General features: G+C 45.4%; 2 protein-coding genes across 3 annotated transcripts in view; one reads left to right on the top strand and one right to left on the bottom strand.

Moving 5' to 3' along the window:
* The first annotated feature begins 12563 nt into the window (after positions 1-12563).
* SCNN1B (sodium channel epithelial 1 subunit beta) lies at positions 12564-32392 on the top strand. Its single transcript, XM_075285966.1, has 12 exons — positions 12564-12880; positions 12993-13296; positions 15287-15477; positions 15587-15693; positions 25863-26026; positions 27235-27342; positions 29278-29395; positions 29765-29840; positions 30158-30215; positions 30532-30593; positions 31180-31255; positions 32042-32392. Exons 1-12 carry the CDS (start codon positions 12567-12569, stop codon positions 32390-32392), a joined length of 1929 nt encoding a protein of 642 aa, XP_075142067.1. The 5' UTR covers positions 12564-12566.
* A 6103-nt stretch (positions 32393-38495) lies between these two features.
* COG7 (component of oligomeric golgi complex 7) overlaps positions 38496-60948 on the bottom strand; it is a 32675-nt gene continuing 10222 nt past the window's right edge. For both annotated transcript variants that reach the window (XM_075283779.1, XM_075283780.1), the window contains exons 8-18: positions 57185-57383; positions 55105-55232; positions 54376-54530; positions 51139-51255; positions 48472-48537; positions 44356-44539; positions 41357-41497; positions 40952-41035; positions 40011-40125; positions 39588-39731; positions 38496-39158 (exon numbers count right to left, since the gene is read on the bottom strand). In XM_075283779.1, coding sequence (XP_075139880.1) covers positions 38992-39158; positions 39588-39731; positions 40011-40125; positions 40952-41035; positions 41357-41497; positions 44356-44539; positions 48472-48537; positions 51139-51255; positions 54376-54530; positions 55105-55232; positions 57185-57383 — 1500 coding nt within the window. In that variant the 3' untranslated portion in view covers positions 38496-38991. The remainder of the gene's footprint in view (positions 39159-39587; positions 39732-40010; positions 40126-40951; positions 41036-41356; positions 41498-44355; positions 44540-48471; positions 48538-51138; positions 51256-54375; positions 54531-55104; positions 55233-57184; positions 57384-60948) is intronic.

The following is a 60948-nucleotide window of genomic DNA, read 5'->3' as shown; positions in this document are numbered from 1 at the left end:
AGGTAGCAGTGGCAGCAGTAGATAGCAGGCAGGTAGCAGTGGCAGCAGTAGATAGCAGGCAGGTAGCAGTGGCAGTAGTAGATAGCAGGCAGGTAGCAGTGGCAGTAGTATATAGCAGGCAGGTAGCAGTGACAGTAGTAGATAGCAGGCAGGTAGCAGTGGCAGTAGTAGATAGCAGGCAGGTAGCAGTGGCAGTAGTAGATAGCAGGCAGGTAGCAGTGGCAGTAGTAGATAGCAGGCAGGTAGCAGTGGCAGTAGTAGATAGCAGGCAGGTAGCAGTGGCAGCAGTAGATAGCAGACAGGTAGCAGTGGCAGCAGTAGATAGCAGGCAGGTAGCAGTGGCAGTAGTAGATAGCAGGCAGGTAGCAGTGGCAGCAGTAGATAGCAGGCAGGTAGCAGTGGCAGCAGTAGATAGCAGGCAGGTAGCAGTGGCAGCAGTAGATAGCAGGCAGGTAGCAGTGGCAGTAGTAGATAGCAGGCAGGTAGCAGTGGCAGCAGTAGATAGCAGGCAGGTAGCAGTGGCAGTAGTAGATAGCAGGCAGGTAGCAGTGGCAGTAGTAGATAGCAGGCAGGTAGCAGTGGCAGCAGTAGATAGCAGGCAGGTAGCAGTGGCAGTAGTATATAGCAGGCAGGTAGCAGTGGCAGTAGTAGATAGCAGGCAGGTAGCAGTGGCAGTAGTAGATAGCAGGCAGGTAGCAGTGGCAGTAGTAGATAGCAGGCAGGTAGCAGTGGCAGTAGTAGATAGCAGGCAGGTAGCAGTGGCAGCAGTAGATAGCAGGCAGGTAGCAGTGGCAGCAGTAGATAGCAGGCAGGTAGCAGTGGCAGCAGTAGATAGCAGGCAGGTAGCAGTGGCAGCAGTAGATAGCAGGCAGGTAGCAGTGGCAGTAGTATATAGCAGGCAGGTAGCAGTGGCAGCAGTAGATAGCAGGCAGGTAGCAGTGGCAGCAGTAGATAGCAGGCAGGTAGCAGTGGCAGCAGTAGATAGCAGGCAGGTAGCAGTGGCAGCAGTAGATAGCAGGCAGGTAGCAGTGGCAGTAGTAGATAGCAGGCAGGTAGCAGTGGCAGCAGTAGATAGCAGGCAGGTAGCAGTGGCAGTAGTAGATAGCAGGCAGGTAGCAGTGGCAGTAGTATATAACAGGCAGGTAGCAGTGGCAGTAGTATATAGCAGGCAGGTAGCAGTGGCAGTAGTAGATAGCAGGCAGGTAGCAGTGGCAGTAGTATATAACAGGCAGGTAGCAGTGGCAGTAGTATATAACAGGCAGGTAGCAGTGACAGTAGTAGATAGCAGGCAGGTAGCAGTGGCAGTAGTAGATAGCAGGCAGGTAGCAGTGACAGTAGTAGATAGCAGGCAGGTAGCAGTGGCAGTAGTATATAGCAGGCAGGTAGCAGTGGCAGTAGTATATAGCAGGCAGGTAGCAGTGGCAGTAGTATATAACAGGCAGGTAGCAGTGGCAGCAGTAGATAGCAGGCAGGTAGCAGTGGCAGTAGTAGATAGCAGGCAGGTAGCAGTGGCAGCAGTAGATAGCAGGCAGGTAGCAGTGACAGTAGTAGATAGCAGGCAGGTAGCAGTGGCAGCAGTTGGCAGTAGTAGATAGCAGGCAGGTAGCAGTGGCAGTAGTAGATAGCAGGCAGGTAGCAGTGGCAGTAGTAGATAGCAGGCAGGTAGCAGTGGCAGTAGTAGATAGCAGGCAGGTAGCAGTGGCAGTAGTAGATAGCAGGCAGGTAGCAGTGGCAGCAGTAGATAGCAGGCAGGTAGCAGTGGCAGTAGTATATAACAGGCAGGTAGCAGTGGCAGCAGTAGATAGCAGGCAGGTAGCAGTGACAGTAGTAGATAGCAGGCAGGTAGCAGTGGCAGCAGTAGATAGCAGGCAGGTAGCAGTGGCAGTAGTAGATAGCAGGCAGGTAGCAGTGGCAGCAGTAGATAGCAGGCAGGTAGCAGTGACAGTAGTAGATAGCAGGCAGGTAGCAGTGACAGTAGTAGATAGCAGGCAGGTAGCAGTGACAGTAGTAGATAGCAGGCAGGTAGCAGTGGCAGTAGTAGATAGCAGGCAGGTAGCAGTGGCAGCAGTAGATAGCAGGCAGGTAGCAGTGGCAGCAGTAGATAGCAGGCAGGTAGCAGTGGCAGCAGTAGATAGCAGGCAGGTAGCAGTGGCAGCAGTAGATAGCAGGCAGGTAGCAGTGGCAGCAGTAGATAGCAGGCAGGTAGCAGTGGCAGTAGTAGATAGCAGGCAGGTAGCAGTGACAGTAGTAGATAGCAGGCAGGTAGCAGTGGCAGTAGTAGATAGCAGGCAGGTAGCAGTGGCAGTAGTAGATAGCAGGCAGGTAGCAGTGGCAGCAGTAGATAGCAGGCAGGTAGCAGTGGCAGCAGTAGATAGCAGGCAGGTAGCAGTGGCAGCAGTAGATAGCAGGCAGGTAGCAGTGGCAGTAGTAGATAGCAGGCAGGTAGCAGTGGCAGTAGTAGATAGCAGGCAGGTAGCAGTGGCAGTAGTAGATAGCAGGCAGGTAGCAGTGGCAGTAGTAGATAGCAGGCAGGTAGCAGTGGCAGTAGTAGATAGCAGGCAGGTAGCAGTGGCAGTAGTAGATAGCAGGCAGGTAGCAGTGGCAGTAGTAGATAGCAGGCAGGTAGCAGTGGCAGTAGTAGATAGCAGGCAGGTAGCAGTGGCAGTAGTAGATAGCAGGCAGGTAGCAGTGGCAGTAGTAGATAGCAGGCAGGTAGCAGTGACAGTAGTAGGCGGCTCCCTCCATCCTGCCGGTGTCCCGACTATTACTACAGCCAGGAAGCTCCCGACTCTCATCCCGACCTGTGCCGGTGTATCCCGCCCGCTGGCCGCCTTGTCTGTCCCCCTGCTGGTGCTGAGCTGCCAGTCTGTGCCCCCTACAGCTGTGCCCACTACCTGTGCCAACCTGAGCTGGCGCTGTGCTGCACTAACCAAAGCAGTGTATCCACCTGGCGCTACCCGGGCACACCTGAGCCTTGACTATCCCCCGGTGACTGATGGTGGTGGTGGTGGACTTCACTCAGGTAATATAAGCTATAGGTGATGGAGGAGAATCTCTAACATCACCGGACTGTGCACTGTGTGTAGGATAGAGTGATGTGAGTGTGGATGTGTATAGTGTGCTGTATGGATTGTGTATAGTGTATTCTGGATGTATATAGTGTGCTGTATGGATGTGTATTGTGGATGTGCAGTATATAATGTACTCTAGGTATTGTGTATAGTGTGTGTATTATGGATGTATATAGTGTGTGTGTGTGTGTGTATATATATATATATATATATATATATATATATATAGTTTATGTACATGACCTGTGTACTGGTGTCTGTGTACCTGCAACATGTTCTTACTTATGTATGTTTGTGTATGTATTTCATATATGTATTATGGATATGGTTATGTGTTTGTATATATATATATATATATACACACACACACACACTCTTCATATAGATCATGAGTATGTTTATATATACTGTATATAGAGGGAGCGTTGCCTATAATTAATGGTGCTATATACATAAACAATAATAATAATATATATTGTGTACCTGTATTGTATATGTTGCAGTTATACAGTAGGTATGTGTTATAGATCTATATACAGTTACATATACAATGTTTTCATGCACGTGTTGTATATATTATATATAGTAGGTAAATTCCATTACATCTGTATAACACATAACCAGACACTGATTGTTGTATACGGTGTATGTAGTACAATGTGCGTTATATATAAGTTATAGATCAGATCTTATTGGTCATACACAGCTGGCCATAACCTAGATAACAATCTATATGGCCGGAGTCTGGATCACCAGTCACTATATGTAATTATATCTATACCCAGAGCCCCTGCGGGCACACAAAGTAGTTTTTGGGGGAGGGGGATCCCAGATACTCCGATATTCACAACTATTGTGTATATACTCTATGCTATATTTCAATTCATTCCTTTAGCCTTTTTTTCTTGCAGATTTTGCTGCAGTTTTTTGAGCCATAGCCAGGAGTAGACGGAGCAGAAGCTAGAAGTGGAAGAAGCTTCCAAGATATCTCACATGACTTCTGTCGCCATCTTTGGCTTTGGCTCAAAACAACGCAGCAAAATCTGCAACAAAAAAAAAGCTGCATTTCTGCAATGTGGGGTCTTAGTCTAAAGGGGAACACTGAGCGCCCCGGACTGTGCCATGGTGGGTTTGGGCAACCCCTAGGACAGGTGACCCCGCTGAATCCTTATTCTCTTTTGGACATATTAAGCATCATCATCATTTCTACTATCAATTTGGGGCACCAGTTACTGCTATGGCAGCGACGCTTGTACAGGAGGGGTCAATAGACAGGACATCAGTGGACTTGTGTATGTACACACCTGTATTTGTACCGGATTAGGAATGTTTAGCAAAATTTGTCAAAATTGTAAATGTTCCACAATACATTTAGTAACGCAACGCATCATGGAACTGTCCCTGGCACGGCTTTAAGCCAACATGGCCTCCCAACTTAATAGGACTGGTCTTAGTCACGCCCCCTAGTTGTCATTCATGGGAATATACGAAGCCCTAATAAAAGTCAATACACGTATTGCTAAATGGACATAAGTAAGTCAATATACACAGTATACACAGTATACACAGTATACACAGCCTCCATGTTCTACCCAGGGCCTCAGGATCCAAGTCTAGGCTTCTTCTGGTACCACAAAGAGGGTATATAAACCTTAAGGTGATCCCATTACTATATATACCGCATGTTAATGCCATCACACCCCAATATCCAGAGAGAAGTGTCCTCCTGGTGCACATGGAAGTTTCCACCACCATGTATAACCAGTCGTTGAAGACTGTCTAGGACTTAAGAACTCCCCACCCCCACTCCTTACAAACAACTCCAGAACTACTACACCCACTCTCCTTCAGCTTCAGATTGTCTTGGAGCTGCTGTTTTATGGTCACGTGTCTTGAGGACTGTCCAGGACACATTGAGGATGGAGGTAGGTGAGAGGTCTTTGTATGGTTGGGGGGCTGCAGATGCAAAACCAGTCCTTACTTCTTTGCCTTACTTGTGACTTAAAGGAATTTTTTTATGGTCCCTGAATGGTGGCCACTTGGCCGGGACCACCTCGACCATCCAGACGCTTTGATACTGATCTCCCATCGAGGCTTGAACTGGCATTTTGCCGAATTCCAAAGCTGGGATGTAGGAAAACCAGTGAGGCTTGTTCACACCTCGAAGACTTTGCAAAAGTTGTGAGCATGCCTCATGGGGATAAAATGATTGAAAGCTCACAATTTTTCATACTCAATGGGGTTTTCCAGTTTGGGGGGCATTTGTAACCTTATGACCTATAGTAGCCTCCGAATAGATCATCAGTATCAAATCAGTGGTGGTCAAGCCAAGGTATAGGTAAGGCAAGGCGCGTCTTATATAGGACAGGTCCCAATGATGCCCATAAGGCAGCAATGGTCGCCCAGCAGTCCTGTATTACCCTATCCAGCAGTGACTCTCAGTTTAGGATCTCTGTCCCCCTACATAATATAAGATACCCATTGGCCATTGATATGAGTGCCCAGCGTAAGACAATGTATCTGAGGTTTTTGTGTTTCTCCCATATACCGCAGTGACTGTCCCGTCCTCTCTGGATTGTGGATTTTGTTTTCGTTGCGTTACTCGTTCACATTCTTTAGTACTGAAGGTGAAAAACAAGCTAGAATTCAGTTCCTGATACGTACAAATTCTCGGAGGTGATGATCTATTTGTCTCTGCAGCGATGGATGACAGGTCATTGCTAAAGGGGGATTTTCTTTGTCAGGGGCCCAACTTCAGTACATAGCTCCAGTCGCGGTAAATATTAACTGTTGTCTTCATAATAATTGGCTACTACAGGACAAAGTGCCAATGCCCAGCCATGGCCGGCACACAGCCTCTTGTCCAATACAGTCCCATTGGCTCTGATCTGGAATGTACTAAGGAACCAGTGACTCTAGACAACCTGTAGTCAGGAGGTCCATGTCCGTAGAGGCTCTAAGTAGAGGGCCAGGGGAGGTGCGGAAACATAATACATACTGATACCTGGCCACTACTTGCCTGGGCTCCTTTGGGGTTGAAGCATCATGACATTGAAGCACCCCATGTGACTGCTGAGGCCCAATCAAAGGCTTCAAAGGTCTCCTGGGGTCCGTGGTGTTCTCCAGGTATCTACCAAACATCCACAGACAACCCCACTGGATCCTGCGAGGATGCCCAGGAGAGGTGATGGAAGGAGGAGAAGTGTTTGTTAAGTTTCCGCACCTCCCCTGAGCCCCCACTTATTATAGTTGGATGTCTTTTTAAGCCCCAGAGTATAATACTGATTGCTGGGTGACAAAGTTTGGGGTTTGGGTCAAAATCTGGTTTGCTCATCTCTGATAGATACAAACTATAGACTCGTGTGGCGCTATTTCTGCAAAGAAGGGGGCCACGATTTTATACCACCTACAGTAGCCCATAGAGTGCTCTCTTTGGCCATATTCCTGCTAGCTCAGACTAACAAGGACTGGACTTTGTAGTGTCCTGAAATGGTGTTCACCATTGTTCTGTGTTTGACTTCACATGGGGGCGGTATAGCAGGTTTTGGCACCGAGAGTGACGTGGAGAGCCGCGTCCCTCTCGGGTCAAAAGCCGCCTGCCACAACTGTCGCGGTCACGGCTTCCCCCCCCCCTTCCACGGAATGGGTGGCCGACTCCAGAGGTTGCTGCCTCCAGGCGGACGCTGTGGCTCACCGAGCCGTGGAGTCCGCCTGACGTAAGGGCAGTCCGCTTCTAAATAGACCACCATTGTGAGGGGGTGGATTATAATGTGCATTACGCCCATAATCCGCCCCCCTCTGTGCCCGTGTGAACGGGCCCTACTTGTGTTACTTGCTTTCAAACCTCCTCCGCCTGACCTGACCTCTGCCTGGTTACCTTTCCACATGATCTCTGCCTGCCCTGACCTTGGTCTGTCTCTTAACCAAATCTCTGACTGTCCTTTTGTGCTACTCGTTGGCATCTTTCAACCCTCTTGGGTCGCTGTCACTAAAGCAATCTGGTGGCTTCTCTGCAGCAAAGTCTAGATCCCTGTACAGGAGTTAAAGGGTGAATTCCAGGGGATCACTTAAAAAATATCCTTAGGTTTTGTCCTATCTGTTCAGCGAAAGAGTAGACCCCACCTAATACATTATACAGAGAGAGGTAATGCCCCATCTGCAGGAATCCAGTACCTATAACATCTTCGGTGATCCGGGTGACTGGAATAGGCGTCCTTCTAGTCATTTCTTATCGGAGCAATGTTATTGCCTTTAAACCTTCTCCACATTGTGTAAATGTTATGACAACATAAGATTCGCTACTGCCGTTTGTGGGAAAGCTTCAGTAAATGGTCGTATTCTCTTATCTGCAAGTTTTGTCAACAAATTGCAAGACTTGTGTTTTTTTTACTATTTACGGCTGTGGAGGTGTCAGGTTTTCTTTGCAGCCTGACAACTTTCAGTCCCGTAAATCCCTCTAGATATCCAAGAATAATAGGTTGGTAGGGGACACAGTTCATGTTTCAGTCTAAGTGCAATAATATAAAGTTTATGAGAAACTATAGAATTCTGAGAATTCACCATGACCGCGCCGACGTTGTGAAATAACTAAAGCCGACAAACAGACATTGTAACGCCAAGACTGACAACTCACTCAATGTCAGATGAGACTTGTCGGGAAAGGCCGTGAGGGTCAAATCTGTCTCTATTGGGTAAGAAACTGAAGCCCGCTAGGGTGCAAATCCATTGGATGCTCATGGACATCAGTGGATTCCCCTTTACTGCCATGGGACTATATCATATGCCAAAGAGTTGACCCTCCTGCTGAGGCTTAAAATAACAAACACTATATATACTCACCTCTCTGTTTGGCCCGGGGATCCAGCAGAGTCTCCATTGGGTTCCCCAGTGCTCCTGACCCTACGTGAGCCATGCAACCATTCAATGGCTAAGTAGTGATGTCCTGTGACGCCATCATGTGCGGGCAGAATGTCAACAAAGATGGCGGACCCAAACAGAGACCCTGCACTGGAACCCTGGTGGGGCAGAGAGGTGAGTATAGGGAGTTTGTGTTTCTAAGTCTCTATCACCTGGAACATCCTTGTAAAGTGGTACATAGGCTGGCACATTGGATACTAAACTATAATCCGGGTTAGGAATAGATGACCTATGACCTGTGGATGTCATTGATGGCTTCTTGGCCTTTAACCTATAGGGGGTTTGCCACCAAAGTCTTGGGCTTCATGCAATCCAAATGTTTTCTGCTTTTGTAATAGAAGGCACTTGGATGATACTTGGATGAAACTTGAGTGTCATCCATTTTCTTTATTAGTTTCAATGGGCGGTTCGGATCCGTTAACGCAGAACCCAATAAGATATACAGACACGCAGATGGTGGGCATGACGCCTAAGAGTCCCCAACAGAGAATCTGCCTTATGATGCAGCGATCCTGGAGGGGGGTAGACTTTGATCCACTGGGCACTCTTGCTCCTTAGTCTTGTGCTGGAAGCCATATTTGCTTTCCATCATGTGTTTCATTGACTCGTATTCCATTTATTTGTGTTGTTATACAACCACATACCTCCCCTGGCCGATGGAAAAAATGAAGGATGGAAATATTTGACCAACAGCACTTGACTGACTCTTATGTGAGCACTCACAAGGTAGGGTACACATCTCAAGGACTGTGTCAGCGAGCCATTAGGACCATGCGCCTCGCCATCTACTTAGATATACTTGAGATAGAACAATTGCAATGACTTTGTAACAATAATGTATCTGAGAAAGAAAAACCATTAACAGCCACAAGGTCACAATGAGAAATTAAATCCCATCAATATTTGGTATGACCTTTGCCCTTTGGATTGGGAGTCCTGGACGTGATGATCTAGCCCTGATCTCATTATCATCCAGTCTGTCTGGGATAATGTGAAGAGACAGACGGATTGGAGCAACAACATCCACAGAAGATCTGGGCTTTGTTTTCCAAGATGGCGGTGAGAACAACCTCCCTGCCAAAAACTGTCTGCATTTACTGAGAAGAAGGCAAAGGGCAAAGGTCACACCGAATATTGACATGATTTACATTTCTATTAACCCTTCTATTTCTGAAAGCGTCCATACTGTGCAGGATTTTTGTACTTCTTTAGTGATAAGAGCGAAACTAACCCATAATTCCCGACAATAGTAAACGTTCTACCTGCTCGACAACCTGGTAGGGCCCCTTCAACCTTTGTTCTTCCAGAAACTCAAAGGAACAGTGTTTCTCCAAAATGCTTTGTTCTCAAGGTCTTTTGTTTCATAGACAATCCTATCGCACATTATTAGGACACACCAGGGAGTTGTTTCTGCACCTTGAGCAACTCTTCGAAAGCCCAACAGATCTTTAACAAAACTTGAAAGTCCGGTGGCCACTTGAATTTTGCTGTTGGCAACTAACTTTTTGGATTGGTTTCTTTTGATGTCTAGGGGAGGATTTCCTGTTCCTACTAAAACCTTGTAGATAACTTTCTCATTCCAGTTGAGACCATCGAGAACAGGATCTTCTTGTCACTACAAAGACATCTATGGCCAGTTGTGGTCCTTGTAGACTAGCCAAGACCTATTGGGAGTTACATTAAGATTTTTGCTGTCAGTGATACATATCAGTTCTTCTCCTTGCATGAGATCATTTGTCCTTACAAATTACAAAGTATCATCATAAAATATGCTAAAAACCTAAAATCGTTGCATCGCAACGTTGCATGCGGACTATGAAAGGAACTCCGTATAGAAGCTGCAGCTTGTTCTATCTTTGCATACTTACAAATATTTACATTGGTAACCCCCCACCCCCACCCCGGGGTCACCCCTAAACCCCACTTTGGGCATGGTTGTGTAAAACTTATCCCATTCCAGATGAAACATGGTCCTGATGATTGTTTCCTAAAATTCACGACTGTCCCAGTAAATGGTGGCAAGTTGTCAACCACGTCTTTGGCCCAGCAACTATGGTGTTGAAGATTGACCAAAAGTGGATGGTCGGGCAAACGCTGGCAACACTCAAAAATGTCCATGACAGCCACATAACTTTGGCAGATTTTCAAGGCCAATAGTTGACCAAAAGTCTAATAAGATGTTTTTCTTTCCATAGACTTCTATGGGTGCATGTAATTTGACACTTCAGTGCGTTGACAGTTTGTCTTGGGAGACCAAGGCGGAATTTGGCAGAGTGAATGTCAGTTTAAAGAGGGGAGTGAAGGAACAGAGCCTGATAAGAGGGGAAAAGAGCATTGTCCCACCCTAAATATCTAATATACATTGTCACATAAGCATGAGCCTCATGGGGGGGGGGGTTGCCTTCCTCTGAAACAATACTGTAGGGTTATAGGTCCGACTGGTGTCTTCATCCATTGTCATCTATTATGTAACTATATTATATACATAATATCCAAATGTTCATCAATCCGATCACAATGTCGTTGTAGAACCCCAGGCAAATCTATAGAACACAAGGACTCAGTGTCTTCCATTCTCAGCTATTCTAAGAAGCACAAGAGACATCTTTGACTGTTTGCCCATCCATTGAACTAGTCCGGTTACTTTTTCAGCCATATTGCCTCGCCAACTTTAAGACGAACACCACCCACTTGTTCTTTCAATGTTCCAGTGTTATAAATAGCTTTCTTGGCTTTGTCTGTCTTCCCTGGAACATGGATAGAAAATCTTCGCTAGATATAATTTTTTACATTCACATAGTAAAAGCAGCCTCATGATAAAAGGGGATTCCAACTTCTACTAAGGTCACATGTATTATGTCATTGGCCAACATAGGACACAGTATATATAGTAAACACTATATACACCATGCACTATATAGTAGGGGGTTAGAGGCAGTAAATGGATAGAGGAGGGGACACTAGAAGGTCTTAGATATTGTATTTTAGGGGGGGGGGGGGGTATACCATGACATGTAGGTGCTCCACTGATTTTTTTTCCGTAGCCCCCGCCATTCCTGAGCAATAGTTTCTGTTCGTTATACCCCCTCCCCAGACAGTAGGGAGCCTAAATAGCATATTGGGTACTGAATCTAACAGAAACTGGGGGGGGGGGGGGGCAACAGAAAAACATTGTTGAAATTGGGTTTATTCCCATGTCGGCAGCGATTTGCCAACATAGGATAGGACTTGCTGATCGTTGGGAGTCTGACCGCTGGGACCCCAACTGATCGCAAAAATGGAGCGGCAAGATGGATGTCTTTTCATTTCAATGGGACTTCAGTGGGAAACCCAACACTCGGCTCTCTCCATCAGTCCCATTGAAAAGAATAGAGCCAACACAATGTCCATTAAAAACTGATCTGCAAAACCCCCCAGTTCTCCTGATCAGTGGGGGTCACAGTGGTCAGACCCCCACCGATCAGCAGGTTAACCCCTTCCTTCTACCACTTAAAGGTCCCCGGATGTTTATTTGCACACTATGTTGGTATGTGCTGAGGATGAAACCATTTAATGAAGACATAGTTAGTGAAATTCTGAAACGATGAAGCAATTGCAAATATCGGGTTTCCTGTCTGACGAGTCCGGGGAGTGTACAAAATGAAAGTTTAAAGATCAGGGCAAAGGCTGAACCCTAAGTAATTGTTATGTGGGTGGTTTCTAGTAGCCTAAATTGTGTCATCTTAGTCATAAGAGCTTGTGCACAAATCCCTACTAAAGCAGAGTACAAGCATGGAGCTGCACAGGGAGTGTAATAAGGTTCCTATAGAAGTCTATGGAGCGATTCTGCATTATGCGAAGTCTATGGAGCGATTCTGCATTATGCAAAGTCTATGGAGCGATTCTGCATTATGCGACGTCTATGGAGCGATTCTGCATTATGCGAAGTCTATGGAGCGATTCTGCATTATGCGAAGTCTATAGAGCGATTATGCACTGACGTACCATATCGCACACGATAGCAGACCATAAGTAGCACCTCAGATCCTCCATGGATATCTACTGTACGTGCATTGAGCCTTGTTCTATTTCTCTGAATTCTGTTGTTTCGGTATGTAACATGTATGTGTCACGAGTGGTAAGAACTTAAAGAAAAACTCCAGGTGAAGCTTAGTCACTGTGTTATACCTGAAGCCACCGAAACCCCTCTAGGTTGAGGCCCCACATTGCAGAAACGCAGCTTTTTTTTGTTGCAGATTTTGCTGAGGCTTCTTGAGACAAAGCCAAGGGATGGAAAGTATCTAGAAAGTTCTCATACTTCTCTCTTCTGCTCAATCCATCCTTGGCTTTGGCACAGCAAAATCTGCAACGTGGTGACCTAGCCTTAAAGGAACACTCCATGCAAAGCCGTTATGTAAAGGTTCTGAGGGGGTGGGGCATGACACAGGGATTGTCACCGGATTATACTCCACCCCCTGAGACCCCGCACCAGGGATTGCAGCTGTGCATGGATTGTTCCATTTGTAAACTACCCTAAGAAAGTCCTTTAAACGAAATGCATTAATAATGTCAATGTCTGGACTTTTGTTTCAGGTCAGTATGAATAAAGTGAAACGATATTTCACAAGGGCCCTTCACCGGATACAGAAGGGTCCGGGTTACACCTATAAGGAGCTGCTGGTCTGGTTCTGCAATAACACCAACACTCATGGACCCAAGCGAATTATCTCGGAGGGACCCAAGAAAAGAGTGATGTGGTTCATCCTGACCCTCTTCTTTGCTGCCCTTGTCTTCTGGCAGTGGGGCCTTGTCATACAAACCTATCTGTCCTATGGGGTCAGTGTGTCCCTCTCCATAGGGTTTAACACCATGGTGTTCCCGGCTGTGACCGTCTGCAATGCTAATCCTTTTAAGTGAGTATGGAGCGTTATCTATGGGGTCCCGTACGTTGCATCTACGACAGTGACGGGTTTGTCTGACTGTATCTTGCACAATGTAAAGTTTGGTCTCCTCTTCTAATTTCAGATATTCACGTGTTAAACCATTCCTACAAGAGTTGGACGCGCTGGTTCTCACAGCTTTGGACCGGATCCAGTACTCCAGCCAAAGGAACGGTAACTTGTCGTTTCCAACAAACACCACCCAAAACGTGACCCTTGACCCCAGTCTGTGGAATCACATACCACTGGTTGTCATTGACGAAAACGACCCTGAAAATCCATTGGTGTACGACATCTTTGATAGCAACACCAATTATTCTCAGATCAACGCGACCAACGACAACAACCAGACGACCTACGCCGAGAGGTTCAAAGTGGCCATTCAACTGGTAAGGGTTAAATGATATTAAAGGGATAGTCCATTCTATGGTGACCGTATGGTTTCAACATTGATACTTCAGTGAGCTGTCAGTCCGTCTTGGGATTCCAAGATGGAACTTAGCAGAGTTTTCAGAGTCAATGTCAGTTTAAAAAGGAACAGATCCCGATACAAAGAGGAAGGGGGAGGATGACAGATTTTTTGGTGACCGCTACGATCGGGCTTATCGATCACGTTGAATTGTAGTTTTAACCCTTCCCTTTCCAGAATAGTCAATATAAAGCGAAAGCCGTGGGTAATGATATGTTTTATAGGGGCAAATCCACAAATGTCCTTTATACCTACCATCCTTAGCGTTATAAAAATCCACATAAATGGCTCATAGTAGTGAACAAGATGTCCTAGCCACAATGCCATAAATGTGAAAGGTAAGTGAACCCGGGCGACCTTCGCCGCTGCACTTGTGTTTGTGTCCATAAATCAGTAAGTGGTTGCATCCTCTGGAACACGATGTGGTTATAAAAGGTTTCTGATAGGATTGCGCTTGTAAATCGTCACTTTTGTCTGGTCTAAGTGAACAACATGCCAACCGATGTGTCGCCAAAGCTAAATTTCTGCTTGGCTAGGTTGGGCTGTTTGGGCGGTGGTCTGTGAGTATAAGCAATCGGTAAAGTGAGGACCCCGCTTGTTGTCACCCCCCATTTCATCAGCGGGAACGTATAGGTGGGCATGTGCCCATTGACTTTAAAGTCTCCTCCACATGGGGTTGTCTTCTCCTGGACCACTTGGACCCTGTTGTGTTACGGATCCATTATCTGGTAGCGTTGAGCCCAATGGAGGATCTTCTTGATTTTTTTATTGCCTATTGTTATGTATACAGCCCCCATGCAGATTTAGGTGTCTTCATAGTTACTGACTCTGCGTATCTCCACTGTGTATATAAGATTTGTCGCTCCAGGGTCTAATACAGCAGGTCATAGGATGATAAATATACAGCGGGTCATAGGATGATAAATATACAGCGGGTCATCGGACAGTCTACATGTATTGATAAATATTGGGTCACTGGTCGGACGTATCAATGCCCCTTGTTCTTGCACCACATCAGCGTTCCAGCAGCTCCTTCTTCTAGTCCTTGTAGAAGATCGCCAGGCTACGACACGTGACCCGAGTGTCTGGCACTCACCGAGGGAGGCTGAGCCTTGTAAAACCCTGTCTGCGTACTTCTGAAAGAAGCCAGTAAACAATTCATTGGAACAGAGAGCATCAAGATATAATGTATTCATTCGGGATCAGTCTGCGGCAGGTTCTATCCAGATAGTCTAGGCCAGTTACTTTTATACACGGTTATTGTGTCACGCAATGAAGTTTCCTCCTTTAGTTTTTTAGGATACAGTAAACAAGAATTTTTCCTGCGGCCTTAGAAATCCCGACTGTTGTCATCTGCGTTTGTATAGGACTCCATTGCAAATCCTAGATCTGGCACCATTGTAGAGAAGTTCCACCAGTACCTATCGTATGGTGCAAAAGTTTTAGGCATGTGTGGTAACTGCTGCAAGCAATGCAGACAGTTTTTGGCAGAACTGGGCAGGGAAGTTGTACCCGCCTCCATCTTGGAGAACTAAGCACAGATCTTGATGTAGACTTGCTCCAATCCGTCTGACTCTTCATGTCCTCCCAGACAGACTGGGTGATGTTGAGATCAGAAGTCATATCAGCACTTCCAGGATTCCTCTTCCAGCATTGCTCTAAAGCAGGGGTAGGGAACGTACGGCTCTCCAGCTGTTGCAAAACTACAACTCCCAGCATGCACACTTGCTCTGCTGTTCTTGGAACTCCCATGGAAGTGAATGGAGCATGCTGGGAGTTGTAGTTTCACAGCAGCTGGAGAGCTGAAGGTTCCTGACCCCTGCTCTATAGACTTCCTACTAGCTGTATCTCCAGAAGGAAGAATACATGAACCGTCATCAATGTAAAAATTCTGTTCACCTTTTCTCCAGTGCACCAACAATGGGACGAAATGTCAATACAGGAACTTTACAAGCGGCCTTCAAGCCATCGAGGAATGGTATCTTCTGCAGTTTTCCAGCATCTTCTCAAAAATATCATTACACGACAAGATTGAGATGGGCTACAAGGCAGAAGACATGATCCTCACCTGCATGTTTGGTGGGGAGGCCTGCAGTTACAGGTACACGGAGGGCCGGGGCTACTGAAGGTTTCATGCAGATGCCGCACATCTTTATGCTGCTTATCCAAGAGATGACTTTCTAGCCTTACAAATGTTTTCTCTCTTGCAGAAATTTCACGCACATCTACGATCAGAACTATGGAAACTGCTACATCTTCAACTGGGGCCAAGAAGGCCAACCTCTAATGGATTCAGCTAACCCAGGAGCAGATTTCGGTAGGTTCATGTCATGTCGCTCTAGAGCTCAGGCAGGGCACGAGCGCCCACCCCAGAGCGCGTTTATTGGCAGGTCGGTGGATCACGGCGAATTTACCTAACACAGTAAACAATACCCTCCAGTTGCCCCCCAATTTAAAGCTCCCCCTCCAGTTACCCCTACAGTATAAAGGATGGCTCCTTGCTTCACCATTGTGTTCAACTCATCTGCACCTTGCGGTCTCCTGGACATACTTCCACCGACCAGGACAGTGAGACCAGACCTTTTTCCACTCTTGCAGTTTCAGCCCCGGGTTGGGGGTCCTCTTCTCCCCGATTCTGTGATCTAGTTGTATTTTTAACATTTGGCTTCTTCCCACCCCTGCTGCAGGCCACAGATAACAACCTCAAGAACCACTTGTGGTCTGGGGGCCACTTCTTTGAGACCCCTGCTTTAACACATAGACAAAGACTATCTAATCAAAAAAATTATTAACCAATAAGAGCTCAGTTTTCACTTTTGACACTGCTGTGGTCAGATTGAGATTGATCATACCTCCCAACTGTCCCGATTTCCGCGGGACATTCACGATTTCGGTGACGTGTCCCCCGGTCCCGGTTGGAGGGAGGTATGTCCCGATTTCAACTCAGATCTGCGTCTGGAGGACTCAGATCTGAGTTGAATACATACGCGACTAAAGCAAAGAGCTGTCACAGTTCAGCTACTTGCTTTGCCGCTGCACGCCGGCTACTGGCTATATAGACGCGATGTGATGATGTGGGGACATGAATCTGGGGGCAGAGATGGGGAGACATGAATCTGGGGGCAGAGATGGGGGACATGAATCTGGGGGAAGAGATGGAGAGGACATGAATCTGGGGGCAGAGATGGGGGACATGAATCTGGGGGCAGAGATGGGGGACATGAATCTGGGGGCAGAGATGGGGGGACATGAATCTGGGGGCAGAGATGGGGGACATGAATCTGGGGGCAGAGATGGGGGGACATGAATCTGGGGGCAGAGATGGGGGGACATGAATCTGGGGGCAGAGATGGGGGGACATGAATCTGGGGGCAGAGATGGGGGACATGAATCTGGGGGCAGAGATGGGGGGACATGAATCTGGGGGCAGAGATGGGGGACATGAATCTGGGGGCAGAGATGGGGGGACATGAATCTGGGGGCAGAGATGGGGGACATGAATCTGGGGGCAGAGATGGGGGGACATGAATCTGGGGGCAGAGATGGGGGACATGAATCTGGGGGCAGAGATGGGGGACATGAAACTGGGGCAGAGATGGGGGGACATGAATCTGGGGGCAGAGATGGGGGACATGAATCTGGGGGCAGAGATGGGGGACATGAAACTGGGGCAGAGATGGGGTACATGAATCTGGGGGCAGAGATGGAGGGACATGAAACTGGGACAGAGATGGGGGGGACATGAATCTGGGGGCAGAGATGGGGGACATGAAACTGGGGCAGAGATGGGGTACATGAATCTGGGGGCAGAGATGGAGGGACATGAAACTGGGACAGAGATGGGGGGACATGAATCTGGGGGCAGAGATGGGGGGACATGAATCTGGGAAAGAGATGGAGGGGACATGAAACTGGGGGCAGATGAAGGGTGTATATGAAACTGGGGGAGAGATAGAGGGGGGACATATAATTTACGGGTGACTGTAGGAGGATTATACTGTGTGTGGGGGCACATGGAAAATGAATGAGAATGGGCGGAGTCAACATAAAAGTGGGTGGAGCTAAATTTGCCTTGGCGTGCCGCACATTTTGTCTCTCTTTCAGTTCTTCAAGAGTTGGGAGGTATGAGATTGATTGCTATGGGCAACAAAGACTTCTTGTGATAAATCAGGCCCATCCTATGACAGGACATGATGGCCGCCTGTCGAGTGACAGTCACCGGTGTGTGTTTGTTATTATATTATACACGTAATAAAATGGCGGCGGCGTCTATAATGAGTCGAGATGAGGCCAAACAGCTCGGAGCATGGGTGTTGAGAATGATTTATTCTGGGACATACCATTTGGCGTAATTATAAGTTATTAACTTGTTCTGGAGATAATATGACATAAGAGTTAATAGTAGGTCGGCCATGGGTGGAGTAAAAGCTTTGCGTCAAACACTTTCCTCTCTGACGGTTTCTTGGGGCGACTTAAAGGAGTCTATCCCCTCCCCCATACCCGTTCAATTGTCAGCACCATGTTACAGGGCACATTAGACGCTAAACACCGAACCTCTGTTACATCGGTCACGAAAAAACTGTAGCATTGTAGCCTGTCGGACTGCAGTAACCCAGCATGGCCACTACACAGTGGATGGCGCCGTCTGTCCTGGCTCCATCCACTTTATAGATCTGACCCCAGTGGCTGCTGAATGTGAAGCCCCGAAGGTCAGAGCCCCATATTGATGAGAGTCTTGGTCAATAACAAAAGTCTAGACAATCCCTTTAAGACGCCACAGATCTCAACAATAAATTATTTTTAATGGAAATGAAATATGTGACCTGAAAAGTATCCAGAAATATCCGTCCGTGTAACCCGCTGTTATCTCTCGCCGGCCCCCGCACTCCGCGCCGCTGCCCAGAATAGATCAATGTTCCGACTGTTTCATATCTCAACAAACAGAATCTCCGGTGTCGACTTCTGGGTCTTCTGTTCTGCTCGTAGAGTTTACTTTCCTCGGATATCAATAGCTTAATAATCAAATATGATAAGAATAAAGGGGGTGGAGAGGGGTCTGCGGAGTGAATAGTCTGCCCCTCGCCCCTGTCTATCATGGGGAGGAATAGAGGGGGGGGGGGGGCAGGAAGCAAGAAATATATAATGTCACCATACTGTGACCAAATAAAGTATCCATATAGTAACCTAGAAGTAGTGACATATAGAAGCCTAGTGATTGTTCCATACAGTAACCTGGTAATAGTGCCATACAGTACCTTATTAATAGCACCATACTGTATCCTAATAATAGTGCCATACAGTACCTTATTAATAGCACCATACTGTATCCTAATAATAGTGCCATACAGTACCCTAATAATAGTGCCATACAGTACCTTATTAATAGCACCGCACTGTATCCTAATAATAGCACCGCACTGTATCCTAATAATAGTGCCATACAGTACCCTAATAATAGTGCCATACAGTACCTTATTAATAGCACCGCACTGTATCCTAATAATAGCACCACACTGTACCCTAATAATAGTGCCATACAGTACCCTAATAATAGTGCCATACAGTACCTCATTAATAGCACCGCACTGTATCCTAATAATAGCACCACACTGTACCCTAATAATAGTGCCATACAGTACCCTAATAATAGTGCCATACAGTACCTTATTAATAGCACCATACTGTACCCTAATAATAGTGCCATACAGTACCTTTATAATAGCACCATACTGTACCCTAATAATAGTGCCATACAGTACCTTATTAATAGCACCATACTGTACCCTAATAATAATGCTATACAGTACCTTTATAATAGCACCACACTGTACCCTAATAATAGTGCCATACATTACATCATTAATAGCACCATACTGTACCCTAATAATACTGCCATACAGTACCTTATTAATAGCACCATACTCTAACCTAATAATAATGCCATACAGTACTTTAATAGTACTGCCATACCATACTATATTCTAATAAAACTGCCATATACCACCCTAATAACAGTACCATACAGTACAGTGGTAATACTGCCAAATATAGCGTAATAATTATTCCATACACTAACCTGGTAATAGTGCCATATAGTACCTTTATAATAGCTCCGCGCTGTATTCTAATAATAGTGCCATACAGTACCTTATTAATAGCACCATAATCTAACCTGACAATAGTGCAATATAGTACCTTATTAATAGCACTACACTGTCTGCTAATAATAGTGCCATACAGTACACTGGTAATACTCCCAAATAATACCCAAATAATTGTTCCATCCAGTGCCATAGAGTACCTTTATAATAGAACCACGCTGTATCCTAATAATAGTGCCACTCAGTACCTTATTAATATCGCCATACATACTATAACCTGATAATAGTGCCATACAGTACTTTAATAGTACTGCTATACCATACTGTACTATAATAATACTGCCATATGCCACCCTAATAATAGAGCTATACAGTGTCCTAATAATAGTGTCATTCAGTGCCCTAATAATTGTGTCATATAGTACCCTAATTAATAGCACCAGACTGTGGTAAAATTTACAGTTCAATACAATACCTTATAGCGGTGTCATTCAGTGCCCGGATAACACTATCAAAAATTGACCAATTAACAAGGTCCCATAAAGGGCACATAACATAATGTGACATCCAGGACCCAGAAAACATTACCATATAAATAGTGTCCAAACATCACGGGCCAAATAATAATACTGAATAATGCCACAGCGCGATACACTGCTCAGACAATACCGCCATACAGTGTCTCAAAAATAGTATCAAATCGTGTCCTACAGTGAAGTGGAGCAGGATGGTTTTGGTGTTGGCGGGCCCTAAACCAGTGATCTCGGGGGCAGTGGCTCCTTCTTCACTAGGTTCTTGTAAGATTACTTGTAGTAACCTCTGAGACTCTCCTGTTTACGCTCCTTTCAGACTGTATCTCTTGTGTTTGGGGTTTATACACTGCCATGTCTCTTTTTTTGTTGCCGCAGTTATGTTAAATTACCTTTGTGTTTGTTTTTGATATGTAACACGCCTTCTAGGGCAAGAACTACCAACTTCTTCACATTGACCTTATCTTGGACATGTTTCAACTTGAGATCGCGAAGATTAGAAAACAAAACATCTTATCATTTCTTAGGAGAAACAGCGCCCCTCTTGTCAATGGGATGTTTCTGGTACTGCAGCTTTAGAACCAGACCACACCTGTGTACAAGAGGGACGCTGTTACAACAAAAGAAAAATTAAAAACTTTTTAACCCTTTTAACTTTCAGTGGAGACTTAGTATTGTATGGCACTATTATTAGGGTACTGTATGGCACTATTATTAGGGTGCTGTAGGGCACTATTATTAGGGTGCTGTATGACACTATTATTAGGTTATTGTATGGCACTATTATTGGGGTACTGTATGGCACTATTATTAGGTTACTGTAGGGCACTATTATTAGGGTACTGTATGGCACTATTATTAGGTTACTGTAGGGCACTATTATTAAGATATTGTATGGCACTATTATTAGGGTACTGCATGGCACTATTATTAGGGTACTGCATGGCACTATTATTAGGGTACTGTATGGCACTATTATTAGGGTATTTTATGGCACTATTATTAGGGTACTGTATGGCACTATTATTAGGGTGCTGTAGGGCACTATTATTAGGGTGCTGTATGACACTATTATTAGGTTATTGTATGGCACTATTATTGGGGTACTGTATGGCACTATTATTAGGTTACTGTAGGGCACTATTATTAGGGTACTGTATGGCACTATTATTAGGTTACTGTAGGGCACTATTATTAAGATATTGTATGGCACTATTATTAGGGTACTGCATGGCACTATTATTAGGGTACTGCATGGCACTATTATTAGGGTACTGTAGGGCACTATTATTTGGTTACTGTAGGGCACTATTATTAGGTTACTGTTTGGCACTATTATTAGGTTACTGTAGGGCACTATTATTAGGGTACTGTATGGCACTATTATTAGGGTATTGTATGGCATTATTATTAGGGTACTGTATGGCACTATTATTAGGGTATTGTATGGCACTATTATTAGGTTACTGTATGGCATTATTATTAGGTTACTGTATGGCACTATTATTAGGTTACTGTAGGGCACTATTATTAGGGTACTGTATGGCACTATTATTAGGGTATTGTATGGCACTATTATTAGGTTACTGTATGGCATTATTATTAGGTTACTGTAGGGCACTATTATTAGGGTACTGTATGGCACTATTATTAGGTTACTGTAGGGCACTATTATTAGGGTACTGTATGGCACTATTATTAGGGTACTGTATGGCACTATTATTAGGGTATTTTATGGCACTATTATTAGGTTACTGTTTGGCACTATTATTAGGTTACTGTAGGGCACTATTATTAGGGTACTGTATGGCACTATTATTAGGGTATTGTATGGCACTATTATTAGGGTACTGTAGGGCACTATTATTAGGTTACTGTATGGCACTATTATTAGGGTACTGTATGGCACTATTATTAGGTTACTGTAGGGCACTATTATTAGGGTACTGTATGGCACTATTATTAGGGTATTGTATGGCACTATTATTAGGGTACTGTATGGCAATATTATTTGTGTACTGCATGGCACTATTATTAGGGTACTGTATGGCACTATTATTAGGGTATTGTATGGCACTATTATTAGGGTACTGTATGGCAATATTATTTGTGTACTGCATGGCACTATTATTAGGGTACTGCATGGCACTATTATTAGGTTACTGTATGGCACTATTATTTGGTTACTGTAGGGCACTATTATTAGGGTACTGTATGGCACTATTATTAGGGTATTGTATGGCACTATTATTAGGGTACTGTATGGCACTATTATTAGGGTACTGTATGGCACTATTATTAGGGTACTGTATGGCACTATTATTTGTGTACTGTATGGCACTATTATTTGTGTACTGTATGGCACTATTATTTGTGTACTGTATGGCAATATTATTTGTGTACTGTATGGCACTATTATTAGGGTACTGTATGGCAATATTATTTGTGTACTGTATGGCACTATTATTAGGGTACTGTATGGCACTATTATTAGGTTACTGTATGGCAATATTATTTGTGTACTGTATGGCACTATTATTAGGGTACTGTATGGCACTATTATTAGGGTACTGTATGGCACTATTATTAGGTTACTGTATGGCAATATTATTTGTGTACTGTATGGGACTATTATTAGGGTACTGTATGGCACTATTATTAGGGTACTGTATGGCACTATTATTAGGGTACTGTATGGCACTATTATTTGGTTACTGTAGGGCACTATTATTAGGGTACTGTATGGCACTATTATTAGGGTACTGTATGGCACTATTATTAGGGTGCTGTACCTGTCAGTGGGTTAGTTGTGACAGAGTGTCTTCTGTGTGACCCCAACCATAAAACATAAAACCACTTACGCTACTATACTCTCTGAACTAAGGTAGAAAGAGTTGGTGCACAAAATATTGTGTAATCATCTCATCGCTGAGGGTCCGACCACTGGGACCACCGAGCGATCTTGACAACAAGGAAGTGCAAGAGTTTCTGACTACTCTGAGTGGTGGAGCACTCGGATGGCCGTCACTCCATTCACTTCTATGGGACTCCCAGGAGGGTGGTCTACAGCGGCCCCATAGAAGTAGATGGTGGCCCCACCACTGCGCTATATACATGGAGGACGTAGAGAATGTCACCGACTCCTGTTCTCTGAATAACCATTTATATCTTTTACTGAGATCATCATCGCACCACGTGACCAGATGTAGGTAAAGAGCAGCCTGTCCTCTGCTGACGGCAACTCCAAGACTGTAATGACTTTATTTCACTTTAATGGCTTCGATCTCCTGATGAAATGTGAACTTTACAAATATGTGATTATCACGCGGGGAAAGATTTCACGTGTCCAGTTGTAGAACATAATGTTACAGGTGAACAAGGCCTATAATATTAGGTAAAGTTACAATGTTACTTATCTGTTACTGATCTCACAGCAGCAGTTACATCAGGGCAACTCTCTAAGACTCCTCTAGAGCTGGAATCAAACTGCTGCCACTTGGAATTCATCAATACTATGTTAGAAGTGAAGAGTTTATCTAAAAATCACCCCAGCCCTGCAGATAGATAGGTTACTGTCACAAGTACCAGCATATCACCCCAGTCCTGCAGATAGATAGGTTACTATCACCAGAACCAGCATATCACCCCAGCCCTGCAGATAGATAGGTTACTGTCACCAGAACCAGAATATCACCCCAGTCCTGCAGATAGATAGGTTACTGTCACCAGACCCAGCATATCACCCCAGCCCTGCAGATAGATAGGTTACTGTCACCAGAACCAGCATATCACCCCAGCCCTGCAGATAGATAGGTTACTGTCACCAGAACCAGCATATCACCCCAGTCCTGCAGATAGATAGGTTACTGTCACCAGAACCAGCATATCACCCCAGCCCTGCAGATAGATAGGTTACTGTCACCAGAACCAGCATATCACCCCAGTCCTGCAGATAGATAGGTTACTGTCACCAGAACCAGCATATCACCCCAGCCCTACAGATAGATAGGTTACTGTCACCAGAACCAGCATATCACCCCAGCCCTGCAGATAGATAGGTTACTGTCACCAGACCCAGCATATCACCCCAGCCCTGCAGATAGATAGGTTACTGTCACCAGAACCAGCATATCACCCCAGCCCTGCAGATAGATAGGTTACTGTCACAAGTACCAGCATATCACCCCAGCCCTGCAGATAGATAGGTTACTGTCACCAGACCCAGCATATCACCCCAGCCCTGCAGATAGATAGGTTACTGTCACCAGAACCAGCATATCACCCCAGCCCTGCAGATAGATAGGTTACTGTCACCAGAACCAGCATATCACCCCAGTCCTGCAGATAGATAGGTTACTGTCACCAGAACCAGCATATCACCCCAGCCCTGCAGATAGATAGGTTACTGTCACCAGAACCAGCATATCACCCCAGTCCTGCAGATAGATAGGTTACTGTCACCAGAACCAGCATATCACCCCAGCCCTGCAGATAGATAGGTTACTGTCACCAGAACCAGCATATCACCCCAGCCCTGCAGATAGATAGGTTACTGTCACCAGACCCAGCATATCACCCCAGCCCTGTAGATAGATAGGTTACTGTCACCAGAACCAGCATATCACCCCAGTCCTGCAGATAGATAGGTTACTGTCACCAGAACCAGCATATCACCCCAGCCCTGCAGATAGATAGGTTACTGTCACCAGAACCAGCATATCACCCCAGCCCTGAAGATAGATAGGTTACTGTCACCAGAACCAGCATATCACCCCAGCCCTGCAGATAGATAGGTTACTGTCACCAGACCCAGCATATCACCCCAGTCCTGCAGATAGATAGGTTACTGTCACCAGAACCAGCATATCACCCCAGCCCTGCAGATAGATAGGTTACTGTCACCAGAACCAGCATATCACCCCAGCCCTGCAGATAGATAGGTTACTGTCACCAGACCCAGCATATCACCCCAGCCCTGCAGATAGATAGGTTACTGTCACCAGAACCAGCATATCACCCCAGCCCTGCAGATAGATAGGTTACTGTCACCAGAACCAGCATATCACCCCAGTCCTGCAGATAGATAGGTTACTGTCACCAGAACCAGCATATCACCCCAGCCCTGCAGATAGATAGGTTACTGTCACCAGAACCAGCATATCACCCCAGTCCTGCAGATAGATAGGTTACTGTCACCAGAACCAGCATATCACCCCAGCCCTGCAGATAGATAGGTTACTGTCACCAGAACCAGCATATCACCCCAGCCCTGCAGATAGATAGGTTACTGTCACCAGAACCAGCATATCACCCCAGCCCTGCAGATAGATAGGTTACTGTCACCAGACCCAGCATATCACCCCAGTCCTGCAGATAGATAGGTTACTGTCACCAGAACCAGCATATCACCCCAGCCCTGCAGATAGATAGGTTACTGTCACCAGAACCAGCATATCACCCCAGCCCTGCAGATAGATAGGTTACTGTCACCAGACCCAGCATATCACCCCAGCCCTGCAGATAGATAGGTTACTGTCACCAGACCCAGCATATCACCCCAGCCCTGCAGATAGATAGGTTACACTGATTCAAAGCAGTCATGAGTTGCCAATTTTATTGGTCCTACACTTCCCAAATGACAGTCATAGGACCTCCATTCCTACTACAGGTGATGGCCCCTAACATGGATATACAATAAATAGCTGAGATGGAAATACCCCTGTAAGGCTTGGAACACTTAGACCTATCTATCTCTGCCGGGTCCTTCCTTGACACCAGCTCTAGATCCTGTTCTCGGACTAGCTCCAGTAAGACGTGACACCATCTTGTGTATGACTTGATTTATTTCCCCGCAGGACTGACATTGGTTCTGGACATAGATCAGGAAGAATACATCCCATATCTCCAGAGCACAGCCGCCGCCAGACTCATTCTCCACCAGCAGAGAAGTTTCCCGTTCCTTAAGGACTTGGGGATTTACGCCATGCCGGGGACAGAGACCTCCATAGCTGTTCTCGTGGTATGTTGATGGGAACACATATAATACAATGCTATCTGATTGGGCGCCGGCCAGCTCCTGGTTTGGTTAAAACTGGGTGAATCCAACCTACGACAGTCGCATAATAGTTTCTTTCGAACATGTTTATGGCCGTTATTATAACAATGTCCTTTCCTTGTAAGTGGATGTTATCTTATTTATTGACTTTTAAGTTCTCAGCCTCCCAGGGAGTCGAGGTTGGGAGATGGCGGAGTGCGGTAAGATTCAGCACTCGGGTGTATAGGAGTTTATTTCCAGGATCTGATTACGAAATGGAACTGAGGACTGACCGAGTGTTCAGTATAATGTTACAAGACGTTCAGTTGACAACAGTCCGTGAATTTCCATCCTATATTCTCTTATCATTGGCAACTTTTTAGATGTTTCCCCCAAAAAATCAGGTTGACCGCCATGTTGAATGGATCAGGGAGTTGGATTTGTTGTATCTAATAGCTGGTATAGTCCCTGGTGTCCTAGTGTTTGCTGTATATATTCCCAGGTTACCTAGTGGTGTATGAAGCAACTAGTAGTGCATTTTACCATGGACATTGGTTGCTCTACGTGGTCTTCTTCCTCCTTCGCTGTCCACGATTGCCTGTGGACCTGCAATGACCACGTCACTGGTTCTTCCTTCAGCTTTTACTGCGACCTGCCTTTATCCCCTGTCTACTCCCTCAGTAAATTGGCCCTGTCCAATCCCTCACACTTAAGACATCTTTTCCTGTGGGAGGATGCCTGAGCAATAAAGTTTATAGCTTGTTAGTGTTTTATGAACATGTTATTTCTACTGTATATCTATATCAGAGGACAGGACGTGGATTACCCACATGCTGATCTCTGCATGTTTAGCCCTGACTCTGTGCTACCTGCCCTGACCTTTGCCTAGATACCATGGTGAACAGACTCCAGCTGCCCTGACCTCAGCATTTCCCCTGACCATGCCTTTTCCGGTCCTTTGTTGCCATGCACCACATCTCCTGACCTACCTGGGTCAACCTTCATTGAAGCCTGCTTGTTCCCTGCAGTGAAGTCCAGATCCATGTACAGGCATTAGAAAGTGAACACCTTAAGCAAAACCTTCAGTAGTCGACAACTAAGCTCAATGGATGTTGCTTTACAACATGTCATATACTGTAACTCATCATTAAGACGTAATATCAGTGCACTAACTCGTATGCATTTTCCTCCAGGACCAGACCGAGCACTTGGAGGCTCCTTACTCTTCCTGCACAATGAATGGCTCCGATATTCCGGTAGCAAATCTCTATGAAAAATACAACAGTTCATACTCAATCCAGGTAAAGGCAGAAGCTGTAAGACAGATGGATATAAGACATATTGTTTTGTAGAGGATACTTTATTTAGTGGTGACTTATAATGCACAAAACCCGGCGCTATCATTTAGCATTTTAAGAGTAAGCGGCGGAGAAATGTTTTTGATACAAACTGTCCATTCATTACATTAAGATAATAAGATAAGACAACCCGAGCGGTTTCCAGTTTGTGCAGGTGCTTTAGAAGGCGGGGTGCAATGAACACTTCCACAAGAGCCAATATGTATTCCACCATCCAGTAAATCATGCTGCAGATAACAAAGACCTTACATGTCTGATTTTTGAAAGACCATCCTCTCAGTAGTAATAGATTTTTACTCAGTGTCCATATCTTGTTTGCAACTTCTTCAAATAGACAATGATCACAGTGTGACCTCCTTATTCTAGCATGTATTGCTGTGCACACAGGAGGTCTGTCTCCTCTGCCTGTACATACTATTGATAACTACCGTGCGTCCATGTTCTTCTGCCCTGGCACTTGTCCTGTCAAAATCCCTTCTTAATATAGTTAAATAGACAAGCCAAAAATTCATATTGATAACCTATCCTTAGCATAGGTCACCAATATGAGAATAATGGGGGTCCAATACCTGATAACCCCACCGATCGGCTGGTATTTGCAGATGCAGATGGCGCCATACATGGTGTAGTGGCCATACTGTGCTATTACAGCTCAGCTCCCATTCAAGTGCACCTGGCTGAGTTGCAATACCAGATGCAGCCTATAGATAAGGATGGCGCTAAACTTTCTATTCTCGTACATTCCCTTTAAGAATATTTATATTTTAATACCGACGGAGTACTTTTAGATTTTGCTCCTAATAAATTCCATGTGGATAGGTGTAGACGCATCCTGTTATATAATCTGGTGTCCCTAAGAGTGATAGTCTAATGTTACCTGATGAAAGCACAAATGGCTCAGTGTTCAGGGCACCTGGCATTCATGCCTGATCGGTGTCCAGCAGAAACCATTAGCATGAAATAAGACTGGCACACAGAGGCTCGGGCAGCCCACGAACCTGGCAATGCACAAAACACCTGGTGAAAGTCTTTATCGGCTGCATATTACATGCACCTTACAAGCAAATAGCATTTAATCTTCAGGGTTACAATGGATTTTACTTACCGTATATTAAATACAAATGGTGCCAAAAAAAAAATCAGCCCACATTCCAAGGAACGGCTGTAATTTTACAAAGATGAAGGCGCTTTAAAGCGTTTGTCAATGTCCTTTTTGTTAGTAGGGCAATCGTGGATCATCTGTGATCTGTATCATAACCTGGCATCAAGTATGCAATCTCCCCACAGTGCCCCCGCAGGGGTAATAAGGAATTACACTGTTCTTACTGAATCAGCAGCTGCCTACAAGTATGTCCTCCAGTGCAGGATCTATCATTTGTATCTGGTCTAATAGATGAGGGTCCTGAATGGGGGAGGGAGGGGGGGTCGGTCCTATTAATAATTACTTATTAGCATTTCTGCAAATGCTCTATATTTGTGCTGCCTCCATATTTGTTGCTGTGCAATGGAAGAAAAAATATGGCTGAAATATGACATGGATCAAAGCGGAGGGCAGGGGTGGTGATGTCGCTGCCCATTTCACGCTGTGAAGAGAGGTGGGGGAGGGAGGCTGAAAAATCTACCAGTCAAAAGCAAATTAGAATCAATGGCCTCCATTTTTGTTAAAGACTCTCGTGAAGACTCCAGCAATGGACGCCATGAACCAGATGTCACATTGCACCATCTAGTTATCCGTAATCTATAGGTTGAGTAATACATTATTGTGTGTCATGTGACTTTGACTTCTCCCATCCCCCATTTTGGGCCACATACATGAGAACAGTTTGTACACTTGTGTTCTATTTATTTATATATATTCACGTATCTTGTCTTCTCCAGTCTTGCCTACGTTCGTGTTTCCAGGAAGCCATGGTGAAACAGTGCAAATGCGCTCACTATTTATTTCCACTCCCGGATGGGGCCCATTACTGCAACAACATGGAAGATTCAGACTGGGGTACGTAGAACCCACAAAAGGGAATACGGTGCAATCCCTGCTCCACCTGTCCTTGGGGTCACTATGGATAAGATGGGTCTGTAGCACCGCTATCCTTCACCCACCACTGTGCACCATTTCAGGGGTGTAGTTAGAGGAGGATTCAGCACCTATATGGACAGGGCATTGAATAGGGTCATGGGGGTGTCTATGGATTGGTAGAGAAGTGAGCAAATAGCTTGTATCCCCTAGGCTCCAATGCAAAACTACTATGTATCATTCACAATACAGGTGTTTTCCTATGTGACCCGCGGACCCCAAGTGCAACTCCCATCTGTAGGCCCGCTATAGCGTAGATTCCCACTAATTCATTCCCGTCTCTGTTTGCAGTGCCCTGCTACTACCAGATTTTTGACTCTGTGGCGGAGAGAGAACAGTGCATTAACCTTTGCCAGCAGCCGTGCAAGTAAGTAACAATCCTTACGTTCCCTATGCTAAGAGGCGAGATCCCTATATGATCTGTAAGGTAAATCTTCACCTTACTACTCCATTTTTTATGTAAATAGGATCAATATCTGTTCTGATTCACTTCCTATATTTCCTTTTATATTGGTTGCAGCTTCTTTTATATGTTACATTCTGTCCATTGTACAGTGTAGAAATAAATGATACAATTCTGCCTACCTGAAGCCACCACTAGGTGACGCTTTCCGCATACAGACGTATACAGCACACATTGACTGCAATAAAGGTATATAGATGATGTTTTTCTTCTCATTACAGTGACAGTAACTATAAAATGACCATCTCTATGGCAGACTGGCCCTCCGCTGCAGCAGAGGTAAGTACCCATACACAATGCTGCACTCTGGTAGTTTATCCATCCCTTAGCTATGAATGGACTTGACCACATTTCTGATCAATTATGCATAGTGTGTGGTTTCCAGATGTAACAAATAAAATATTCATGTTCTGAAGGTCCACACCTACAGGTCTAGAGGTGGGCATGAAGGGTCGAGGTTGGACCTCTGTTTTTGGTAGTCTTTGAACCCCTACGTCATACATGCACTGAATATATCCAACATAAGAGACGCCATTAATCTGGGCTCCAGGACTCCTCCCACTTGTATAACGGTTGATTTGTGTTTTTATTCCAGGACTGGATTTTTCATGTTCTTTCTTATGAAAAAGAAGGCAGCGAAAAGATAACAGTGAACAGGTTGGTTAATGGCGCCGTTCTTATATTACCCCTCTACTCCTCAATCTGATACATAGTTGCCAGTTGTAAATCCCATTAATATTTGGGGTGACCTTTGCCCTTTGCCTTCCATCAGGTCTTCTCGGTACTTGCTGCATTTTTCCATATCAGCTTAAAACTTTTGCACAGCACTGACCAGACCAGATGATCTTGTGTTTCTAATTAACAGCCTGGTAGTTTTTGGGCAATAGTTTATTGGGTTTCAAATATCCTGAACTGAAATGTTACTAATTGGCCCATTGATGTCACTACCAAGGTTCCGAGCTTTGGTTGGAGACATCTCAGGAGGTTCCAGTTCCTGGTCTCCCACCAATATTTTTCTAAGGACCTGTCTGATTGACCTGTCCCTAAACACATTACTTCTCCCATCTTGCTCAATGAGATTCCCTTTACCATTGATGGTCAATGAAGCCCACTCATAGACCCCACAACTGGTACCATCATGGAGCTCCACCACTCATGGCCACCTTTTGGCTCACATTAACTCTATCAATGTTTAACCCAACAATAATTTTGCAATTGCTAAATCTTTCGCTTCTTTTATCAGAGATGGCATCGTCAAACTGAACATTTACTTCCAGGAATTCAACTACCGCAGCGTTTCAGAGTCTGCGACCACCAATGTGAGTGTTGGGGACTGGGTGAAGGTCCGGGGTCGGGTCCTCAGGCCAAAAGAATAGGCTACTGGACAAGAAAGGGCGGGGAGGATGATATTCCAGTGAAAGGAACGCCTTGCTGGAGTATCTCTTGGCAATAAGACAATATTGATTTACGGTGGAGACAAGACTTAGGTGTTCTCCACCATTTTATTACTTGGTAAATCTCTCTGTAAATACCTCCGTCCATAAAATGTATTAGATGAAAGAATCCAGATTTAGTCTGATAAGTTCTTTTTTCCAGGTAACTCTCTGGATTGTGTGAACACCTACAAAACAGTGAAGGCCATTGCCAAAACTTCATTGTTATGGTGGGACGGGCCATGTACCGTCTAGGCCTTATGGCGCCTACTTTCCTGAACTGGGGTGTTGGTTGTCATTGGAAAGTCTGTATCAGCTGCCCATAAACTATCCTCTTTTCATTTTTTTTTAGAATATGGTTTTATTTGAGGTTTTTACCATAACCATATAGGGAGGGAATAGTGCGTTACGTGGTGGTCATAAATAACCATTCATGCCAGAATGGTTGACTGTTGTGGCACGTACTGTAGATGACTAATAGTCAATATGGAAGGGGCTCATGCTAAGTTACACAACCATACTCAACTGTAGATGGGTGTCCTCGGTGGAGGATCCCACTCTATGGTGTCCATATGGCCATACAGACAGTGGTTTTCATCCAACCTTTTATGATACCGATGTCCAGTAGATGAAACAATGGACTATATATTGATGGCGCTTTTTGTTCCATAGGTGGTATGGCTACTATCCAACTTAGGTGGTCAGTTTGGATTCTGGATGGGAGGATCTGTCCTGTGCATCATTGAGTTTGGAGAAATCATTATAGACTGCATTTGGATTACGATACTCAAGCTTCTTGCCTGGACCAAATCTAGAAAAGAGAAGAGGAGACGACCTGAGTTCCCTGAACCGCCACCTACGGTGTCTGAGCTGGTGGAAGCCTACACCAACCCTGGCTTCCAACAAGAAGAAGAAGTCCAAGTAGCTACGCCCATACCAGGCACCCCACCTCCGAAGTATGACTCTCTACGGGTGCAACAGATGGACGACGCAATAGAAGTCATATCGAGTGATGAGGAATGATAACTTTTGTGACTGCCACCAATTAATAATCGATCCTCCGCTGCTCCAATCATCACCTCCATGAGATCTACTAGTCACAACCGTCCTATAATGTATATTTTTAAGGAGAAATATTATATTTTTGGAATCAAATGAAGTCCCGTGATGGGTCGTTTTTCAGTATTGATCTACTCAAACGTTAGAATGAAGTTATGTAAATACTTGAAGTTTATTTCTGAAGCTGTGTCTTTGTTGCAATTTAGCTGCGGTTCGCTACGTGGGGCCTCAGCCTTAGACATCTTGAAGGATATAAAGTAGCACAGGTTATATTAGTATTATATTTGCCGATTTTCTTCTTTTTCGTGTACATTTTATAGTCTTTTTATATGATCATTTAATAATCCAGTGTATTCCGGATCGCACCGTGTGTTGGGGTCTAGATATATTGGGACACATTGATAAGTTGTTGCCATTTTGATGTTTTATTGTTGTAAATGTATTCACTTTATTCCAAATTCCGTAATAAAAAGAATTGAAATCCGTCGCGCTCTGTTCATGGCAGATTAAAGGATCCTTACAAAGATTAACTCAACACATCAAAGACGCCGACTAGACAGAAATTGATTTAGGAGAAATATTTGTAAAACTGAAACAAGTTCATTACAAAATGATGTAAATAGAGATCGTCACAATATCATATATGATCTTGCAACATCCCAAATGCATCCATTTAAAGGGATTGAACGTAATTATAAAATATGGACACTTTCTTACAGTGCGACTCTTGTCTATATCTTGCAATACCAGATGTAGCCAGTGGACAAGAATGGCGCTGTTTCTGTAAGAAAGTAGCCACATTCTTCTAAGTTCATGCAACCCTTTTAAAGGGACCTGTAAATTATACTGACATATCTGTTGGAGTAAATTGTAACATCAAATATGCGGTTCCTCTGTTATTCCTCCAGGAAATGTATAAATAATTCAATATATAGATGGACGTGTGTCTGCTAGATATCCGTATTCAGGGTCTATTAGAGATCATTATTTGGGGGGTTGTCCTAGAGCAGGGGTAGGGAACGTACGGCTCTCCAGCTGTTGCAAAACTACAACTCCCAGCATGCATACTGGCTCTGCTGTTCTTGGAAGTGAATGGAGCATTCTGGGAGTTGTAGTTTCACAGCAGCTGGAGAGCCGTACGTTCCCTACCCCTGTCCTAGAGGATCTTCAGATATCCAGGGTGCACATCTTATGACCATGGTTATATAGACCAGTGTCTAAGACACAGTAGGCAGTCATGGACCCCGAGGGGCAACGAGCTGGGTGTGAAAACCAAACTTCATTGTGTAGCAAAAAAAAGCGAAGAAGACAGTATGGACAGACATCTAGTACTAGTAAGTTGTAGAAGCCTTATGAGACAGACGGGCGGAGACCTGAGACCATCCCATACCTGGTAGAAGACTCACTTTGTACTTCTTTATGCAGCCCATGATGGGAACGTCTTATGTAACTTCAAAGTATCCGTCATCCTACGGGAAATGACACCTCTAGTTGTGGCAAACAGATGACCTTGTGTAATAAAAGGAGCCGGTCTGTCCTGTGACCCTCAAGGTCAAGATAAGACATAGACAAGGCTCACTTGAGTAAAATTCTTAATAGGGTGAGACTCATACCCTTATGGCGACTTTATCTAGCTCGGAGGGGTCCAATTTATGGCCCATGTGACTGCGCTGCTCCAGTGCCCCTGGCCAAGGATATAGGGCATTACTGTCCCCAGTTCTGCACAGACCCTTCACCACCTCTGACTTTTGCATCCTGTAATAGATGCTGCTTCACTCATTCTGGGACACTTGGGATTTTTCCCTAGCCCTCACCATTCCTGAGCAATCAGTTTCAGCACCCGATATGCTAATAAGGCTCTGTGTACTATATAGTGCATGGAAAGAGAAACAGCTGCGCAGTGGCACTATTACTGCAGCTTAGCTCCATTGACTTCAATGGAAACTGAACTGCAGTACTGGCACCCAGCACTACATAGTGCACAGAGCCAACTGCTTCCAGCTCCATGCAGTGTACAGTACAGGGACTGTAACCCTAAACAATTGATCCATCACATATTTAAGGCCTATTCCTAAACAGCCCCTTTACAACTTCATGCACATGCCCCTACCCAATCTGCAATTGTGGATATTTGCATTTCCGTGGCCCCATACACACAGACGTAGATTTTATGGATGTGTGAAAGGAGCCACAAAATATGGAGCACGTCCTATACCGGTATGTATTTGCAGTGCATTCATGTGATCTGGATGTCATCTGTGCCGTTCTTACTGACCTGTGCACTGCACCCGGTGGTGGGTACGTCACCTTAGGGCCCGGACCTGCATGGAAATACAGCAATGCTTAGCATGCACATTGTCGAGTCAAGGCAAAAGTCATCCTTGCAACGTGGCCCAATTATTGGGACCATAAGAGTCCAATACCCAGTAATAAGGTCAGACCATACCATGTCAAGGGGCGAGTACAGTGTGGCGGGAGGTTCAAGCTCTAACCACCCCCTTACAAGGGTTTAACCAAGTCTTTACTATGTCAAAGGGAGGTTCACCGAAACCTTGCACAGAAGGCAAATATCCCGGCTCGTGTAACGCAGCTATAACCAACAGACTAAGGCGCAATTAAAACGTAAAGCTCTAAAAATAGTAACCAGCGCCCGATCCGTCTGTATCGGCCATCCGGCAGTAAAATACATGAATCACAGCTAATGACATGGTGATTTCCCAATCCTGCAAATCTGACACCTCTGTTTCGATTTTATTAGTGCTTTATGCAAAGACCTTATTCATATCCCTGCATGTGAATTTGCTAGAGTGACACACACTAATGTGCAAAAGTTTTAGGCAGGCATGGGAAAACACTTGTGATGATGCTGAGCTGTAAAGCCAACCCCTCTGACAGTGCGGTGATATCAGAGCCGAAGCTAACAGCACCGATATCTCCGGAACCAGGTCACGTGCCTGCAAAACTGACGGGGTGCCGAATTTAGTGCAAGGTCAGCTTTGCAGCAGGATATAATAGGTCACATCACATGTATACGGCTAAACATCCACATCAGGTCTACCAGTGAGTGGAAACCTGGAATGTCACCGCTGGGTCATAGCATTGGGTAGATATGAGCCGTGCAATGATGAAAGGATTAAGGATTCTGTCCATACAGGCACCAGGTCTGGGGCAGGGGTTGCTTTCATGCAGTTCAGGATATACAACAATTTCTAGAAACCTTATGAGAAAGACGGGTGGAGACCGGAGACCATCCCACGCCGAGTAAAACATTCACTTTGTACTTCTTCAATTAAATGGCTTTTGTAACTTCAAAGTATTCGTCATCCGGGAAATGACATTGATAATTCTATCAAAAGACATAGAGGTCATGTGTCCTAGGAGGAGTCCGAGCGCCCTGAGACGGGCTCGGTCGGGGTGAGACCACAAAAGACTCGCTTGGGTTCTATACAATGACAAAGGACTATGTGGTGGGTTTATCTAGGGCAACCCGTAACCTCAGGGCCTCATAATGTCCTGTATCATCGCCAGGTGAAAGGGTTTGTCCAGTTTAGAAAATTCATTATCATTTACCCTAAGAAATTGTCAGTTTTCTACTCCGCATCTTTTCCCAGGTAACGGCTTTTCTATGCGTATAGGTTTTCATTCGGGGGGTTCCCAAGCAGACTCCCCGAACGGAACCCAGAACGCAGATGTGAACCGTTTCCCTTTGCAACTATGTTGCAGAGAAATCGTCATTCTTGTTACTATGTAATTGAGCTTGTTGGAGCAATGAAGCCGTTGCTCCAAATAAGTGAACCCCCCCAAGGCCCTGTCACCCTCCACCCCTTCCTGACATGGCCATGCAGCGTATACCTAATCTCTCCTGGCCCGGAGTTCGGTTGGTTTAGCCTCTGCTCCTATTCTCAGCACATGCTCAGTATATGGAAGTCGGATCAGGCAATCATCACAGCAGCACTGTGCATGCGCCAAGAATATATGCAGCGCTGAGCGAGAACAGAACACAGGGCCAGGCGAGATTAGGTGCCTACTGCTTGGCCCTGTCAATCAATAGAAGAATGGGCGGGGGAAGGCTTACCTCTTAGGAGTAACAGCAAGGCCCTCATTGCTCCAAACAGCTCATTTGCATGTAGACAAATACAACGATATCTCAACAAAGGAGGCAGTGATTCACAAAGAGGAAAACGCTGTGATTCTACTGGCCCTGCATTATCTATCTGCGGGGCTGGGTTCATACTCTGCTGCGTTCTGGTGACAGAATTCCTTAAAATGGCTACTGTGTAATATCGAAGGGCAACCTGAAAGACCCAGGAGCGGCAGGGGCTAGGTAAAATAAATGATAGGGCACTTCACACCACAGGCTCTGTGTCCGCCATTACATCTGGTGCTAGAACTGGCTGAGCTGGAAGTGCAGGGACTGACGGCGACAAGGATCAATCACAAGGATCATCGGTCACTTGATGGCGACCACTGACATGACCGATGAGCAGCAGTCACATGACACCAAATAACCTTCATAGGCTTCCCTGTACGGAGTTGTGTGAGCCAGCTTTTTCGCAGGTCAAGTTGTACTTTTTATTTATATCCCTTTAGGATCCAATTTTTTGGGCAAGGTAAAATGTTGAAAAAACCCCAATGGTTTGGCCATTACGATCCCCCTCCCCCATACACTACTGCATTCACCATATGGTATAAATACTTTTATATAATATATATATTTATATGCATTCGCTGAATCTTGATTCGGGGGATGGCGATCCAGAAGAACATGGTGGCACCTGTGTGTCGCCGGTGATCGGATGCCTCAGAGGCATCTTAAAGGTTAAAGCCCTCAATCAGAGAGGCTGGTAGTCGCTGACACCGGCGCCAGGTCTCCACCGTGTAATACAGAGATGACCTGTAATACAGCTCCTGAGTGCTAGCCATATATAAAGTGCCAATATCCACCCTACGATTGTGGCTGATGTCGGCAAGGTGTTAAATTCCTGCTCCTAGCGAGAAGAGCCCTTGGGATCCCCATTTTAATGATTATTGGGGCCCCCACTTAGGACCTGTCCTATAGATGAGTAATAAATGTCAAATGTGGGAAACCCCTACAGGCAGACATTAGGGCGTTCTCTAGAAGTTTCCTCCTCTGGGACTGAGGACATACAGCTCGTCCACCCCTCCGCTTTCGTTCTCTGTACGCAGGGCTGCCGAGCGTTTATCCATTAGCCCAACTGTAGGTTTAATGGTATATTCTAACAGGCTTGTAAAGGGAAAGAAGAATGTGTAAGAGCATCTTTATAACTAAATCTCAGGCTTCATGTTTGCTTAGCGAAATCCGGAGGTATCACTTGACTTGCAAACAGGTGGTTAAAATTTAACCCTCGCTGTAAGTTGCCCACTTATATAGGAGCAAGTTACCATAAATAATACAGGAGCCTCCATTAGCGGACTGTACACTTCATAAACCCTCTATCATGGACTTTTTTTTTTGCTACATTTAACTGGAAGTTTTTAATTCCAACTCCCTTTGCTGCATAAGGCCCCCCCCTAAGCCCCTCTCCCCGTATCACCAGGATACACTTGTCGCCTCTTGTGTTTGTTCCCCCTTGCCCTTTTTGGAGTGACCTAAGACAAGTCTGTGAAGCAGCAATCTACAGTACAGAAGACAGAATTCACTTTCCAAGAGCTGTAATGGTTTTACTTTTCCATTGGCACATCCATGAGGGCTTGTTTTCTGTGGGACAAGTTGCATTTTTAAGGTTGGATGCACACAGGGCAATCTGGGCTGGAAAATCTGGTCTGTACATTGGCTGGCTATCCTGATCCTAAAATTAGTCAGGAGACCGGACTCCTTGCACCATAGTGATCTAGGATACGGCTCTACTGTACTAATATCCCAGCATCATGGATCACTAAGATACAAGGAGTCGCATCGGCTGAATAGGTTTGGACCGGGAAATCCAGCAGATGTACGAAGCGTATAGTCATGATCCAGAATGCTCCGCTGACATGGGGCTGCAATGGCAATACTTCATAAAATGTATTGTAAAATGGTAAAAAAATAATACTATGTGGGGTAAACTGGGGAAAAAATGCAATTCCTTTATTTTGTGAATCAATGTTATAACTGTGATCCCAAATGGATTTAGTTTTTGTTACATTTTATTACTTACAAATCCCATTTCCCTTGCATGGCCATATTCTGACACCCATAACCTTATCTTCTATTTCCATCTATGTTGCTGTGTAAAGGCTCATTTCTTTGCAGGGCAAGCTGTAGTTTTCCAAGGTTGTACAAGTGAAATTGAAAGGACTTGAGGGGCCTTGTACGAAAACACGTTAAACACACATTAAACCTTCTATAAAACATAAGAAAGCCCCAGACCGATCCTAATAAATATATTCCGTTTTCTTTACATTTGGCAGTAAAGTTTACAGGTATCCCATAATACAAGGACATGTCACCGCAGTCCATTAACTCTATGAGTACCTGACTTGAGTACATGCTCTGTTGCACCCTGCTGATGCCAGAGAGCATGTAGGTATAAGCATCACTACTACATCTATGGTCGGGTCCATTAGTACTCAATGTTTCTCATTGCTGCAATGGAGGAGGAGATCTTCCTGGGGAAGGGTTTCGCTGCTTGTCTGAAGTCTTCAGGTTTGGTCTTGACTAGTGTGACGATTGTCTGTAAAGTGCGGGTGGGCTGCAGACCCAGGGCATCCATGACATTGATCAGATAATCTAGGTAGACAACATACAATAAGGTTAGATGGAGTAATAGTATACAGTCAGATGCACTGGGGGTCGTCCTCTTCATAGTGGAGAATATAGGGCAAATATATGGAGGCAAGATACTGGGATATTGTCCCTTTCAGGACCCCAAGTATAGGCCATTGAGACAACGACCTCTTGCTGGTATCTACTGTATGTATTACATTTAAAAAGATCTGTAATGGCAGGATCACTTTCCCCCTACATTTACTATCTCCATTATGAGGAAGAGTCCGAATGACGTTCTCATTATCAGTAGTGATCCGGTGCGGAGTTAACTTGCTTTACCTATCCAATGGACGAATGCTGACTGTATCAGGCAGAACATCTATATACGGAATTAAGAGACCGTACCAAATATTTGCCCAAGATAATACAGAAAGAATTGTGATCTCTCACCTATATCGGTTGCCAGCTGTTTGCTGGAGTGCGCTGTAAGGACGGGGATTTGTAGGATGACATCACAGTACGTCTGCATGGTGGCTCTCGCTAGCGATCCCAGCCAATAATCCGCCATGTTGTCCAGTTCTGGAGTCTCTTCCCCTGCAATGTCCACAGAGTACATGAAGTCGGCCAAACAGAATAACCTAATCATCGTAAGATTGATAACCCAGGCCGTTCCTGTAAGTCTGAGAAGTGTTAATATTTGGCGAGGTTTTGCATGTTTTCTGGGTGTACAATATAGAGAAGCCTTTATAAACTTTGGCCTAATATTCTTGGCAGTAGAAAGCCATTAGCGGGTGAATAGGGGAAGGCGCAGTCGATCTATAAATCAAACGATCCAACGTTTCTAGTCCCGCAGAGGGATTACTGAGGACTCACCTTGTTCGGGAGGATAGGGCAATTTCCCAGCGTGCAATGCAAGTTCCAGAGCTGAATCTTCTGGGGTGACAAAAGGCTCAAGATGCAAAGGGAGGGACATGAGGTACTGACCGATCTAATAACACAAAGGTGAAAGGACAGCTCACGAGGAGTCATCATGAAACATCCCCACAGTCACGTATGCGTCAATCTTATGACTTAATATGGGATTCACATGCCCAACAGATGTGCGTCCATCCCCTGGGACATCAGCCCTCCTTCCCAGCTCATGAGGAGTCATCATCCAATAGTCATGACTGCATCAATCTTATGTATTAAAGGATTATTCTCATCCTAGATATTTATGGGGTACTCACAGAGTAGGTCATAAGTGACTAATAGATGTGCGTCCATCCACCGGGACATCAGTCCTCCTTCCCAGTTCCGATTGGCGCCATAGCTGCAGTGATCAGTGGGGGTCAATCGGTGGTGGTCTGACCAATGAGACCCCCACTGATTCTGAGAACAGCGAGTGTTTAACCCCCCGTTGTACATATAGCCTGCAGCTGTTGGCTTAAAGTAGGCATGGCTGTGCTGGACAGGACACATCCAGACCCCAATTCACTTCAATGGGAGCAATGGAAATAGCTGAAGTACTATACTCGACTAGCCCATTGAAGACAATGGCACCGCAGATGCGTCCTGTCCACCGAGGGGCATGCCCCCCATACATAAAACATCCCCATTCTCAGGACTGATGGTGGTGTCAGCAGTCAGACCCCCACTGATCAGATATTTTTCCTCTATCCTATACATAGAGGATAACCCATCTTTGTGCCATAACCTCTTCCATATGGAAGTGTGAAATATTTTGTCACATATTCAATGGCCAAGAAAAGTCACCCGGCTGTCCTGGACGGAGATATACAATTGTAAGAACAGATTGCTTAAAACATACTTACATTACTGATGTACTCAAAAGGAGTGAGGCTGAACGTCGGCAAGTCGTCGGTCAATGTTTCACCGCTGTCTTCGCATCCCCAGCTCTGATAATAACATATAAGAGACCAGAGTGAAGAGGCGTCATACAAATCACTTGTAACCTACTGGATTCCTACAAGAAAGATGGCTGCCTGTCCTCATTGCTGGAGAGAGGAATGAAAAATAATATATAAGGTAGTCAAATGAGCTCTACATGACAAGTGGGGGGACATAGAGGAGAAGGTTCCCTTATTCACCTGCATAGTAGTATCGAAACCTCTAAACCGGAGCTACAGAAAGGCCCGACCTTATGTTTGTTGCTGGGGGCTTCAGGAGTCTGGAAGGAGTGGTAGCACTAAACAGAAGGAATAGTAGAAACTACTTACCTCCATCTTGGGCACCAACAAAAGTTGCTGTTTTATCCTTAGGAAGACAGAATCAAATGCCAATTGATGTGCCACCTGGTTCTGGCGTGTGAGATCGGATCGGGCAGCAGCCAGAAGGTTGGCATTGACCGCTCCTTTCTCCTGTAGACACAACACAGAAGGTTGGATGAGATAGATAGATAGATAGATAGATAGGAGATAGATAGATAGATAGATAGATAGATAGATAGATAGGAGATAGATAGATAGGAGATAGATAGATAGATAGATAGATAGATAGATAGATAGGAGATAGATAGATAGATAGAGAGGAGATAGATAGATAGATAGATAGATAGGAGATAGATAGATAGGAGATAGATAGATAGATAGATAGATAGATAGATAGATAGATAGGAGATAGATAGATAGATAGATAGATAGATAGATAGATAGATAGAGAGGAGATAGATAGATAGATAGATAGGAGATAGATAGATAGGAGATAGATAGATAGATAGATAGATAGATAGATAGATAGATAGATAGATAGGAGATAGATAGATAGATAGATAGATAGATAGATAGATAGGAGATAGATAGATAGATAGATAGATAGATAGATAGAGAGGAGATAGATAGATAGATAAATAGATAGATAGGAGATAGATAGATAGGAGATAGATAGATAGATAGATAGATAGATAGGAGATAGATAGATAGATAGATAGATAGATAGAAGATAGATAGGAGATAGATAGATAGATAGATAGATAGATAGATAGATAGATAGATAGGAGATAGATAGATAGATAGATAGATAGATAGATAGATAGATAGATAGAAGATAGATAGGAGATAGATAGAGAGTAGATAGATAGATAGATAGATAGATAGGAGATAGATAGAGAGATAGGAGATAGATAGATAGATAGAAGATAGATAGATAGATAGATAGATAGATAGGAGATAGATAGATAGATAGATAGATAGATAGATAGATAGATAGATAGGAGATAGATAGATAGATAGATAGATAGATAGATAGATAGGAGATAGATAGATAGATAGATAGATAGATAGATAGATAGGAGATAGATAGATAGATAGATAGATAGATAGGAGATAGATAGAGAGTAGATAGATAGATAGATAGATAGATAGATAGGAGATAGATAGAGAGTAGATAGATAGATAGATAGATAGATAGGCGATAGATAGATAGATAGATAGATAGATAGATAGATAGATAGATAGATAGGAGATAGATAGATAGATAGATAGATAGATAGATAGATAGGAGATAGATAGATGATAGATAGGAGATAGATAGATAGATAGATAGATAGATAGATAGATAGATAGATAGGAGATAGATAGATAGATAGATAGATAGATAGATAGATAGATAGATAGGAGATAGATAGATAGATAGATAGATAGATAGATAGATAGGAGATAGATAGATAGATAGATAGATAGATAGATAGATAGATAGATAGATAATCTCTGACTCCAGCTGTCACATCCAGGCATGAGTAGTAGTATTGCATCTTAAGTGTTACTCTCATTTGATCATCTCCACTTGGTTCCCACCTAACCAGATGGAACAAGGCGCAGGAGAAGTAGTGTGCAGAATTGCAAAGCCGCATGCAAATAGCTGTCATGCCATTGCAACAATATGTCACGTTAGCAATTGCAAACGGTAAATGCAAAATGTGGCTTAACTCTTGACAAAGTGACCCTTTTGCCATATCCAAGAACAAAGACCCCTTTGTTCTATCAATCAGTTGTAACTCTAATGGCTGGACCCCATTAATCCACACGCGACCTTACGCACCAGTGATGTAGTGTCCTAAATCTGCCGATGCCAGTGAATTGTTTAGTCAATTTCTGGACAATCCCTTTAACTACGTCAGAGACTGCAGACTTGGCCCACACAAAGTACATTTCTATTGTAACCGCACATGGCTGGTTCCCATGTCGGGGCTAAGGTGCTACAGCACAGCCGGCGTTATGTAAATGCTTTCTCTACTTAATCCTTTCAGTCCACAGACAAATCTGTTGTAAAGATACTGCTGAGTGATGCGGATGACACACTGCCCCATTGAATGTCAAGTGCAGGCAGCAGAAGCATGGCGAGAGCAAAAACTGCAGGAGCGGTGCCAGGTGGTGCAATGGCGGTGCGGCCATGGACAACAGCCACAAGTGTAACAGCCCCGAACAGAACAAGCAGTTCCTGAACTAGAGGCTGGCAAACGCTGCAGGAATGATTGCACAGATTACCTGTCTATAGGCCGTGTAGGGCTGCCAGTCATAGTCACTGCCTACAGGAGAGGGACTGGCGGGTACAATCCTTATCTGCTGCAGTATACCGCTAATAGCCATGACGGTATTGGGGCAATTCATTGACAGCCAAGGCACAGTAAAGCCAGGTTGCTGTAGGGCTGATCTTACATTTTGGCTCTTGTTTGATCCTTATGATGTATTAGGCCAATGCTATTTATGTAGATCGTGAGCCCCCTATAGGGATATATGATATAGGGATCACAATGTCCATTTTTTCCCTATCAGTGTCTTTGTAGAATGGGAAGAAATCCACGCAAACACGGGGAGAACATACAAACTCCTTGCAGATGTTGTTCCTGGCGGGATTCGAACCCAGGACTCCAGCGCTGCAAGGCTATAGTGCTAACCACTGAGCCACCGTGTCGCCCCAAGCCAATGCAGGTAACAGGTAACAGGGACAGGACGGAATTTAGGTTTAGTGTCCCTTTAAGAGGAAACAAACAAGTGATAACATTAAATAACAGAGAGGTGGAAATAAACTGAATGTCCATAATACAGAAAGGAAATGTACTGACTGACTGATGAAAGGAGATAGATTTCAGCACAGCAAATATTGGAGGAGCGCGGCATATGATAGCGTTATTATTACGTAAGAAAGATCTCTGATTGCTCGGCGACTATCAACTTTCATCCCAGTGGTGCGGAAAGAACAAAACAAAGGCCGTGCTCACCTTCAGCATGTACAAGGTCTCCATCAGACTGGCATACTCGGCCGGGTCCCCCTTCTGGAGGTAGTTGTATTCCTGCCAGGGGTTTTTGCAACTCTTGCGCTCGGCGGTGTTGGCTTCCTGTATGCCGGTGAGGCTGCGGGGGCTGTAGGAGTCAGACAGGTGCTTACCGGCAGTGGACAGGATCCTAAAAGAGGTGCAATGTACAAAACGTTTACAGCACATATATACGTGCTAATATACAATACGCATCTATTCCATCCATGCACTGATATTTTCGGCATTTGTTATTATTAGTTACTATTGTTTGGTGTTACGGCTTGGTACACTATGCAACTGCTTCCTTAGGGCTAGTTCACACGTGGGCAAAGGGGAGGTTTTTGACAGCGGAATTCGCTTCAAAAACCTCTCCTTTAACATGGTGGTCTATGTAGACCACTAGCTTTTTTTTTCCTCCTAGCGTTTTCCGCCTGAAGAAGCGACATGACCTTTCTTCAGGTGGAAAACGCCTGAAGAATTGCATAGAAGTGAATGGGAGGCGAAAACCGCGCGGTTTTTTACCGCGCGGTTTTCGCCTGCAGTTTCTATAGCACATATAGGAAAAAAAAACCCTAGCGAAAACCGCTAGCGAAAACCGCGTCAAAAACCTCGTCAAAAACCGCGTGGAATGCAAAAAACAGCATCAAAAAAACTCCTCGAGGTTTTTTACCTCGCACAAATAAGCTAGGCGGTTTTCACGTGTGAACTGACCCTTACACTACAGCCTCAGCACCATTTTATCGTGTGACCTGCCACCATTTTGCTCCATCATATCATATATAAATGTTTTATGACTAATGTGTAACTACTTAAGGGGATTCTACCAATAAAATCAAATTTTTTCTGCCTACCATGTAGGAATAGCCTTAAGAAAGTCTATTCTTCTCCTACCTTTATAAGTCTTCTCCGCACCACCGTTCAGTAGAAATCCCGGTTTTTGTCTGTATGCAAATGAGTTCTCTCGAAGCACTGGGGGGCGGTCCTTAGCACTCAAACAGCACTGGGGGCGTCCCCAATGCTGCGAGAGAAATCTCCAGCGCCGCCTCTATCTTCTTCAGGAACGAGCATTACACAGTAAGTAAGCGGCCATTTTCTTGTGGCCGCGGGCATGCGCAGTCGGCTCTGCCCAAGGCCTAGAAGTTTTACCACCAGTGCCGGAAGAAGACGTGTGAAGAGGGCATTCCTAAAGAAGATGGAGGTGGCGCTGTAGAGTACTCTCGCAGCACTGGGGACACCCCCAGTGCTGTTTGAGGGCTGAGGCCCACCCCCAGTGCTGCGAGAGAACTCATTTGCATACCGACGAAAATCGGGATTTCTACCGAACGGTGGCGCGGAGAAGACATCTAAAGGTAGGAGTAGAATAGCCTTCGTGTTATCAAGAAAAAATGTGATTTTAATGGTAGAATCCCTTTAAAGGGGTTCTCCAAATAAAAAAGAATACACACTCGCTTGTCCACGATACTCCGGTGTCTTCCAGCGCGGTCCTAGTGCTGCTGTTCCCATATTTTATTCCGGTGGAAGTGGAAGTCCCTGCCACACGAGACCACTGAGGTCAATCAGAAGATTAAGGCCTACTTCACACAGGGTTCTGCGTGAACTCATTCCGTCGCGGCTGAAGCAACAGGACCGCGATGGGAGAAACCGGAATACCAGGGACAGGCGAGTATGTTTTTTTTCACCTTCCCTGGGCCTAATATAATTTTATTTTTTTTTTAACCCTTTTAGGTTTAACAAAAGCAGAAAGAAAAATCGGTCATCAGTGTTTTTTCCCCAAATTTACACTTTGCAATTTTTTATTTTTTCATTTTCCCATAACAATGTACAGATTAGTAAATGGCGCCATTAGGAAGTACAATGTGCCCTGCAAAAAATAAGCCATCGTACAACTGAATGGTAAAATAAAATTTAAAAAAATGGCTTTCAGAAGGAAGGAAGTAAAAGACAAAAATACAAAACTGAAAAATGTCATGTCCTGAACTGGTTAAAAAAAGATTTCTAATTTTATTGTGGATTTTGTGACATTTTTTGGTGCTTTATTTGTATTAGGCATGCAAAATAACTTTGTCTTTGATTTTAGTTGCAGTACCCGTCCCAGCCTATGAACAAGAGTGGCGCTGTTTCCATGTCTGGCTCATATTACAGAAATGCACTTGTAGAATTAATATGGCAGCAACCTGACTTGTCATTTTAAGTAGGGCTTAGTACACAAACAAACCTGTGGCTTAAGAACGGAAAGGTCTAAAAATACCAAACCACAACACGCCTCTCCGCAGCGGAGGATTACGGCTGACAATGGGGTCTGATTTATGACGAACAGGAAAATAAGGCAGATACAAACAGAGCGGGTACACACAACACTGGCACAATACCGCCGCCGGGACGCCGACATTATTCCCAAACAGCATGGGAAATATTGACACTTGACACCGATATGACTGGAAACACTGAACTGATGAAAGGAGGCGCTGACCGCACCATTAACCCTTTCATCAACTGCTTAGAAAGATCGTAAAGGTCAAATCCAGTCAAGATGACCCTGCGATAGGCTATAGAAAATGTCTCATGTCAGACCAACACCAAATTCACCAATATGAGGTCCAAAGAGATCCGACCCCTTTGATACTTACAACAGCTCGGGACCAAGAAGCTTCACATTTCCAGCACCAGCAATCTCCGAGCGCTCCTAAACGGGTGCGATCACTTCCCTTCTAGAAATTTAGAGTGCTCCCAGATCTCAGACTTTAGGGGTTTGTCTCTCTAAACCTCATCCTCACATGTGTGAGATTTCAAGTGTGCAAAATGGTATAGACTTTCACTACAGGTTCCAGCTTTTGCAATGCAAACTGAAATCTGTTTGCAAACCCACAGCTAAGTCTGCATTGTGCGCTGGAGACTGTCGCAGTGTCCACCTTAAATGGGCATACAAAAAAATCCTGCACGCTGAACTTTTTTCAGTTGACATCTCACCTGCCCCATTACAGTCAATGGGGTTCATTAGACTCTGCACATAGAGATTGTGTTGTGGGTTTGCGGCACAAATTACAGCAGACAACCTTTGCTTAGCCTTAAAGGGATCCTATCATTGAAAGTAATTTTTTTCTGAGTACCACGTAGGAATAGCCTTAAGAAAGGCTATTCGTCTCCTACCATTCGTCGTCTTCTCCGCGCCCCCATTTGCCTACAATCCCGGTTCTTGTCGGTATGCAAATTAGTTTTCTCGCAGCATTGGGGGCGGTCCTCTGCACCCAGACAATTCTGCGAGAAAACTCACTCCAGCTCCGCCTCCATCTTCGTCAGGAACGTCATCTTCACTGTCTTCTTCCGGCTGGGTGAGAGTGAAACGCATGCACAAGTCGCCTCTGCCTGCGGGCCGCGAACAGAGTCAACTTCACAAGCGGGCAGACATTTTTTTGGTGGCCGGCCGCATAGGCGCACATGCGCAGTAAACTCCTATAGGTCTGCTCAAAATTACTTTCAATGATAGGATCCCTTTAAAGGAAGAAAATGTGACCTTGTTGAATTTTTTAGGATATGTTTTTTGCAGAAGGAATTAGCAACATGAAAGGGTCAGCCCCATCTTCTAAATAAAATCATCCTTGAGATCTTAGAGCCGTAGGATTGTTTCACAGTTTTTCCCTGCACAGTGGCGCCCCCAACCACATTGGACTTGAATGCGGCTGCCTTAGAGTGAGGCCCCACTATGCAGGGAATGCTTATAGGGGCCCAGTGATAAAGCAGCTCTGCGGCCACTCTGTTCTCAGGACTGGTTTTATATGTGTAATATTTTCATGCAACTTTCCAGACACATTTTTGGGCTATAACCAGAGCTGATGTGGATCCTCTAGGACTGCAGTTCCCATTACCCTGTGGATCCCGTGATTGCTGGGTTAGGGGAGAAGCAGCATCATGGCGGCTCCCATAGCTGCTCATGCAGTGCTCAGGAAGGCAAGGATAGTAACACACTGTCCCTGCCTTCTCTCTCGGGACTCCAGCTGTCAGATCTAACGTAGATGGTCAACGTCTGATCGGCAAGTAGTTAGAAAATGACAAAAATAGGAAAACGCAGACAACACTTCTTACCGGCTCGCCAGCTGCTGCTCAAAGTCTCCACATTGGCGTAGCAATTCTCCACAAGTGGCTATGATCCTGACGATGACAAAGAAAGAAATCAAAATGACTGGCACATCACAGAAGTTTTCAACTATTGGGGTGCAAGCTGGAGCCCCCATCAATCCCTAAAGCAATCACTCCCAATCTCAAAAGGAAGTCTGTCGGCTCTCCCACAGGTCCTTGTGACTTGGTGTCTCAAGTAGATCTATCCTAATTCTGTCCCTGGCCACAATACTTACCTGGCTCCTGGGCACTAGTCCTGGCTGTTCCCTCAAGGAGGAGACCGCGGTTGGCACCAGACATTGGGCACAGGTGGAGTGAGGCTAAAGAATACTTCCCCCCAAACCAGTGAGGAGCTATGCAGGTATTGGGAGCACCAGAGATGAGTCCGGGGAGACTTAGGAGACTCATCTCTGGGTAAATATAAATGGTTTATCATATTTTGGCCATTTGGGACACTAAATCACCCATCCATAAGGTCCTCTGGGTGGTTTAGTATCCTATGTAGACCTGACAGATTCCCTTAAAGTCAACCTTTCACCACCTGCACCAGTTCTAGTTCTTACCATCTAATAGTCGCTGCTCCACTAATTCCAGCACAGTTGGAAGTTTTTCAGGCTCCAAACTGCTATGACCCATCCTGCTGCAATAGGCCTGATGAGACTACAACATAGCGCCCCCACCCTGTCACTCAAAGAGGTGAGAAGGGGGGCATGTTAAAGCAATGTGAGGTGCAGCAGTTTGGAGCAATGGAGCCGCCCTCGGTGCTCCAAACTGTTCTTTACATATCCTGAAATAAATGAAAATCTCTGCAACGGGGACACGAATTTTCATGGGGACAATGACGTTAAAGTCAGGAGAACCTGAACTATCTAACTTTGCTATTGGCTTAATAGGCTTCACCCAAGTGACAGACTCCCTTTATGATCACAGTTTTATCTTATTAGTCACCGCAGCCTCTTGCAATCCAAGACACTGACATTGCAAGACAGTACACATACATTGTGTTCCACCAACTTTGTGGACATAAGAAGGTGGTGCAGGACACAGGTCTACTGATCCAGGTCACTGTTTGCACAAATGTGTCTGACATCTCAATGCAGTGTGCTAAAGCCCCCGACCCTGTTCTGTCCTGCAGCTTCCCCCATTACCGTTATCGTCTATCTTTGCAATATTTTTAAAATCAATTTCTACGGGATCTGACCCATAGGTTATTCCCAGTGCAGAGGGCAGTGGGTGAGGCCGGCACTGTCGTCCTTCTACCTTCCCTGCAGCCACTCACACTGTCACAGATGACACCGACTCCCCTCTTCTCAGGCTGCAGTCTATTAAGTAGAACAGAGCCCCAATGCTGCGAGAGAACTCTCCAGCGTCGCCTCCATCTTCTTCTGAAACGCCCTCTCCCCGTGTCTTTTTGCATCCTGGGTTTCAATCTTCTAGGCCTTGGGCAGAGCCGACTGCACATGCCCAGGCCACAAGGCCACAAGAAAATGGCCGCTTATACAGTAAGGTTGTGTAAGCGCAAATTTTCTTGTGGCCCGGGCATGCACAGTCAGCTCTGCACGAGGCCTAGAAGATTGAAACCCAGGACGGAAGAAGACACAGAGAAAGGCCGTTCCAGAAGAAGATGGAGGTGGCACTGGAGAGTTCTCTCGTTGCATTGGGGACGCCCCCAGTGCTGTGAGAGAACTCATTTGCATACCGAAGAAAACCCGGATTTCTACCGAATGGCGGCGCGGAGAAGACACCTAAAGGTAGGAGAAGAATAGTCTTTCTTAAAGGGGCTCTATCAGCAAAATCATGCTGCTAGAGCCCCACATATGCGTGAATAGTCTTTAAAAAGGCTATTCAGGCACCGTAAATGTTATATTAAATTACTCCCCAGTGTTAAAGTAATACCCTAAAAAAGAATATGATCTACTTACGCATCGTGCACGCTGGGCGGGCATTCAGGGTGCGCCATCTTCTTTATCCACGCCTTCTCTTCCTCCAATGTCCTCGGGTCCCGTCCTCCTCCGGCGCTCGCGAACTGACATTTGCTAAAAAAAATGGCCTGGGCGCATGTGAAGTAGCTGTAGTAGAAGCCGCATGCTACTGCGCATGCGCCCAGGCCATTTTTTTTTTTTTTTTATCAATGTCAGTTCGCGAGCGCTGGAGGAGGACGGGACCCGAGGACATCGCAGGAAGAGGAAGCGTGGATGAAGAAGAAGACGGTGCACCCTGAATGCCCGCCCAGCGTGCACGATGCGTAAGTAGATCATATTCTTTTTTAGGGTATTATTTTAAAACTGGGGGGGTAGTTTAATATAACATTTTTAAAGGCTTAATAGCCTTTTTAAAGACTATTCACGCATATGTGGGGCTCTATCAGCATGATTTTGCTGATAGAGCCCCTTTAAGGCTATTCCTACGTGTTAGGGAGAAAAAAAGGGAATCCAATGATAGGATCCATTTAAAACCTATTCCAAAATCTGCAAAATGTCTGCGAGACTGGACCATATAAGTCATTATTACACTTACTAGAGGACTAGTCTGAATTAGTCCCCTGATCTGTAGGGATCCTTTGGATCTGAGTCGATCTATTGGTATATAGTAAAGCACAATTGACATTGAGACCTCCGTCCTCTTGACCTCTACCTGACTGAATGCTGAAAGGCCGTCCAATCTTCCAAGAATAAAGAATCAGCGGGGACATTGTCCAACTTGTACTTCTTTCTTATTGACTGCAGGGTGTTTGTGAAATCTGAGACGTATCTGCAAAATGAAACACAACAAGCGAAAGGCGTTGGAGCGAAGACCTGACGTGACAGCTTTTTCACACCTGTATGTCAAAACGCGCTGACGCTGCCAACAAGCGAGCGGTAAGTAAGCAAAACTGGGCTTTGCCTTTGTTTGACAAGAGCCATGCCAGTAAATGCTAATGATATCCACTGACTTTCCCCCGATAAATCAGTCATAGCTGAACGACCCTGGCTCCATGCCCATGGTGTAATGATGCCAATTACTACATTGTCTGGGACACGGCGCTGACATAACAGCGGTGACATGGATTGACTCGATGCTGGTGAGGACAGATAGTGAGAAAGGGCACAAGTTATCAAGAACCGAAACGGCTTCCCTTTCCTTTAGCACCTCCTTTGCAAAAAATCCCAAAAATGTTCCTTAAAAGGGTGGTTTTAGACCCAAATATCCTATGCTGAATATAGTGAGCACTACTTCAAATCACCTACAGTCCATAGACAGAGACACAAGTCAATTCTAGCTGCCTGTTGGCACCACTAGAGGGAGCTGAGGAGATCACTGGATCCAGTCTTATCATTTAGAGCAATGTAGAAACATTGGGGAACTTTATTAAAATAAGCTAAAGTGGAACTTTTTGGGGGGCACGGCTGTTTTGCACCAAACAATACACAGCTCTGTCCCTTTTCCGAAGTGCTTACCACAATCTGTTGGGCAGGGACGACCCAGCCCAAGAGATTTGGACGACCCAGCCCGAGATTTGGACGACCCGGCCCAAGAGATTTGGACGACCCGGCCCAAGAGATTTGGACGACCCGGCCCAAGAGATTTGGACGACCCGGCCCAAGAGATTTGGACGACCCGGCCCAAGAGATTTGGACGACCCGGCCCAAGAGATTTGGACGACCCGGCCCAAGAGATTTGGACGACCCGGCCCAAGAGATTTGGACGACCCGGCCCAAGAGATTTGGACGACCCGGCCCAAGAGATTTGGACGACCCGGCCCAAGAGATTTGGACGACCCGGCCCAAGAGATTTGGACGACCCGGCCCAAGAGATTTGGACGACCCGGCCCAAGAGATTTGGACGACCCGGCCCAAGAGATTTGGACGACCCGGCCCAAGAGATTTGGACGACCCGGCCCAAGAGATTTGGACGACCCGGCCCAAGAGATTTGGACGACCCGGCCCAAGAGATTTGGACGACCCGGCCCAAGAGATTTGGACGACCCGGCCCAAGAGATTTGGACGACCCGGCCCAAGAGATTTGGACGACCCGGCCCAAGAGATTTGGACGACCCGGCCCAAGAGATTTGGACGACCCGGCCCAAGAGATTTGGACGACCCGGCCCAAGAGATTTGGACGACCCGGCCCAAGAGATTTGGACGACCCGGCCCAAGAGATTTGGACGACCCGGCCCAAGAGATTTGGACGACCCGGCCCAAGAGATTTGGACGACCCGGCCCAAGAGATTTGGACGACCCGGCCCAAGAGATTTGGACGACCCGGCCCAAGAGATTTGGACGACCCGGCCCAAGAGATTTGGACGACCCGGCCCAAGAGATTTGGACGACCCGGCCCAAGAGATTTGGACGACCCGGCCCAAGAGATTTGGACGACCCGGCCCAAGAGATTTGGACGACCCGGCCCAAGAGATTTGGACGACCCGGCCCAAGAGATTTGGACGACCCGGCCCAAGAGATTTGGACGACCCGGCCCAAGAGATTTGGACGACCCGGCCCAAGAGATTTGGACGACCCGGCCCAAGAGATTTGGACGACCCGGCCCAAGAGATTTGGACGACCCGGCCCAAGAGATTTGGACGACCCGGCCCAAGAGATTTGGACGACGCGGCCCAAGAGATTTGGACGACGCAGCCCAACAGATTTGGACGACCCGGCCCAAGAGATTTGGACGACCCAGCCCAAGAGATTTGGACGACCCAGCCCAAGAGATTTGGACGACGCAGCCCAAGAGATTTGGACGACGCAGCCCAACAGATTTGGATGACCCAGCCCAACAGATTTGGATGACCCAGCCCAAGAGATTTGGACGACCCAGCCCAACAGATTTGAACGACCCAGTCTGACAGATTTGGACGACCCAGTCTAACAGATTTTCTGCAATTTACGCCAGAAGTTATAGCTGTTCCAATCCATGGCTGGAGTAAATTTCAAATCTGGTGCATGGGACCGGCCCAAGATAAGCCAGGATTACAGGCTTGACTCTCTAAATTCTGATACATCTCACACCGGTGGAGGACCGGATTAGGACTGGTGTAGGAAAAATAATTTTTAATAAATTGCCCCCAAGTAGGCCCTATAGCTCACTCTAGTGGTAGCCGCAGGGGGACAGAATTGAATCATTTAAAGGGGTTTTCTGAAAGCAGAATGGACTCCCCTCAACCCTTGGTTTGACAAAACCATGCTAACTCAATGCATAGAGGACAAAACAAAAATCCCACTACACCAGCTGGTTTTACTGGCTGGCTCTCCTTCGCTCACCACATAAACCTCCATCTAGTTGCACCCTGGCCTGCTGTTGCCTTGGCCCCCCCACTTAGCTCCTTAAACGGGGAACAGAAGCTCGGGCTATATCTCATTATGCAGACCGACCCTCTCCGATCACCTTCATGTGCTCCCCTCCTGTGATACTGTTATTAATGAGTGTATTGTTAATGACTTCATGTAGTTATTTCTTTCTTATATTTAATGGGTCATGTTTTAAAAATTAATAAATAAAATAATTGCAAACTTGGGAAGGCCGCAGTGATAGGTCATAGTGATAGGTCATTGGAAAACCTGTTTACCTAGGTTTAGGCAGGGGACGTGTAAATGCTCAGACTTCTACAAAGAAATAAGACAACATAGAATGGGGGACCAAAAAAAAACAAGAAAATACAAGTCCAGAGGTGAACTTTTAGGTGTCTGATCATCGTGCGGAGCTGCAGGTTACCAGGCTGAATGGCTTTTTGCACATTTTCCCAGTATGACTAGTGATGTCATGGATCCCGGCCAGCGTAAACTACCTATGATTAGCTGTGACATATCCGGAACGAATCTGCCCTGGGGCTGAAGGGCTCTCCTGTGTCTTTGTAACATGAGGTTATAGGTCTTCATTGGTGACCGTACTCACTTTTTAAACAGAGACTGCAGAGCTTGTAGCAGGCCGCACACCCCCAGTCCATCTGTCAGTTTGATGCATCGCTCCACTGCTCCCGATGCCAGGCTGAAGAGCCGAGACACAGAGTGCGAAAGTTCCTGGACACAGTCTAAAGCCTCGCCGTGCTCCTGCATGACATGGACAGAACAATACTTAGGATAGAGGTGAAGTCATGACACAAGCTACACACAGATGATGGAGGTCCTAGACACGTCCATGTGTTCAATTGTTCAGAATTGTGCTACCACTCAGCATAGAAACCTATTATCTGATACACGCCAAGTACAGTGAAGGCATATGGCTGAGCACGTACAATGCCTTTACAAAGCAGTGGTTTGCTGGGGGCCTCTTCAGTGCCCACAATTGCAAAAAAAAAAAAGTCATTATAGATCCTGCAGCAGTGAGTACGATTACAAATAGAGTGGGAGAGCGAGCACTGAAGAGGCCACTATACAAAATTGTTCGACAAGGGTGCAACGACTCCCACCAGTCTAATCCTGAGCCCCCCTTTAAGGCTGGGTTCACATCTGCACTCAGGAAGTCTGTTCTCCATTCATCCTAAAAAATGCAGAGAGAAGTCCCCCAAATAGACCGGAACAATGAAAACCCGAACACAGGCGTGAATCTACTGTACATATGGGGTTGCGGTTGTGTTGGCCATACACCTGAGATAGCTGTACATACTGTCTATTCCCGTCTTACCAGAGGTATAGCACTCAGCTGTATCAGAAGATGTGACTCCTCCAGGCCCCCGTACTGCAGCTGGAAAGGTTTGTACGCACCATACACCGCCTCCACCAGCTCCGTCACTTTCACAATGTTGTGCTCCCCTGAAACAGAAACCAGAGACATCCTTATTACGGTATATGGGATTAAAATACAGACATCGTGTATTAAAGTAGCAGACGCTGAATTTTCATTGACATTGCTTCCATATTGGTGTTGCATTTTACATAAGTTCAGTTTATGGCTCTGGTTTGCTGCAGTTGATATTGGGCGCCATCACTAAAAGAATGCACCAAGCTGGCACCGCCGTCAGCAACATACAGGAAGTGATGTGCGCCCGGGCAACACTCCCTCTCAAGAAAACGGTGTGCTTTAGTTTGCGCTTTCTTCTAGTATTTCAAGTGTCCTCATCCTAAGTACTGATCTCTGGTCTGCATCCAACTCCGGCATCTGTTCAGGGCCTTAGATAAATTCCACCGCAGACGCCACTTGAGATATTAGGTAGGCAGGACACACAAGGGGGGGCGGCTGTATATACCCAGCCGAAAACAGAAGCAATAGGACAGACTTTTACAGGGACTACTGTGAGGGGTCCAGCTCAGAACATCGATCCTACAATGACTGGGCACTAGAGGTAGCAACCAAAGCACCTGGAGAGTTCTTACAAAATCCGCCCCGAGGTTTCAATGCTGGGCGTCCATGTTTGCAGTACGACATGCTGGAATGGGTGCGAGCGGTAACCGCTGTGTCTCTGTATTCACATTTCGCATGCCTCACTAAGCACACCGCCTCTTATCAACCCCATCACCTTATTGCAAAGTTCATGTGACTCTGCAACTGAGATCCAAATATAACTCAGATACTTCTAGGATAGAGGCTGTACCCAAAGCGGTCTTATGTCGCAATCAGTGTGCGCTACTGAACTGCAATACCACACACAGCCACTAACAAATGAAGGGCGCTAAAGAGGAGGAGGGTCACTGCCAGTGAGCAAGCCTTGCCAATACTAGGGGTATTATAGTCCTTCATCCAAGTGCTCAGCTTCTCTTCAGCAGTGTGGCATCAAGACTGAACCGCCGCTCCATACTAGGCACACTATTCTTGTAATCGGTGGGGGAGGGGGGTGTCGAAGATGGAGAGACCCTAACAATCAGACACTTAACCCCCTATTCTGTATCTATAGTCCAATATCCAATATATTTCCCTGCCTTGACCTTCATGACATCTATATGGGTCAGGAATGCACAACTCAGCAAAATTCGGCAGCTGCAGAGTTAAGCGGTGACACGGAAGGGAGCGGAGCGGAGCTGTAGTGTTCTCACAACTATTACCGTGGCTATCAGCCAGCACTATTGACTAGGCGAGAGTTGGAGAGCCAAGAACAAGGAGCTTTAAGGAGAAACAGAGCATGACACTGTCTGAACAAGGCCTGACAGCACTTCTGTAGCTGGAGAACGTTCCATAAGTTACGAGCCTGCGCCGGAAGACATTGAAAAGTTTCAATGGTAGAATCCCTTTAATGGGAACCATAACCCCATAGTTGTCTCTCTAGATCTGTAGCTGTTTCAGTTTGCTGTCCTAACCTTGTCCCTAAATATTGCTGTTACACAGTCTGTATATAATAGGAGTTCTAAGCCACGCCCCCTTGCCTGCTGCCGCCCCGACACCACCCACTTGACATTAGAGTCTCTAGTGATCACATCAGGCGCCAAACAGCGCTGATTGCTCAGGAACCGTGGGGGCTAGAGAGAAAATCCTGACTGCACCGATTTCAGAGGAAGGGGCGCCTATGAAAGGATGCAAAGAAGTGGAGTTTCTTTTTTTTTTTTTTCTTTTTTTGGTAGAGTTGGAAGGGACCTCAAGGGCCATCGGGTCCAACCCCCTGCGAGTGCAGGTTTTCCTAAATCATCCCAGCTATATGTTTATCCAGATTCCGCTAAAGTTGGTGGAGGTTGTGTAAGATTGAGGGTTTCCTTAAAGGGTTTTTCAGGATCGGTGATATCTATATAATAACTAAGGGTCCCCTTTTTTTTTGACACAACACATCCCATCTTACCGATATGGGGCATGATGGCAGCCTCCAGAGCCTTAGCAAAGTGACCAGTGGCCTGGAAAAGCTCCAGCAATGTAGTGAGTTTATGCTCCGCACTGGTCCTCTCCATGGCTGTGCTCAGGCAGACGGGGATGGACGGCACCATGGCGGCTAGTGTCTGTATCAGCAGGACGGTCACCACCTCGTGAGGCTTCTTAAATATCTGTAACAAGAATACAAATCCTGTGATACTAAACATGAATCCAGAAGTCACACCCCTAAAATCAACTAATCATGGGGGGGGAGGTCTTGGTCCCCCAATCCACCAACTAGCAATACATCTTATTTAAAGGATTTTTCCATGTTTTTAGAATGGACGACTTAAACCCTAGGAGAGGTCATCAACTGAAAATTTGTGGAGGGGGTCCGACACCCAGTACCCCTACAGATCAGCAGTTTAAAGTCATCAGCCGTCGCAGCTCAGTCCCATTCAAGTGAATGGATTGAGCTGCAATACCAAGCACTGCCACTGTGCTTGGTTTGCAGTGACGCTCACCCTAAACAGCCAATCAGCAGGGGGTGCTGGTGTCAACTCCTGTCGATTGAAAATCTAAGGATAGGTCATCAATTGTTTAGCCTGGAGTCCCACTGAATATGATTTTAACCCTTATATTTTACCGTCTTGTGTAGAGAGGAAAAATGGCTGATACCGAAAACCTATGAACAAGCAGCTGTTGACGGATCCGTCAACAGGGGTCCCCAAATGTCTGTCCTCAGACTGCTGTACCCATTCAATGTTCCCATAGCAGAGTGCGGCCCCCTGTGCAGACATAAGAGTCAGGAGACCTGGTAAATTAAGGAATATCCCTTTAAGTGTGAGTAGGATGAGGGTCTGTTGCGGATCTATTACTCTTCTTCCAGGTACGCTATAAAGTCCATGCTATAGAGAAGGACGTACGCTACCGCGCTGCCTGGAGGTGAACCGAGAACACGGAGCGGGGGATAATTAAAACTTGCTGACACTATGCGCTTCACAGAAATCCTATCATTTTAGGGCCGGGATAATGAATGGCGTTTATTCTGTCGGCCTTTGCTACGTCTGACCATGCACATTTTTAATAAATTTGAATTGGACGCTCGGCTGATCACTGCAACGTCTGGGCTTTGTGGATGCAGCGGATTAACCCTTTATATAGCCAGGAGGCGGACACTGCGTAGTACTGTCTAGGGGAGACAAATTCTATTCATTTGTACTGAAATAGTCACCCAGCTTTCCCAGACACCTGAAGGCTCCTATCAGCCTTGCTATGTAGTAGTTCATCCGCATAAACTAGGCATAGTCCGCATTTAAAGGGATGATCCAGTTCTTCCAAACTGATGGCCTATTCTTACTACAGACCATCAATATTCAATTAGTGGGGGGTTATAGTAACGGGGCCCCACTAAGGCGGTAATATGATGTCTATAATATAAAGTAATATAAGGTATAGTAAGATATAAATATAAATATCAATATAATATTAAATATAATAATATAGTGTTAGAAATAATAGTAGTAATAATAATAATAATAATAATTAGAGATGAGCGAGTAGTACTCGATCGAGTAGGTATTCGAAATACTCGTACTCGATCGAATACTACTTGCTATTCGAATGACAAAATTTGCAGAACCTACCTTTAGAAGTCTTCTCCGCGCAGCGTCCCACGGCTCTGAATTCACTGTGCCTGGTATCGGACCTGGGCAGAGCCGACTGCATATGCCCGCGCTACAAGAAAATGACCGCTTTGACTGTAAGCGGCCATTTTCTTGTAGTGCAGACATGCGCAGTCGTCTCTGCCCAGGCCCGGTGCCTGGCAGAGTGAATTCAGAGACGGAAGACGCTGCACGGAGAAGACTTCTCGGAGAATCCAGCCCGACCCTCACTCGTGGACTTGGTAAGTTCTATTTGATCGAATGTTGCCTACACCTGAAACAAGCATTTTCCCCCCATAGACTATAATAGGGTTCGATATTCGATTAGAGTAGTTGAATATTGTGGGGCTACTCGAAACGAATATCGAACCTCGAACATTTTACTGTTCGCTCATCTCTACTAATAATATATTTAATAATATAAAATAATAATAAATGAATAATATAAGTAGTATAAAATATAATTTACAGGGGTATTTCCACCTTGGCTTATACACAGGTGCCCTCTCTTGGGGGTCACCGTAGTTGCTTTTCTTGTGGACACTCTGGTAAGGGCTTTGTTCTCCTGGTAGGTGGGTCAGACATCCATAGTATACAGTATTATATTCTTTTCCCACGTTGGCAATACCCCATATAAAACCATGGCAAGGTCACCAGGATGCTTATATACCATGACAGGTGCAGTTCTGCAGTGTGCACAAGGCCTTAAAGTTGCTGTATAACTATTAGTGTCAAGGACATGCGAGATGTCTATCTCCTTTACATTCCTACAGACAGATAACAATCTTTAAGGTCTCGACACATTAAAAAGAAAAAATAAATCCACATAAAAGAGCAAAGTCATAAAACGTCAGGAGCCGTACAGTAACCTGGGAAGAGAAGGTTTATGGGACGGGGTGTCCTGGTGACTGTCGGTCTAAACCGCTGGGTGGGGGGGTATAGAGAGACCTATATCTTTAAGGGACTGTGTGACATAATGGGATGTGGAATAATTGGGCTGTGGGAACGTGCAGCCACATCAGATAAGGGAGGGAAGGATCAATTAGAACATCAGGTTCAATCGGCAGGTGCCCGGCGGACAGGCCGTAAAACTTATCAAGCACTTCTATCAGGCCGGGGCAGTGAGGCGCGGATCATGAGGGGAGCGCGGCCCATCGCCAGCACCATCGACGCTTTCCACTTCAATTAGACTTATTGGCTGTAATTACATTCGGGGCCGTTTTTCTGCTACGGAGTTTTACTCAATGTCAGATACGATTTGTCTTTACATAGAAGGCGCAAGTGCGAGGGCGGCCGAAAACCTCAGAACCTCACACAGATTAGGTCGTCTTTAAAAGGAAAGCGGCGCTCATTTTTTATTTATTAAAGCCAGATGACGAAATATCAATTTTTTAAATATTTTTTTTATTTTATTGTCATATTGTAGATTTTTTTTCATTCTCTGCACATGATCAAGGGGGCGGCCATTTTGCCTGAACTTCTCCTCTGTTCCGTTAACAGCATTCAGTGGTCTGCTTTACAGCGGTCATGGCCATAGACAGCAATAGACTGGAGCTGACTCATTAAAGGGATCCTAACACATAGGAATAGCCTTAAGAAAGGCTATTCTTCTCCTACCTTTAGATGTCTTCTCCACACCGCCATTCGGTATTAATCCTGGTTTTTGGCGGTATGTAAATGAGTTCTCTCGCAGCACTGGGGGCGTCACCAATGCTGCGAGAGAACTCTCCAGCGCCGCCTCCATCTTCTTCAGGAATGGCCTCTCTGCGCATCTTCTAGGTCTTGGGCAGCTGTCTGCACATGCCTGCCAGCCACAAGAAAATGGCCGCTTACAATACTGTGTAAGCGGCCATTTTCTTGTGGCCGGTGGGCACACAGTTGGCTTTGTCCTAGGCCTAGAAGTCTGAAGCCAGCGCTGGAAGAAGACGTGCAGAGAGGCCGTTCCTGAAGAAGATGGAGGCGGCGCTGGAGAGTTCTCTCGCAGCATTGGGGACGCCCCCAGTGCTGCAAGAGAACTCATTTGCATATCGCCAAAAACCAGGATTAATACCGAATGGCGGTGTGGAGAAGACATCTAAAGGTAGGAGAAGAA

Source organism: Leptodactylus fuscus, chromosome 8, assembly GCF_031893055.1.
Source record: "Leptodactylus fuscus isolate aLepFus1 chromosome 8, aLepFus1.hap2, whole genome shotgun sequence".
NCBI classification, from domain to species: Eukaryota; Metazoa; Chordata; class Amphibia; order Anura; family Leptodactylidae; genus Leptodactylus; species Leptodactylus fuscus.
This window is presented reverse-complemented; position numbering and strand designations above follow the sequence as displayed.

What these genes read in the sequence shown, in the direction of transcription:
- SCNN1B (XM_075285966.1), top strand. Translation starts at nt 12,567, where the DNA reads ATGAATAAAGTGAAACGATATTTCACAAGGGCCCTTCACCGGATACAG. An exon ending in TGCAATGCTAATCCTTTTAA is followed by an intron (nt 12,881 to 12,992) that starts GTGAGTATGGAG and finishes TTCTAATTTCAG; the next exon opens with ATATTCACGTGTTAAACCAT. An exon ending in CAGAGTCTGCGACCACCAAT is followed by an intron (nt 31,256 to 32,041) that starts GTGAGTGTTGGG and finishes TTTGTTCCATAG; the next exon opens with GTGGTATGGCTACTATCCAA.